The sequence below is a fragment of the Punica granatum genome, chromosome 4 (assembly GCF_007655135.1).
Source record: "Punica granatum isolate Tunisia-2019 chromosome 4, ASM765513v2, whole genome shotgun sequence".
In the NCBI taxonomy this organism is placed as follows: Eukaryota; Viridiplantae; Streptophyta; class Magnoliopsida; order Myrtales; family Lythraceae; genus Punica; species Punica granatum.
Window position 1 is genome coordinate 30,095,745 of NC_045130.1, and position 71,571 is coordinate 30,167,315.

A 71,571-nucleotide genomic window follows, 5' to 3' on the forward strand; every position below is an offset into this window, starting at 1 on the left:
GAATAAGACCTTCACCATTACTTAAAAGTGAAGACTAGATCAGAAAGAGAATTCATTGCTTATTTCTGAAAGAGACAACTCATCCAAAAGCCTCCGTTGAAATGAATGTGAGTGATATTTTATTCATTCTCTTGTATGGGCCATCGCCATTAGATTAGGAGTTCAATGGTTAGATATTTCAACTAAAAAAAGAAAAGGTTAGATTCATGTTCTTAATTCAACTTCTCAAGAAAATAATTCCTACTCGGAATTATATTATTTACATATAAAATTCCCACAGAGAGTACAAAATTCACACACTAAAAAGGCACATCGGCTTGTAAGAGCTGATGATGAGCTTAAAATTCTATCCAAATTATCTAATCTGACATGAGAATAGTCTCTCCCTAGTCTCTGTGATCTCCTAAATATCCGTGGAAATGATGAAACTCGATATGCTGCCATGTTTTTTATTCGTATATACTCCATGCTCAGTGCGGTTCTAGAAAGGGGTTTTGGGAGTGCACTCTCAGCTCTGTGATCAGACAATGTGAATATCATCCTATGCCTTTCATCGCTAAATTTTGAGCCCATTTTGCATTAGGGCCTCCGATCAACAGTCGTTCATAGCGCATTTACGCACTCATTGTCAATGATTAAGTGAGTCGTCTCTACGGCGGGAATCCCCAGAGACTATGTCGATGGTGCGTTTGGCCGATCACCGGCCTCTTCTAATCATAGGATGTGCTAAACTGCTAACGCTCATTGTTGGCCGTCAGAGGAGACGGGAGAGAGCCCACCGTTTCCAAAGGAAGGATTGGGCCTGTATGGGCCATGGCCCACATTGGGGATTCATTCTGTTCTCCATCACAATTAAAATTGGACTAATCCCAACCAAATTATTGGCTTTTTCCCCGGAAGTCAAACTCTCTTGCAGGAACATGAAATTTTGTAATAATCAATTTATTTTCACCTATGTTTAAATTAAAATTCACTGCATTTGGCTTCCATCTATTATTTAGTACAGGTAGATATTCAAATCATTGAACTGGCTTATACTTTCAATTTTCAAAAACATCAAAACAATGGGATATAATGACTAATTAATACAGTTCCTATCCTATGGTGAAGTTTTCAAATTGACAATTACATTGCGATTTTGTAGAATCACAATTGCCACACAGAAGTATCAAATCCGTGACAATCTCCTCCATCCAATCCACAAGCACCTGCGTTGAAGTTGTTTATACATTGCTTCACATGGACTCGACTCTCGACATCACGGTAACTCACTGACCCCTCCCCATGCTGGAAGTCCCTGCAACTCTCGCACACAAGGACATGCCAAATCATCGGGCCACTTCGCATCTGTAAGGTCTTCGATGGTCCTGTCTGACGAACCACAGGTTGCCGGCCAACCACTGAAGGAGTAACTGGCGCTCTTTGATTGTCCTTGAGAAGCATGCTCCACAAGCAGCTAGCAATTCACTGAACAAGGGCCAACGGTTTTGATCCCACAAGTTCGTAGTTCACATGTCTCTATTGCTCACAAGAAAAACGACTCGCTCACTTGAGAAGTAGCCTCCCCATGCTCCGCTGTGCCGACCACAGTCGTCGTGGATCTCAGCTCCATGTGAGCCACTTCGATACAACTTTTCACGGGGGCTCATATTCCACAGTCTATGTGGTGCTAGCCGAGACCTACTTGGTAGGGGCTCAGTCCAGCCCTCACAAAGGTAGACAAGCTATTCAATATATATAACTAGCTTTGATGGGCCGTGCATGCCTGAGATGGTTTTATGATCTCTACATATTATGGTGTTTATATATCACACTACTAAAATTATCTTGATTACTGAGGAAATTTATCGATGAAAAAATCCCTTGCTAACTTTCCGTCGCATATCCGCCGGTAAGCTGCCGAAAAGGCGTGGGAATAAGTTATCGACGACTTACCAACGATTTACATGTGGAAAAAGTCGCAGCTAAGTTACCGAGGAAATTTTCCTCGGTAACTCCTCCATAAATTCATTTTTAAAAAAAAAAGGAATGTGTCGACGGATTTTTTCCTCGCAATGGAAAAAAATCCCTCTATATTTTTAAATTTTATTATTGTAATTTGTTTCGCATTTACCGAGGGAATGGAATACTCGGTGCGCCACCGGAAACCTTTTCCGGTGGCATACCGAGGAAATCTTCTCTTGATACTTTAAAGAAAAAAAAAAGGAAAAAATTAATTTTCAGTTGAATTGACTGTTGGCTCGAGAATGCTTTTTCTGCTTTGCCTTCGTCTCCTTCTTCGTGCATGCCTTCTCTGCTCTACTCTCTCTGTCCTGTGCTCTCTCAAAATCTACTGCCCTGGTCTCCAATTTGTGCCCTCTCTGTCTCTGGTCTGTTTAGATCTCCTCCTGGCCGCTCTCGTCTGCTCTTCGTGCATTGCAGCTCAGAATACAAGAGCGCTCGTCTCGTCTTCTCTTTGGTCTTTGTAGCTCCGATAAGAGCATGATTGCAGCTCCCTCGACAAGAGCGCTCTTGCTCCCTTCTCCTCATCGTGCATTGCATCTCCGTGCTAGCTGTCGTCTCATCTCCGTTCTCATCTCCTCTCCGACGACGACTTCTAGTCAGGATGTCTCTGCTCTCTCTTCAACATCGGAAGCAGGGCGCTCTTGTCTTCTCTCCACAAGTTCTCTAGATCTGTGCTGCCCGCTCCCGTCTCCCAACTACCGAGATCTGCAGCCCCTTAGCGGCGAACACGCGCCCTTCCGAGCTGCCCACTTCTAGCTGCAGCCATGCGCCCCTCCTGAGCTGCCCCCTGGCTAGCTAGAGAGCAGTGGCCAGTGCCATGCTTTCGACCGCAATCGAGATATATATACTAATCCGCGGTATGTATATTATTAAAATATACCTTTTTATATTATATATTTTTTTGTTGATTAAATATGTAATTTATATATGAATATACATGTTGAATATTATTTGGAATAATTATTAATATCAAAATATGAATGTATTTAAAATTTTGATTTTGTTTACAATTAGTTATGAATTTAAATCTGATTTTAAAAATTACTTTCAAATTTTTTTAAAAAAATTCATGTAATAATTTTAGGGTTTTAGGTATTGATAGAAATTAATATATATCAAATTTTAATAAAATCAAATTTAATGGTATATGCAATTCTTTATGTAATGGATATAAGTGCTTTTATTTAATATATGTAATAGGTATTTTTTAAAATTATGAAAGCACATTCAATCAACGTACTCTTTATCAATTTATTATAACACCGAAAAAACTTACTTGTTATATTACATTGTGCGATAAAATAATTAATGTACACATCTATTAAGTGTTTAAAATATTGACAAATATTTCGTTTTATATTCGATATATAGACTAGGAACAATATATTTACTTTTCGACGAAATATAAATAATTTGTTACATATACCATATTAATTAAAGTGTGTATGAACTTTATTCCATCGATTACTAGGTGAAAATATCAAGGGAAAATTCTTGGATAAAATGATGCATTTATATGGTGTCATTAAATAATAAAACTTTTTTCTAATTTAGTTAGATTAAATTTATAACAATTTTGTGTCGATAAAAGATAAAAAAAATTTGAAATGTAATTAAAATTTAATATTTGGAGATATATATATATATATATATATATATAATAAGTGCAATTGATTGTGGATATATGTCACAAAGAAGGCTAAGTGGAATTGGTAAGGGGTTGATCCGAGTCTCGGATTCGAGTCACCGAGTGAACATAATTTCTCCCAATTAAATGGGAGGGCGGGGTGGATTGTATATAGCGGGTGGATGGGAAGGGGAAGTATGTGTTGGACGTGAACGCTTACATCTTTTCTTGAAATACCGAGGAAACTTTTCCTCGATAAATGGGAACTCTATTTTTTTAATATTTGTAAACCCGCTTTTTGAGGGCTTATCGAGGAATCTTTATGTAGATATTATCGAGGAATTTTGATGGGCTTTCGACGAAATTTTTCTCGGTATGAATACCGAGGAAAAATTCCTCGATAAATCCTAGGAAAAAATTATCGATGACAGTTTTATTTGGTGATAAATTTCCTCGATAATCCGTTGGAGTTCCGCCGGTAAGTGTACAATACCGATGAAATTCCGGCGAAATTTACCCTCGTTAAGGGGGCTTTTTTTAGTAGTGTCACATGTTGATTGAGATATTTAGATTGCATAATTTGATACAGCTAACTGTGAAAAATTTATCATCAAGAGCTTAATCTTAAGAGGTTTAGATGGCCAATGAGTTGTCTTAGTCAATAATAAATGTTGATGGAATGCGGCCAATGCAAGAGATGACTCAATGTTTTAAGAAAATATTAACAAAATATCACAGAATATTTACAATAGTCTAATTAATTATGAAAACAATACTAAAATTAAAAAGAATGAAGTTTTCTTAATTTTAGAAAATAATATACATAACCAACGTAGATTGGTTCAAGCAGTTCAACGTTTGTTCCGCTGAAATAAAGTTTTGGATTCGAGTCATTGTGAATATAGAAAATTCACACTATGAGAGTTTTACCCATTAGTGGGCCAACCTAACTAAACTGAATTAGTCAAGCACTAATTGGATAATGGTGGTACTATGTAGCAATGTCATAAGCCATAAGAATTTGCCATTTTGATTTTTAGTATGTAAACAAGAATAGAAAAAATCTATTGTTGACACAAATAATTGATTGTTGGTAAAAATAATATTTTTTATATGACATAATGATACGTGATATCATTGTTGCACACAAGACCTTTGCATATATAGGATATTACAAGCGTATTTTAAAATAATCGAATGCTTTCCCTTTGTACCTGGAACTTTTTTATGTAGTTGAGGTCACCGAAATACAATTGAGAATTGCCACCAAATGTTGCCAAATTAAATTCAAATAGAAATTTCTCTTAATCCAAAAAAAAGGTAAAAAATATCTAAAATTTACTCCATATAGATAACATTTTAGATGAACATACCTCATAATGATGTGTTGAAAAAGAATCAATTAGATTGCTTCAATTATGAATGGTTATGACAGTTGTTCAAAGTGATTGACACTCACTTTTCCATTTTATAGAATCTACTTAAGACTTTTTCATTTCATAATCATGTGATGAGAGATGATCACTAAATTCTCAACTGAATAGAATAGTTTGTAGTAAAGGATTGGTCTTCTGGAAAATACGTGTAGTACACGTGCCATGATATATTATATCATATTTTGTAGATTAGATGGAGCGTGGGGAGATGACCCTTTTTCAAAGTTGGAAAGGCGCATCGGAGCTTTTCCTCGGTGGAGATGCACCTAACTTAAAAGTCCAAGAAGTTTAGCTTTGTTTGAGAACATACTGGAATTTAACTTCATTGCATTTTAATTATAAATAATTATATTTATTTGAAATTATAATAATTGTGTTGTTAAATTATGAAAAATAAAATAACAAATAGTTGAAAGAAAGTAATGATTATATTGTTGAATTGTGAAAAAAGTAATAAATAGTTAAGAGAATTTAGTATAAAAAATAAATTGAATTATAAGATAAAAAATTGAAGGAAAATGAAAAACGTAATAATTATATTATTGAATTGAAGGTAAATTGATTTAAAATGGAAACTTAAAAAATTATTTTGTTGTCAAACAAGTTCATTTTCCCTAAAAATATATATTTCTTAATTTTACAAATCAATTTAAAACGGAATATATTTCGCCTACAAATATATACAGTTTCACCTTTTATAACGAGGGCCCAATTTTTTATTTTATTGTATTACTTAGATATGGAATTTGAGCATTGCATGGAATAGTATAAAATATATATTTTTTAAAAAAATTGAAGATAACATAAATATTACCAGGAAATATTGAGAACCCAAAGTCGTATTACGTTATAATCATTAAAAGTTGAAAAATTCAAAACACATTCAGTAGATAACCATATTTCATTAGAAAACATTTATTTAAAAAATTTTAGAATTTTGAAAATTATTACATAATATTGTGAAAAATATATAAAAGCTCATAAATTTGATATTAGTAAATTAATTTATAAATAATCTTTGTTAAATTACTTGATTTTTCATTCAGTTGCATTGCATGTAGTTATTCCATAAAAGTCGAAATTAACACTTGCATGCAGTTATTTTATTGAACTAGAAATTTATGAATATTATATATATTTTTTGGCATATTAAATTAAAAATAGCAATATGTAAGGCAAAAATATGATATCTATAATCTATAAAACTCTTATAAAAGTGTGAAACTCAACTAATTATTTATCGATTTTTTATTCTTAAAATGCCCTGTTATTTTCAAAATATTACTTTTAGTGCTATTTCATAAAAGGTTCGACATTGTATGCGGTTTTTTTTTTGGATAGGTACATATTATGCGGTGTTGTTTCGTTGAATTAGAGAGCAACAAATTTTGGAAATGGAAATAATAATTAATCGCCATTACCAACCGTCACTCCTTGATGTCTTTTCTTGTATCATAACACAAACATTCTGCTAATTATAAATTTGTGCCTTTATTCATACTTTTGAATTTACCCTTCCATTTCAAAATCCTTCACTATTGATAGAACATTTTCCATCCTTTCTTGACCTTTAATTATAATATGGTATAACTTTTTTTCTTTTTCGGCGTGAACCCTGATATTTAGAAGTCTAATTGGGCATTGACTAGCCGAGTCGTTCCACTATAAGGTAAAACTCTCATAATTAGAACCCGACTAACTCTTTCATTAAGTTACTGTCTATTTAATAATAATTACTTCATAGGGATACCTTTTCTCCACATATCCCTCGTTCCTTTTTTTCTCACAAAATTAGTGTCTTTATGATAATAAAATAAGTAATTTTTTAGTTTACCAGAAAAAACGTAACTTTTCAAGTTAGTGTCTCCACTTTTCATTGACCCAAAAAAAAGAGTAAATTTTCACTAACCCAAAAGAAAGGTAACTTTTCTCCTAATAACATTTTTTTTTTCGGGAAGGGGCACAGTGGAAATGGAAAAAAAAATTTCGTCCTTTTCCCAATGTCGTTTTCATAATCAACAAAAGGGTTGAAGAGTTATTATTTTGAGAGAAGATTTTTCATATGTCACCAAATATAAAAAGGTGATGTAAACCTCAACCCGATCGCTTACGGAACCGCTGCATCCGCCATAGAGGCCCTGCATCCACCCCTGCCGCCCGATGGCTGCTATCTCACGGTGATGTTCGAGATTGTAGGTTGCATGTTGCCCCTTTTCTCATGTTTTCTTATTCTTCTCTGGTGATACAAATTTTCTTTCTTTCTCTCTTTTATTTTTTTGACGATACACTTGTCTCAGGGTTGAAGTTTTTTGTAATTTTAATAATTTGCAATTAAATTAAAAATAATAATTAAAGAATAACGAAGACCTCTTTAACAATTCGAGAAATGTTGCAGGCCTTAGGAAAAGTTACGAAACTTCGTGGCCCATTTCGATTTTTCTTATTTTCTTTGACGTTTCTTTCCCCACGTATTCTTTGAATAAGCAAATATGTATCTTTATTGCCATTACTTTTTTTCAGTGAATTTATTGACATTATTTGAACTAGATGTACGGTCCACGCATGAAAAGATGGTTGATCAATTATCGTATAAGCTTATAGATTATATAAAATATTCAAGAATAACAAAGATTCATCCATGATTGCATTAATGGAGTTGGTATAAGGAATTTTTATTGAACAAGTATATGTATAAGAAAGTTGTTATAATTTTTCTTTTTTTAAAAAAAAATTGTGACCATATATATTTAGTCATGGTTTATTTCTTATTAATCCCACTTAAATTAAAGTTCTTAATTGTGGTTCTCAAATAGGATGACCACTACAAAATAATTAACTGAATATTTTTGTTCTTAAAAAAAATTAAATTTCCATAATTAGTATAGTATGAAAGGTTTTTGTTTTATTAATGCGAATATGCTAAGAATGCATATGAACAAATAATTATTTTTTTAAAATTTATTCTTAAGATTATATTAGAAGAGTTTTTATCTTTCGTAACTGAAAAACTTTTAAAATTTCATGATGATGATGCGACTCAACAATACTGTGCCATTTTTGACACTGTGATTTGTATGAACTTTAAGTCACTCAATCATGAGCCACGTACGTCCCATGTGGCATTGGTCGACGTGCCGTTTTGGCTTTTATAATTATATATAGATGTATGCATTGCAGGAATTTTTTTTTTCAGATTTAGAATTCACTTTTATTTCTGGAGCAAGAAGAACTTCCTCATGCGTCCTTTTGTTCGTTATTAATTCCACACATTATGAAGGTACGTGATCCCTTAAAAAAATCATTTTGAATTTAAATATGAAATACTTGTTTTCGACCTCAGTCGTTTGACTATTTATCGTCTCCTTCTTTTACACATTTTACCCTTTTTCTGTCCCAATCTACGTGTAATGTGAAATTTTAATCTTTCAATGACTGATCAAATAAATTAAGCAAAAAGGTATTTCATTTAATGTTCTATAATAATTTTTTCCTCTTTTATATAGGGTTAGATTACTGAAAATGTTATAAAACAAGAAGACGAATTTGTTTGACTTCATTTTAAGATAAGATTACGATACCTTTGAACCTTTATTTATTAAAAGAGTTTTTATATGGTTTGTCCGTTTTGTCAAATCTATCATATACTTTTTTTTGTCAAATATATCCCATGGTTTACTTTTTGCATCAAATCTATCCCGGCGTTATCTTTTCCGTCGACATCTAACGGCCGTGCTGACGTAGCACGTGGAGAGATAGTGGGCCACACTTGCCACATAGGCGCCACGTCAGCACGGCCGTTAGATGTCGACAGAAAAGATAACCCCGGAATAGATTTGATACAAAAAGTAAACCATGTGATAGATTTGACAAAAAAAAGCATATGATAGATTTGACAAAACGGGCAAATCATGGGCCATTTTAGGTAAATACCCCTTTATTAAATAAGTAAATGAGTAACTTTATTCCTAATTCAAAACTATCTCATGTCAAAATTTATTGAAACTTTTATGTGATCCTACCATGTCATCTGTCATGAAAATGTATCGATAAGATAGCAGAAAAAGAATAAGCATGAGATTACTATGTGAATAATGTGTCTAATTGTATGAGTCTTTCTGATCACTTGATTTTATGGCAGGATTATTTAAAATTTTCTTCAAAAGATGGCATCAACATATCTACTTATGTGACTTTTGATTACAAGTAATCTCAATATTTTCTATAAAAGTTATGGGAAAAAAAAAGTTTCTCAAAAACTTTACACAAATTAGATGCTTATTTCTTTAGAAATATGTACTGAAGTTTCTGATGGGAATCCACTCAAAAATAATACGATAAAAATCTTTACGAGAAACTTTAAAAGGTAGAAGAAAATTCAAGACAAAATTCTATTGAAAACTTTATAAAAAAAAGTTTTAAGAGAATATTTTCAAACGCTATTTTTCGGTGGAAATTTCGTTGAACAATCTATATAAACAAAAATTCAAAAATAAAAGAAAATAGATGTTGATTTAAAAATAATAATTATCATAAAAGTTACACTTAAATAATGGAGAAAGACATTTTTGGTCTTAGAAGTTTGACTTTCAGTCAATTTTGATCCTATAAGTTTAAAAATGTCGAATCAGTTTTATAAGTTTCCTCCTAAGGCAATTTTGGTCCATTTCGTAATAGGACGGTAACGGATGCTGACGTGGACATCAACACCGTTAAATAAGGTCGCGTGGCAATTTCTTATTGGTTGAAAAAATAAATTTTAAAAGAAAAGAAAAAGAAAAAGAAAAAATTTAATTTTTAGAAAAAAAATTTAATTTTTTAAAAAAGAAAGAGATTCAGCCCCTTTTCCAATATCAAATAATAATTACTACTACTACTTCTTCGAAAGTCCAATATCAAATGGGATAATACTATTTCGTAAGTCTGTTATCAATCAAATATGTATATAATATACAATTGTTGGGGCATTCATCATTCTTTGCCATTTCTACAAAATCTACAAGGCCTCTCATTCAACGACTCTTGGGATGCCACATTTAGACTTGGTTTGAGAGTGTTGGTGCTAAAAAACAAAAATGCTGAAATATAATTGCTGAAAAATAATTGTTGATTTTGGTAACAATTTGAAATTGCTAAAATAAAAATTAATAGTTAAAATAGAGAATAAGCAAAAGCAATTTTTATAAGTACATAACAACCTGCTAGAGAAAATCACATTTCCAACCACAAAAATTAGCAAACCATGGTTTTAAAAGAATTCACCAAACACTGTTTTACTTAAAACTCAACAAAATAAGCACTTATTCAACCGCAATCGCACTCCCAAACGAAACATTATAGCTTGTTCGGGAGTATGGTGAGAGGTCCTATAATCATTTCCCTTATAATTTTAATCGGATTTGATGTTTAGTGAGAGTTTTTGAAACCACTATTTGGACCGAAATTGTGATTGCAAATGTGATTTTTTTCAGCAAGTTGATAGGTGCTTATGAAATCTGCTTATGCTTATTTTGTTTCAAAATTAAATATTGCCTTTCTTATTTTTAGTAATTTTAAATTAGTTTCTTCCAAATACTTTTAACTTATTCTGGAAACTTATTTTTTAGCAATATTGTTTCAGCACTACTGCTACTACTACTGCCTTAGGAGCTATCATTTATTATCATCAAATAATAATTACTACTACTACTTCTTTGAAAGTTTAGTATTAAATGGAATAATATTATTTTTTAAGTCCGTTATCAACCAAATGGGATAATTGTTGGGAAAATATTATCATTACTTATAAATGGTTAATTTTTTGGATTATTTTGTAAGCCCATTATCAATCAAATGAAATTTTTTTTACATAATAAAATCGCGGAACGCACAAGTCCATTGACTAATTTTAGTAATTGGTCCGTGTATTACAGGGGTCTTTACTCTTAGTAAAGTCAAAAGGGAGTTACAAGAGATAATTTCCTTATCTTGACATGTGGCACGTTAAAGTCAATCAGAATCACTCGTCCTCCCTTTTATTATTTTTTAACCCTTTTCTTATTTACAATTTTGACTCCTGAATGTTTTTATATCCGTCCATGGTAACTCTTTGTTACAATTGAACGCTTAAGGTTTTGTATAATTCTATAAGTCCTATGTTACTTTTTAATACGTTTTTTTTATATTTTCTAACAAACATAATATTTTTTTTGAAAAATTCTAGCATAGGACACTAAATAATGTCCCGTGGTAGGACATATACTTTTTTCATCCTTATTTAAACTTATATTTTAACCTGCAGTTTTTTTAACCTTGTTATAATATCATCAGGTCATATTCTAAAATAATCAAATATGTTGAATTGATGACATGTTGCATGTAAACGCCGACATGTGTCACAATTACTACTCGACCATTTAACTGTTCTTACCCGAACCACGACAATTACGACTCGACTTTTTTTAACCGAACGATTTTTTAAGAAAATCACTTTAACACAAAGCCGTTCATAATTAAATCGGCTCGAATTTATCTATCTGATTCATAGACTCGATTTAAACATTTAGTTGTTCTTCTAAAATAGCATCGTTAGACATGGCATCAATCATCACTAGAAAATAGAACGACGGACTTAGATTTTCATTTGGAGAATTACAACCAAATGAAACAATACATAATCAAGTGAATCAAGCGAATAAATTTATTCAACTTATGATTAAGTTTCATGAACGTTTTTGTCCAACCATACTCCTACGTGCTAAAGATGACCATTGATGATTGTCTTGTTATGCAGTTGGACGAAGATCGGAGTTGGACGGACACAACATGGCGATACGCAAATTTATAAAATGACAATGAGATTGTGGAAAAGAAACGAAATTGTTGCAATAAGGCTCAACATATTTAAAAGATGATGAACGTCGTCAACGATGGCGGCTTCCGGCGAACGAACGGTTGCCTTTTCTTTTCAATTGTCAGAAAAAAATTAGGGAAAAAATAGCTTTTCTAATTTAACTTCCCAAAAATATGGAATGTTAGTTTTTATGGGATCACTATACATAAAATTATGGAATTAAAAAAAATTAAATTTAAGAAAATAGGTAAAAAAATTGAAAAACATGATTCCTCTATCCGCCATTTAGCTCTAACTGTACAATAACTCGCTGTTATCCTTTTTAGTTAGATTTGCTGAAGCGGATTACTGAATTGGCCAAGACCAATATATAAATATACGAACTTATTAGTTTTTCTTCAAGGTCTTCGTCATTGATACTTTTGTTTTTCCTCCTACATAAATTTATATTCCTAAGACTATTTATAGCACAAATAAGCTCTGAGAGACATGACAATTAGCTTGAGCCAATATAAAGAAACAAAATAAAAGTTAGTTTTATTCTAAATATTTGTTTCTATCATATGGCCGTCATTGTTGCTACATTCATTAATAATTGAGATTATAGGAATAGAATATGAAGGTTATCCTTGGCAAGTCATTCAATCAATCAAAATCAGTATTGCTGAAAATCTTTAACAATTACTCGCTGTTATTCCTTTAGTTATATTTGCTCAAGTCGATTATAGAATTGGTCTAGGCCAATATATAAATATACAAACTTATTAGATTTTCATCATGATCATCTTCACTGATACTTTTATTTTTCCTCCTAAAGAAATTTATATCCCTAAGACTATTTATAGCGCAAATGAGCTTTGGCAGACATTATAATTAGCTTGTGCCGATATAAATAATCACAATAAAAGTCCTCTATATTCCAAATATTTGTTTCTATCAAATGGTCATCATCATTGCTGCATTCATCAACAATCGAGACTATAAACAAGAATAAAATTTGAAGATTAGCCTAGGCAAGTCATTCAATCGACCAAAATCATTATTGGTCGAAGTCTTTAACAATTACTCGCGGTTACCCTTTAATTAGATCAGTTTAAACGAATTATAGAATTGGTTTAGGCCAATATATAAACATATAATATTTATTGGTTTTTTTTATTAGGGTCCTCTCCATTGATACTTTTGCTTTCCCTCCTAAAGAAATTTATATTTCTAAAACTTTTTATAGCACGAATGAACTCTAACATATAAGACAATTAGCTTAAACCAATAGTACAAAACAGTCTTAGAAAGAAAAATTAACTCAATTAACGGACGAAATATCATTATTAACTTACCATAAAAAATTGCAAAATATCCCTTAATAATAGGGAATAACATAAGGAAATTATCGTTGCCAAAAAGACAAACTGATTGGAAGTCGGGAAAAAAAGAATGAGAAAGATCAACATGGCTGGCCTCCAACGAACTCTCCGACAATACTTCGGCAAGCCTTGAGCCTTGGTGCGGTTTGACGAAGTAAATCAAAACATATCGATAAGAATTGGCTATCGTAATCGAAACTAGTTTTCCATTGTAACGGTGGGACGTCCAGTAGGGGACTCTTTCCATATTGAAAGTATCGTAAAATTGATGAGAGAGTTGAAGTTTCAATTCTGGTGAACAAAATTTTCAACTAGGTACAAAGAAATGCGAAAACTGGTTATTTGTGGAAATAATTTAATGATCGAAAAAGCCGAAACCTCAGTATCAATTGCTAGATGATGATCAAATATGGTGATTTGAATTGAAAACGATAGAATGAACCAATGAAAAATTGAAGAAATTGGTTAAAAAATGACAGAATGAACCAATGAAAACCGAACAAACTGGTTGAATAAATAAGACCAAATCTATCGGTTCGGTATTATTCCGATTAATTATGTTTGGGTTTCACCTATTACCCAATTACATTTTGTCTCGCGTGTATGACGCTGTGATTGAGCCATGTGTCGAATGAGTGAGGACCGAATACAAATTATTGTGGGCACAAACCGCTAAATGAATAGTTGAAGGACTGCAATTTAAGGGATAAAATATATAAATTATGAATGACCAAGATTTCATGTTTGAATATCTTATGAATAGGATTAGTGTTCCACCATAGGACATTATTTAGTGTTTCATGCTACAGACACTTTTTTTTTTAGGGCTAAACAAACATAATGTACTTTAGCTATAATAATAAACTTATTTTGACTAATTGATTTTTTTAATTTACAATCTAATAATTATAAATGAAAATAAATCATGCAGCTGTGAATTTACTCAATTAAAAAAAATACAATTATTGTCAAAAATTTTAAAAAAATGCTTCGAAAAATTATTCTAAATTATTTCAATAAATGTTGATGCTACGCGCGGTTTTTTTATTCCCTAATAATCTCTTACAGATAAACTTTTAATCATGGTATCTTCTTAGGCTTTACTCTGTCTTTTATTATTGTGTATATAGGCATTAGATCCTAGGTATCTTTATACCCAATAGATTACGTCCTTAGTGGCAAGTATTTTTATTTTATATACATTATCCGGGGTTTAACGTCACATGCCCCCAGATACATGATAAAACTCTTTCCACTTGTTTTATTTCTTAACTATTTTTCTGTACTCCTACTATTTCTACTCTTTGACCGACAAAAAAAAATCGCTAATATGTCGCTTCTTTTTCGAAGTTTGTTTATGCTGAACTTATTATAGTCTCACTACACTTTCAAATATATACAGTTGCTAATGTTGAAATTAATATATAATGACAAGTAATATTGCATTTTCCCTCGTCGTATATAATTGTTGTTCTAACTTCTAAGAGTCAAAGAGATGATGTAAAAGTCTTCCATCAATTGTAAGTAATTGCATTCGATAAATTTTCATAATTGGACCATATAGAACGAGATGACAAGATGAAGGGGAACTTGCTCTCAAAGGTGAAGACTCAATATGTATTTTTGATATTATACTCCTCGGGAAAATACGTCACGGGATTATCATTCATTAAATTTTTTTCATTAGGTACATATCTAGAGTCATTCTTTTTCGAAAAAAAAGTATCTTGCAAGTCACAGCTTAAGACGTATTAATTATAATCTTTTACTTATTATCTTTGACATGCGCAGACGTTAATTTATCTTTTATTGTATATCAATCTATCAGAAAAAAGACTTAACATAGGTTAGTTGAGGAAGTTAGTCAATTTCCGCGGATGGTGCGACTGGCACGAATGAAGAAGACTGTAATGATCAACCGCTCGTAGTTTCCGTTGTAAATGATAATTGTCAAATTTCATCGATAATGTATGAGGACTACATGCAATGGTCGGCAGGACCGACGCCATCAACTTGACTGTTGCAACTTGCAAACGAAGGGAAAGAATTAAATAATTGTTGTGTGGAAAAAGAGAAACACATTATTATTTATTGAAAAAAAATATATCTTAATTAAATATTGTTTATGTTACGCGTTACTCTTATGAACGAGTAACGATCAGCTCAGCTCTGCTCATCTTTTGCCTGCCAACCCCATCAAACCCAACCCCCCCAAGCAAGCTGTCACAGTCAATAGAGATCCAAAAGCATTAAATTTTCTAAATTTCTGGGAGGAAATTCATGATCCCATTTATTCAATGCCTAAAAAGTTCCAATTTTTCTGATGAAATCCCACTAAAAAGCAAACAAGTTGCCCACTTCCCTCCTCCTCCTCCTCCGCTTCTATACTTCTTCTAGAGAGAGAAAGAGAGAGGGAGACCCAGACCCAGTTTTGCTCTCTGCAGCAGTAGGGTAGAGAGAGAGAGAGGGAGATGAGATGAGATGAAAAAGCATTGCCTTGTTGTCGGCCAGTAGAACTTCAACTGGGTGGAAGAGGAATAGGAGGAAGAGGAAAAGGAGTTCTCCCTGCTCCGCCTGTCATCTTCTAGATGTCCCTTCGCTTCTCACAAAGACCCAACAACCGCAATCACTCCCACGAAAAATCTCAGTCCCAAAGGTCCAATTTCTCGACATCGTCCAATGAGGTCCCTCCAAAGTGTTGCATTCCCGATAAAGGGTTGGGATCTTTTTTGTGCTGCTGATGGATGATCCTGTCATTCTTCTTTTAGCTACGAGGTGGGTCCGCAGTTTCTTCATTCATTATTGTTAGTGGGCTGTCTCTGAAGCTTCTGCTGATTTATCCACTTCTGTGCTGTCTTCCTTTACATGTTGATTCGTTAGTTCTTGAATTTGAGGTTCATGGGGGATTATTCTGAATAGTCTTTGGTGCTAACCATGTGAGTTCCTTCTCCTGCTCTCTCCGGTGTTTTATAAGGGAAATGTTGATTTAATGAAGGATTTTCCTCAGGAGGGTTCTTCTGGAATTTGATGTTTTGTTGGGTGGGGGCTTGTGAATTTGTCTGCCTAACATCTAATTTTGCAAGTGTTTTCTTTTTCTGGAAATTCTAATTTGGCAAGTTGGTTTTTATTTCTTTTCCGGGCAGATGTTCTTGATTTCATTTATCAACGAATGACGACTCTCAAATTACATATATTCTTGATGTTCCTATATCTCAAACTTGCCCAAGGCACAATCCACTGGTCCTTTGCTCATTTAACTGTGTCCGATTGTTCCCTTTGAACGGTTAGACTAAAATTGTGCGCTGTTGGTCTTATTCAGTGAAAGCTGAAGCATGGACATGGTTCTTGTTGTTGCTCTGAGGAGGGAGCTCCTTTAGTTCGATTGCTGTGAACTCCAAACCAGCTGTCAGATATGTGTCTCGATATAACGCCCCGATGTCTTATCCGTATTGCGTTGGCACTTGTGGTTGTGTCCTCGGTTTTGTGCATTTTGGATGGACTAAATCCCGAGGGGCACTTCCTCATAGAGATCAAGGACGACGGCCTCCACGATGAGTTTGACTATCTCGCTAATTGGAATGCTAGTGATGAAACTCCGTGCGGATGGGTTGGCGTAAATTGCTCCTCTGACAATGTTGTTGTCTCCCTGGATTTGAATTCAATGAACCTCTCTGGGACCCTGAGTCCGAGCATAGGTGAACTGGTCGAGCTAACCTATCTCGACATCTCTTACAATGCCTTCACAGGAAGCATTCCTAGAGAGATTGGGAACTGTTCGAAATTGGAGATGCTTCTTCTGAACAATAATGAGTTTGTTGAACCGCTCCCTGCTGAAGTGGGTAAGCTGAATTTTCTCACCACTCTCAACATATGCAATAATAAGATCTCTGGGGCCTTGCCTAATGAGATTGGGAGCCTGTCCTCACTAGAGGATTTTGTTGCATACACGAACAATCTCATGGGCCCTCTGCCTGCTTCAATCGGGAACTTGAAGAGGCTGAAGAGGTTTCGAGCTGGGCAAAATGCTATCTCAGGGAGCATACCTGTGGAGCTGGGTGGGTGTGAGAGCTTGGAGTATTTAGGTCTGGCACAGAATTACATTGGAGGTGAATTGCCAAAGGAAATTGGGATGTTAAGAAGCTTGACTGACTTGATACTCTGGGAGAATGAGCTCTCAGGTAGTATCCCAGGGGAAATCGGGAATTGCACCAACCTCGAGACCCTCGCATTGTATGAGAACAACCTCGTTGGGCCAATACCTCGAGAAATAGGGAACCTCAGGTCCCTGAAGAAGTTGTATCTATACAGGAATCACTTGAATGGAACCATCCCCAGGGAGGTGGGAAATCTGTCTCTCGCATTGGAAATTGACTTTTCTGAGAATGCATTAATCGGACAGATACCAACTGAGTTCAGCTACGTTAAGGGTCTGACCCTGCTGTACCTGTTCCAGAACCAGCTGACTGGTGTTATACCAAGCGAGCTCAGTAGCCTGAAAAACTTGACAAAGCTTGATCTTTCCATCAACTACCTCACGGGGCGAATCCCATTCGGGTTTCAGTACTTGCCCAACTTATTTCAGTTGCAGTTATTTGACAATGCCTTAACTGGCAGCATTCCTCCGGGGCTTGGATTATATAATCCACTTTGGGTGGTCGACTTTTCAGACAATGGCCTTACTGGGAGGATACCGCCTCGTTTGTGCCGACGCTCGAACCTAATCTTGCTAAACCTTGAATCCAACAAGCTTTATGGCAACATACCTGATGGAATACTAAACTGTAAATCACTAGTGCAGCTACGCTTGGTCAGGAACCGCATCACAGGAAGCTTCCCCTCAGAAATATGCATGTTGGAGAACCTAGCCGCTCTTGAGCTAGGACATAACAAGTTCAGCGGTCCAATCCCTCAGGAGATAGGACAATGCAAAAGATTGCAGAGGCTCGATCTTGCGGGAAATTACTTCACATCAGATTTGCCCTTGGAGATAGGGAATCTATCGCAGCTTGTGACGTTCAATATCTCTTCCAACTCACTGTCAGGACTTGTCCCACTTGAGATCGTAAACTGCACCCTGCTCCAGCGCCTTGATCTCAGCAAAAATGACTTCTCTGGTCCTCTGCCTATGGAGTTTGGGACCTTTTCACACTTGGAGCTTCTCAGGTTTTCAGACAATAAATTTTCGGGGAATATAGCCTCGTCTTTGGGGAAGTTATCTCACCTTACGGAACTTCAAATGGGGGGAAACTCATTCACGGGGGAAATTCCCCCTGAGTTGGGCACTCTCTCGAGCTTGCAGATTGCTTTGAATCTCAGCTACAATAACCTCAACGGGACAATACCGCCAGAGCTAGGAAATCTTAATCTACTTGAGTACTTGTTGCTCAACAACAATAATTTGAGCGGCGAGATCCCTGCAACATTCGAGAACTTATCGAGTTTATTTGTATGCAACTTCTCATACAATAACTTGACAGGTCCTTTGCCTGCTGCCTCGCTGTTCCTGCACATGCCAGTGAGCAGCTTCATTGGAAACAGAGACCTATGTGGTGGGCTTCTTGGGGACTGCTATGAAAATCCATCTTCTAGCTCTCTCCCACCGAAGAAAAATGCCCAGGTTCCACAGGGCAAAATCATCACAATCACTGCTGCTATTGTTGGAGGTGTTTCACTCATTCTAATTGCTGTCATTCTGTATTATATGCGACTTAGGCCGGATTCGGTTGTTTCCTTGGGGGATAAGGAGGCATCGTCCCCAGAGAGCGATATCTACTTCCCTCCAAAGGAAGGTTTCACCTTCCAAGACCTGCTTGAGGCCACAAACAATTTTCACGAGTCCTATGTTGTTGGAAAGGGAGCTTGTGGAACCGTCTACAAGGCGGTTATGCATTCAGGACAGGTCATAGCAGCAAAAAGGTTGGCATCGAACAGGGAAGGGAACAGTATAGAGAACAGCTTCCATGCTGAGATTTTGACCCTTGGGAAGATTCAGCATCGGAACATCGTGAAGCTGTTCGGGTTTTGCCATCACCAGGGCTCAAATCTGCTGCTGTATGAGTACATGGAAAATGGTAGCTTGGGGGAATGGCTTCATGGATCGTCCTCATCCAATTTCTTGGATTGGCCCACTCGATTCAATATCGCTCTTGGAGCTGCAGAGGGTCTTTCTTATTTACACCATGATTGCAAGCCGAGGATAATCCATCGAGATATAAAGTCTAACAACATACTTCTCGATGAGAATTTTGAATCACATGTTGGCGATTTTGGCTTGGCAAAAATTTTTGACATGCCTCAGTCGAAGTCGATGTCTGCTGTTGTGGGATCTTATGGCTATATTGCACCTGGTAAGTTGTGACACTGCTAAGCTGCAAGTACATTATTCAGTTCTTAAGTAACCTAATCTTATTTTCCTAAACTTTAATTTCAATTGCACAATCAGAAACTCCCTCTCCTTCTGTTGCAGAATATGCATTCACCATGAAGATTACTGAGAAATGCGACATCTACAGCTACGGGGTTGTACTACTGGAATTGCTGACGGGCAGAACTCCTGTACAGCTGCTCGATCAAGGTGGAGACCTTGTAACGTGGGTAAGACAGTACATACGAAATTATTCGTTGAGTCCTGAAATCCTGGACACCCGGCTAAATACCAAGGACAAAGGCATGGTTGATCACATGATCACCGTCCTTAAGATAGCTTTACTATGCACAAATTCGTCCCCCCATGACCGGCCGTCAATGCGGGCAGTTGTGGTGATGTTGGTCGAGTCTAACAAGCGGGAGGCTAGTTCCATATGCCCCCCGACTTGCGATTCCTCTTCGAAAGTATCCGACTCAGTTTCGGATTATTAACTCAGATTCATTTGTTGGTGCTTAATATGATACCTTACTTTTGATGGTGTAAATTTTCTTAGGCAAAGAGAACCTCTGATGAGATTAATGATGTCTTGCATTTTGTGGGAGTGGTTGTTGATAAGTGGACTGTGACTCTGATTTAGAACACTCCCTTCCTCGTACATAATTTAGTATAGTGACAGGCAATGTTCAGTTGGAAACGCAACAATAATATATGTAATGATCTTTGTAATGTCATTCTGAAGCAGATTGCAATAATTCAAATTATGATGGGTTTATTTGATTCTGGATCCGCATTCTATCGTCTTGGTGGTTTTATTTGACCTGGCATATTTGTCCGCCGCGTCTGAGATGAAACAGATCTCGAATGGTTTGCTCGATCTAGTCGGACAAGGAAGTCGGCAATTGAATCCCCCGATTCCCGCCCACGATTTCTGCAATATCTCAGAGGTGCTGCCTCTGTAGGCGACCCGGTTCAGGTTCTCGGGGACGTTACCTTGATGTGCATTTTCTATCTTTAATTTTGGCATCATTTTTTTTCTTGAAACAAGTAGACGATCTAGTTTGTTTATGAGTTAAAAACTTAAAATGAAGCCGACACTCAATTTTCTATATAATTATTATTTACTGTTTGAGAAATTTATTTAGTATTATATTTATACTAACGTGGGTTGATTCATGCAGTTTGGTGCTTGCTCGCCTTAAATAATATTTCGAATTCGAATATTATAAATGGAGAAAAAAATTACATTGGGAGAGATTTACTCCTTAGTGGGTCAACCCGACTCGACTGGATTAGTCGGGGTCTAATTGGACTTCCGAATACACAGGTTCGCACCAAGAAATTCATTTAGCATTATTAAGGCAAAGATCCGCGTGATAAGCATCTATTTATCTATATAAAATATTAAAAGTTAGGACAATGTGTCGAGAAGTGTCACGGAGGATGGAGAGGCATTTTCCTTACATGACCCTTCGTGTGACCCCAATGGCAACAAGACAAGTGGTGCAATATTATAACGATACATCGTTTTCAAAACTGAAATGTTCTGTAATAAAATATCAAAAGACTTAACTTATAGATGATCTATTTAACTGCACGTTGAATCTTCCATGCATTATTTTCATAAAAGGAGGTGGAGTAATATGGAGAAGTGTCATTGTTTTGCCCTAAAGGAATTTGCCGATTAAGCTATTTAGGAACTTCATAAGTAAAGACTTCATATATCTTAGTGAGTTCATTTAGTTAAAAGTAATTTTACTGAATTATTTTCTTGATCCAATATATATATTTAGTTTGTCGTATTCAAGGATTTATGTCCCGGGTTATTAGTGATCGAGCCTGAGCCCTGAGACTGCGGAGACGGAGAGATTCTCCGGTGATCGGAGGTCGAGCCGCGGAGAGATAGAAACGTGAAGTTTGTCCCCGGTATGGAAAGTGTGAGTTCCGTGCCAAATAGGGAAAGTCCCTCCTGCATAGCCAACCGGTTAGGCTTGTCCCCAGTCTCTGGGCCTTAACTCACTGGGCCGGCCCACTGGTGCTTATGGAATTTAGGCTTCTAGGCCTCTCTTGGGCTCGGTCCACATCAATTAGCAGCATACTTGATGAATGATATGGATAAACACTTGACGCTGCGAACATTCACATTGATTAAGATGTAAAATATTTCCACACATTTCGATTGAGACGTTTCTTAGAAGCTGAAGTTACTTGCTTCTCATACGTACCATTTTGCTTGAGATGCTTTTCAGAAGCCAGAGTCATCTACTTTTCATTTGCTTCACATATTTCTAATTTTGTCAAATTGAGAGCGTAAGTCATTTTCCAAATCGGGATCGTACCGTAATTTTAACTTGAGAGTGGAATAATATTTTACAATTTTATTGCATCGATTTTGAAATATTCAAACTAAAATTAGGTATTATGTAAAAAGATTTGTTTCTAAGTATACCGCAAGCACTTTAAATAAAATCAAAATAAATTAAGATGTTAAAAAAAATATTCTCCTTCGCTCTTAACATTTCTTACATAAGTCTGCATATATACATTTCATGGTATTTTTTTGTTCACGATATCAGTCAGTTATGTTTCATATTTGCATATTTAAGAAATATGTAAAAAAAAAAAAAAGCGCGAGGCTGTGGTCTAGTACTATTACTAATGATTTGCATTCCTCTCAAAAAGGTGACTAAAGGAGATACAATAATTAAGTGATGAGAACCACAAGTGGATGTTGTTCATCCACTAAATTCTTAATAATTAAGTGTAATGAAAGGTCATTAAAAATTAGGAATTATGTAGTGCTGGGATAACAAGATAAGATCGGGAACTTATAATCATTTCAGCCATAACAAAATCAGTATTTAATGATGGATCCTCTAATTCTTTTTTTCTTTCTTTTGGCCACATGGAGCCTCTGATTCTGAGCCTCTCGAATGGGACAGCAATGGCGATTTTGCAATTTGTGCGAAAAGCATGGTCATTTACTTGATGAGAGACTTCTCGGAGGATTCGGAACGAAACTTTTCGGAGGAAAAAGTTTTTCGCTAAGAGGTTGTTTGGATCGTGGAAATGTTCGGAGATTCTTGAGAGTTTCCCAGCTTCTCCATCTGAGTTGCTTTGTTTGGTGGGAAAATTCTCCCGATAAGATACTTGATGGGTTTCACAATTAACCCACTGGACTATGGGATTTCGAATTCCAAAGTTACACATGGGATTCTTTAAATTAGACCCAACATGGTGTATTCGAACCAAATGACGGCATTATGGTGAGATTGTCTTTCTTCTCAATTACTTATTTTACTACCGAACACTATAAAATTATATTATTCACTTCCAATAATTCAATATACTTGTGAAACGCAAAAAATTTACACTACGAATTACATTCCCAATAAAATGATGATAAACGGGTCAGTTTTTCTAAGTATTCTTAATAATTTAATAACGCTCGAACCAAATGCCCATAACAAAATCACTTTAAATCAGTGAGGTAAGAGGATTTGTAAAATTTTTACTTGGGCCTATACGGCCTTGAGTTTATCTGCAACTCAAAAGCTTAAACTGATAGGTTGCTAGACCCAAGTTTCATATAAGCTTGTGGTTTCTTTCTCAATTTTTCCATGTGAGATAACGTATCTCAACACCCACCCTCATGTGGCAACGTGTGGTCCAACACGTGCCACGTGCCCATAAACACCCGCCTTTAACAATTGACAATGAGCCAGACATCCTTTTCCGTGCTTGGGTAATGGGAGACAAATACCAAATTAGCCTCAATCTCCATACTCGGGTCTAACTAGAGGTGCACATTTAGCTATCTCGAAACTGGACCATGCCACTCTTCGGTCTAATTAACATGAGGCGCACTTTTGGCTGCCTTGAAATCGAATATAGCGTGGTGTGAGCCCACATGAGCGCGCGGAAGCATAACTCGCTCTGATACTATGTAAAATTCTCACTTGGGCCTACATGGACTTGAGTCCATCTGCAATCCAAAAGTTTAAGCTGATAGGCTACTGGACCCAAGTTTCATATAAGCTTATAGTTTCTTTCTTAATTTTTTCATATGGAATAACGTATCTCAACAGGATTCCAAGGCGGCTTTTCGTGAGGATCAAACATCGCTCTTAACAAAATAAAAAAATGCTAAATAATTTAAAAGTTGTGCCTAATAATTCTCTTAAAACTAAATGTATTTAGGATGTTATGTAAATTACAGCTCATTTTCATTATGAGTAGGATTTTCGAATTAGCAGAATTTTTAAGTTGATCAGTAGAAGAGTATAGCAATGCTCTGCCAAAGTCACTTTAGCTTAAATATAATCTTTTTTGGTATATACCCTGATGCCCAGAAGTCTATCGCGCTCCGTCTATTCCAGTTCGGGCCGGGTTGGCCCTCTAAAGGCTAAACATGTCCTGGCGTGGATTCTCTCCGTTTATCATACTCAAATTCAAGACCTTTTTTTTTTTATGACTAACGAATTCGAGACCTTGCTACAAGAAAATAAGTGACGAACTGCTTGAGCTCACTTTAGTAGCTTAAACATGATTTGTATTGTCAATAGAGTACACTCTGATGAATATAGTAGATTAATGGGTTTGTATTTTCGGCAAATTACTTAGTGTAATTAAGTGGACGAAAATAAAATTTCGGTTTTTATAAAAATATCCATACGGTCAACGCCCGTTTGACTATCTGCATAGACAATTATTTGGCTGAAGATGTACATAGAAAATAAAAAGTTTCTTCATGAGACGTGTCCCAAATTAAAAGACACTATTCTCATGCCCATTTATTCGATATGAAAGATTGGTTCTTGTGCCAAAATCATAATTGAGATCATTCGACACAGTTCCAGAATATTAAGTGAGAGAATTAGGGTATTCTACGAGTTTGCTAATCGTAGAACACATGAAAGCTTTGTTGTATCATCGATGAGACTTGCCGAAGTCCTTTAGCAATTTTGTGTGAGGGCATATAACTCTTTTCATAATGCGTTCTACGTGCCTCGAAGCAATTGTTCAACATCAAAGATCGTGTTTATCATCTTCTTCGACTCTGAGTTCAGGATTGACATCGTCTTCTTCGACCATGTCCAAAGTTCGTCTTCTCCAAATTCGAATTATGTTCTGCCTTTGTCACCGAAGCATCCACCCTAAGGTATAAGTCTCCGACCCATTCACCGCGGTTAATTGTACAAGCTTTATAAATATCACCATATTCAAATAAAGAGATTTTTTTTTCTTTTGTTATCAAACATATTATTTCCTAATTTAAATAACAAATAGAGATAATATCTTCCACATTCCTTTATTGAAAAGAGTTTGCGTCGGGAAGAAGAAAATACACCTCCTAACATGTACACATGTGATGCTAACAAATCGCTATTTCAATGTAATGGTTTAAACTAAAATCATTAATATGCATAACCAACGTGGATTGGTTTAAGCGATTCAACGCTTATTCTATTTAAATAAAGTCTTGAGTTCGAGTCCTTGTGAATTGAGAAAATCTACATTGGGAAAACTTTACCCCTTAGTGGGCTGATCCGGTTCAACTGAATTAGTCGGAGCCCAATTAGACTTTTCAAATACCAGAATTCACACCGAAATATCATTAATATGCATACATGCATGTGCATGATCTCAAACTTAGTTATAAGTAAACGTCAATTAGATTGGATGATAGTATTTCGATTGGCTTCATTCTACATATATTATGTGTAGCTATCCTCAAACTTGGCCATCAACACGGAACGGTAGATATTTCGATGGGTCCCAATAATTAATAGTACCACGAAGTATGGTTTAGCTAGGTTGACAAGCAAGCGGAGACACCGAGAATGGACCGAGGGGAGTTGAGAAGAGCAGTCGTGTCCCTAAACTTTCGACGTTCAATGGAAATTTATGTATTATCAATTTTATTTGTCCCCTTAAAGTGCTCGTTCTCCTAGTCCAAATCGTGGGTCCGTCCTTGACAGACACTATATGTACAAATTGATGCCCATGGGGAACAAATCCACACAAAATTCAATAGCTGTCAATTAAATGTTTCTAACAAGATGCATTTATGGAGAGATCCATAGAGTTAATTATTGTGCCCGCCCAAAGTTTGACAAAAATGAGAATTAAAAATTCGACCGACCCATAAAATCACAAATCAGACTTTTACAGATGGTTTCTCCAAACAGGAAAGTAGTCTCTTTCCATTTGTCAAATTTGTTCAAATCTAAGTACGGAAAGGAATTAATTATAGGTGATGTTACGAGGATTGGGATGAAAAATTATTATCATGGTTGTTTTTTTTTTAATTGTTGAATATGATTAGTTAAAATTTAAATCGTGTACATGTTCAAATTCTTTTTACATAAAGAATTATTCCTCAATTTTTGACTTTTGAGATTTTTTACCACACATCTTCTTGAGGAGGTTTAATCACGCCCGTAAAAGAGTCAAACCTGATTCCACATTAATTAAACTGGACCCAATCCATGGTTCAATTCAATACATCAATAAATAATGACAAGTTTATACTTTTCGGAAAAAAGAAAAGAAAAAAAAAACAATTTAGCTCCAAATCGTCTTCTTGTTCAACTTTCCGCTCCCAAAAACATAGAACCCCTTGCTAAATTACAAATCAAATAAAAAAAAAATTCAATATTCAATCAATTACGTCTAGGATCGCTTCCGACGCCTTCAATCAATTCAACATTTAATCAATTTAAGCCATTGTTGACCCGCACCTCTCCTCCCTGGGCCACACCTCCCATCTCTGGCTCTCTGATTCCTTCCCATCAAGCCTTCTTCGATCCGCGCCTCTCCTTCTTGCGACAACACCTCCTATTAACTATCCATTTTTCAATTAAATCCTAAAAATTAAAAATCTAGCCCTAAAACCCTAAAAAGCCGTTCGGGCACCGATTCAATTTAGCCTTCTAATTGATTAATCAAACTGATTAAACCCCCCGACAATCCGAAGTCAACTCACCAATTTAGCCTCTTAGCCATTCAATTGCAACTTTAATCCCATTAGCCTAAAATAACAGAGTCCAATACCCAACCCAATTCTATTCATTTTCGGTCAATTACTTAATTAATCCCCTCAATCAACTCTGGTCAACTCAGCCAAATTATTACTGAGTTTTTAATCAGTCTTGAGGAAAGATTCAGTCGGAAGTTCCATTGTAACAATTCAAGATCCGAGACGGAATGTGTGGCCGTGAGGACGAATGATGTGGATCGGCGACATCTTGAATCGATTGAAGTCGTCAGAGGCGATCCCAGGCGGAATCGATTGAATGTTGAATTTTTAATTTGGCCTTTGATTTGATTTGCAATTTGCACAGGTCTTTTTTTTTTTTGTGTTTTTGGGAGGAGAAAGTCGAAAAAGAGGACGATAGAGCTAAATTATTTTATTTTCCCTAGAAAGAGTAAAATTATTATTTAATTTATTGAATCAGTTGATTTAGTTTGTTTTAATGTTGAACCGGATTTGACTCGTTCACGGACATGACTGAACTTCGTCGAGAAATGCATAGTCAAAAGTATAACAAATCAAAGTATGAGTAGTGAATTTTCAGTTAAAAAGATTTCAAATGCGTGTACGGTTGAAATCTTTCCTACTAAAATCTAATAATTAAAATAAAAACAATCGTTGTTGTTGTTTTTACTAGTCAATCGCCGTAGAATCTCCAATTAATTATATGTATCTTGGTGGATATAGATGGAACATTCATGTACATTGTCCTTCCATTCAACTGATTGACTTGTTGGGCAGGTGTACATCAAAAGTTGGCATTAGGCATATATGGAACCGGGATTTGGATTGAGAATAAGACAGGATCCTTATGGAGAATAGGAAGGTAAATCGTCTGAGTAGCAAGAGAGCAAATATCAGTAACATAAAAAAATTAAAGGATAGTATAATTTTTTTTTATAACATCAAAATTTTAAATAAAGCAACTGCTCTCTTTTTTGTCCTCCTAAATTCGTCTCGGACTTAGCTAGCATACGTGATCTTACTAGAAAATTGTTGGAAGAGCCAATCACACAAACAGAAGCGAAAATAATAAATGATTAAGCCGGAAAAAATATATTATATCATATTGCATTATATATATGCTTATGAAGGCTACAAATTAGAGTTTAGTAACTAAATGTAGCTCATCTCGGCACTTCTTCTTAGCGTCTCCCACGTCTACTAATATTGACTAACTAGTCATGAAAATGGATGCACGCGTTATCCAGAATGATTGGACGTAATGCATTTTTTTAGGTGACTTCTATGAGTTAGTCTTCAAAAATACCGATTCCGTCCATCAAGAGCGCACCATTAGTACTCACACATTGTTCATAGACAGGCCAAGCACTAGTCTAGGGACCTTTTTCATGTGCTTCATTTCCCTCCAAAGAGAACAAAATAATAAAACCAAGAAAAATGTATTAATTGAACCCAACCTACTTGACATTCATGCAAGGTCCCCTCAACTGCCCTCTAACTCTCTCTCTCCTCCTCATACCATCCCAAATAAATGCCTTTCCATTATTTATTTATTTTTTTCCAGTTTTCCACTACCACCCTCACTTCCTCGTATAAATATTGCACTAAAACACTTTTCCCTTCTCTTCATCATAAACTTCCTTTCTCACACTGATCCAAAGTAGTCAAAAATTAGCTCTAAAAACCCTAAAACAAGAACAAGTTGAAACCTCTTCTTTTTCTTCATAGAAATGAAGAAAAAGGCCACTCCCTCTTACTTACTCTCCTTCTTCTTCATCATATCCCTCCTCCTCATCTCAACCCTCCCTTCCCTCACGCGGGCCCGACCCGGCTCTTCGTCACCCGGATCCTCCAAGGCCAAGAAGCCCAGCAAGGGTAGCGGGACCGGAGGGGGGACTGACAACAATAACGGTGGGTTCTTCGGTCCGGGAGACGGGATCGGCATCCCGGGGTTCGGGAGCGGTTGGGCTGGCGGATACGGAGGTGGTTACGGTGGCCCAGGCGGCGGTTACTCCAAGGGCGGGATCGTGAGGCCGACGGTGGTGTGCAAGGAGAAGGGCCCGTGCTACAAGAAGAAGCTGACCTGCCCCGCTAAGTGCTTCACTTCATACAGCCGTTCCGGCAAGGGCTACGGCGGAGGCGGGGGCGGGGGTGGTTGCACCATGGACTGCAAGAACAAGTGTATTGCTTATTGTTAAAAGGATATATAGTTATAGGTAGGGCTCTATATTATATATATCCATCTATAGCTATATAACCACTCTTTCCACTACTAAAGTATGATGTTGTACTATGTTTAATGCGGCTTTTCCGAAAGCTGCTTTGGATGGAAAGGGCTATTGTTTGACTGTTTTTCGTGGTTGCTTTTTCTAATTACTTAATCCTCTTCGGAGCTATACATATTCAGTGATATATATATATATATATATATATATCTATATTGAATAAGAGGAGCCCTGCTAGTATTTCCGGCGGATCTGCCTTTGGCTTTGTTTAGTCGGTATATTTGATGTGAACTACGTACACAAATTGGCACTTGGCCATAGTAAGATTTTGATACTTGGTGCATTGTGAGATCGATCAGTCCGAATTCAAGGTGGGTGGTCTTCTTGAGACCATCGTGCAAGAGCGTTAAACATACTCAATCTCGAGTTTCGAATTTTATTAAATGCAGTCACAGCCTGGACATAAATTAAAGCTAGGAAAGTGAAAGGAGAAAATACATTAGATTTTCGGGACCCATTGAAGTGGATTGAGGTCACGCACCAAGGACTCCTGTTCATGTTATCTCTGGATGATGGCCAAGATTTTAATTAATCCCCCGCAACCGTCGCTCTCTCGATATATGCGTTAGTCCCGCCTATTAATATTTCTAAGACCTATGGGTATTATTAATTGGGTAAAGCCAGCGAAAGGGGAGAAATGATTGAGGTGGACACTGGAGGAATTTGACTATATTGCACCATGTGACTCATTCCCCATTATTATTTCATGAAGTATATCCGAAAACCGAAAAATATTTAGAAAAATATATGACAGAGAAACAAAAACATTTGTAAGTATTAAGGTTGCAAACCCAAAGACGAGAACTTACATGGTGAGGATAATTTAAGATGGCGCAGTCTCTCTCTCTCTCTCTCTACCTCCTCTGCCTCTCCAACCCTTCCTTCCCAAGAGGAATCTCACGACATCTCAACGGATGGAGCAGATGAAATCCAGCCGACCAATAAGCGCATTAAGGAAATTTCTGCAGCCGAGCCACGGATCTCTATCCGGAAGCAGGCAGGGCTCTCCCTTGCAGCAGCTGTACCAGACAAAGCCTCCCCCTCCAATGGGGTCGTCTTACAGGGATAAGCTCGCTGGGGCCATTCCAGGAGCCTACCGAGAGGCCTTTGGCATCTGAACAACACTAGTGCGATGATGACGCGGATGACGACATAGAACCAGAAGAAGAAGATCATGGCGGCCCAAGACTTCTTCTTACTTTTTCTTTGGCGTGTACCCCGGTATTCGAAAGTCCAACTAGGCCGCGACTAATCCAGTGGAGCTGGGTCAGCCATAAAACTCTCTCATCGTGGATTTTCTACATTGACAATGACTCAAATTCGAGACCTTATTTAAGCGGAGTAAATACCAAATCGCTTGAACAGATCCACGTAGGTAGACTTCTTCTTACTAGAGCAGAGAAATTGGATCTCCGTGCTCCATGGCGAAATTCCCTTAATTTTGAAACTGTACGGGAAACCTCTTGAATATAACAAAGCTTAGAAACCTTTGGAGACGTACCGGTGGATTGGATTATTATGGATATTGGGAGAGGCTATTACACTGCGACTTTCCAAAATGGAGCTGATCGCTGCCGCGGTCTTCGCGATGATCCGTGGTTTATCAATTAACCGTTTTCTCACTATCCGTCTTTGGGAACCCAACTTCCAACAACCATCACAAGCATCCATTTCGACAGTTACTTGGTATCCAAGAATTGCCCTCAGATACTACAACCATAACCTGATTCGTCCGTTGAGCTGCCAGTCGAGCTGCCAGTCAGATTAGACCTCTTCTTCGGATGGACCATTACACAGCTCTGGCAGAAAGGGCTAACTTTGCCCGCATATGTGTCCCAGTGAATTTGGCGAAACCTTTGCCGAAAGTCCTCTGGATCGGTGACGTGATGATGCCGATTACCTATGAAGGAATACTACCCTGTATTTTGAATGTGGGATTGTCGGTCATCGGAAGGAAAATTGTCCGTCTCTAACGAACACAGATATTCAGACGAAAAACTGATACTCCAGCCAGCTCTGGTAAATTGCCAGAAGGACAAGCAGACTCAGCACAAAAATCAATCGATTTTGGACCCTCGTTTCTGGCCAGCGAAACAGCTTGCTGGCGGCGCACAGAGAGAGAGGAGGATGCCTCAGAAACCAGGACAAGCTAATGACGATGTCAGCAGGGCCTACCACCTAAACCGCTTGCTCAGTTAGCCGTTGCAAAATGATAACGGTGCCTCTTCCTCCGGGGTGGCTATGGTAGCACAGAAGCCGCTGCACTCTGAGCATAACCCAGGAAGATCAGAATCAAAAGCCAAGACATCAGGAATGGCCACCAAAAGTATGGAAGGCCCAATTTCAAATCCACTCATCAGGTGGATTCAGTACCAATGATAATGGATCCATCGATCCATCGGTGGACATTTCTGAAACCCCCACCTTGGTGAAAAATTCTGATGGAACCAACAAAATTCATGGAGAGCGTACTTGCAAGGATGATGAGCATGCTGCCTTTGCGGCGGTACACCCATTATCGGGGAACTCGATTTCTCTTCAAGGATTACCCGTTGGGAATGATGAGAAAGGAATGTCTGCCCAAATCTTCCATCGATCATGCCAGGGGGCACTCACCCTTGTCTAGTATTGAGTCCGGTGAGGGAGATCACAGAAGAAGCCGATCCCCAGCACCGAATTATAGGAATAGTGGTGATTATTGTAGGTCCGATGTCAATGTTCAGCACGGATTTTCCGCACAAGGTGTGGAGAGACACCTTGAGATCTGCCATGAAGAGAGGGGACTTTCTTCACAAAATTCCTCTATTAGTCACTCCACCAGCAAGACTGAAGAGTGCAAGGCAGCTGACTGCAGTGCTCGCACTGGAGATCCATTGATTGTCAACGAAGAGTGTCAAACTAGTGAAGATAATTCACTGGGCGTCGGTGCAAAACATCACCGCTACCGACAGACTATGGCCCATGCCAGAGGGTCCTTCACTGGTGTATAGTTCATTGGCTGCACCACAGGAAACTCTAGGCTTCATTTAGTATCCTTTGATAATATGGACTACATTGATAATCAAGCTGATAATACCATGTCTCCAGCACATTTTCTCATGACCATACTCATGTGGAATTGTCGCTGTTAATGCTCTTGATGCAGTTCGTGATCTATTTGCTGCCGACAGGCCGGATATACTCATTCTCACTAAAACTCGGCTTCCAAAGGACAGAGCAGAAACAATGGCAAGCTTATTGGCTTTTGATAAACATGAGGCCACAAACTCCATGGGGCACAGAGGTGGTATCCTCGTTTTGTGGAACTCCAGCCAGGTCAAAGAACATTGTGGGCTCAATGGAACAAGAAATACATGCACTCATTAAGGTACATCGATCAAACTTTAAATGGCTTTTATCCTCTATTTATGCTAGTCCTAGGCTAAATGAGAGTTTGCTGCTTTGGAGTAAACTTGAACTTGTTGCTGATATGTGTAGTTATCCTTGGATTGCGGTAGGAGACTTTAATGAAGTTCTTTCTAGTTCTGAAAAACTTGAGGGTGGGTCTGTTAATCTTGGCCGCTTTATTTGGTTCGCTGAGATGCTTTACTGATTGTTGGTTGACTGATTTGGAATTCACGGGACCTCGCTTTACTTGGACTAACCTTCGGGAGCCTGGGGGTCTTATTTAGGAAAGGCTTGATAGAGCAGTGGCTAACCCCTCTTGGAGGCAGGCCTTTCCTGATGGTTTGGTCACCCATCTCACAAGAGTTCATTCGGATCATTGTCCTATTCTTGTGAATTTTTATCCTACTAGAAATACGTCTCTTGCCCGTCCATTTCGTTTTGAGACAATGTGGATGTCCCACCCTAACTTCTCAAATCTTGTTGCCAACTCATGGAACGAAGGTGATCACATTCTTATTGATTCCATTAACTGCTTTGAATGCAATGCGTCTATTTGGAACAAAGAAGTTTTTGGGAACATTTTTCACAGAAAACGTCGTCCTTTGGCCCGGTTGGCCAGAATTCAAAAAAATCTGGCCCAAAATCCTTGTGGGTTTTTAACTGAGCTTGAAAAAGATCTTAGGGCTAAATATAGCGCCACCCTAAAAAATGAAAGGGAGCATTGGAGGCTTAAGTCTCGTACCGATTGGCCCCTTGAGGGTGACTGCAATACTAAGTTCTTTCATGTGTCGACCTTGATTCATCGTAGTGTAAACAGAATCACTTCTTTAAAAACTCCCGCGGGAACTTGTGTCTCTGGATCTGACCAACTTGCTCAACTTGCCAATTCCCATTTTATACATCTTGTAGCCTTGTTCCCAGCTTTGCCTTAGATGTGAGGCATCGTTTTCCCTCTGAGGCTATACAGGAGCTCAGCTTACCAATTACTGGTCTTGAGATTATTGGTGCTCTTAAAAGCTTGAAACCATATAAGGCTCCAGGGCCGGATGGTCTTCACGCTGTTTTCTTCCAAAAAGAATTGGGAAATAGTCAAAAATTCCATTATCTCTTTTGTCCGAAGAGTTTTTGAGGAAGGCCGCCTTCCTGAAGGAGCCTGAGTACATCACTCTGTTTCGGCCAATAAGCCTTTGCAACACTAGTTACGAGATCATCACTAAGATCTTGGTAAGACGGCGTAGGCCTTTTTTGGATAGTTTTATCTCCCCTTTCCAGGCCAGCTTCATCAAGGGTCATCGTGTGGCTGATAATGTGACCTTGCTTTGCGAAGCTCATACGGCTCTTAAAAACAAGCGGGGAGGAAACGGAATCATGATTTTGAAACTTGACCTCGAAAAAGCTTTTGATCGGGTTGAGTGGGGCTTTGTTAGAAATCTGTTAACTTATTTTGATCTTCCTGACTCCTTTATTAGGGTTATCATGCATTGCATATCTTCTACCCGTACTACTATTGTTTTTAATGGGGGGGAAGCTCGATCGATTCCTCCCCTCTCGTTGTATTTGAGAAAGAGACCCTCTCTCCCCATAAATTTTTATCCTTGGCATGGAACTTCTTACTCTTCTCATAGAGCAAGAAACCAGCAACGGTAGATGGAGAGGAGTCCGCCTTGCTAGAGGCAAAATCTCTCTCTACCATCTTTTCTTTGCGGATGATATTCTTTTATTTGGCTCCACTGATTGTTGTACTTGCGCCTCCATTAAACATACTTTGGACTACTTTAGCCAAGTTTCCGGTCAAAAAATCAACCTCTCCAAATCCAGGGTTGTTTTTTCTTCTAATACCTCCATAAGTTCAAAGCGGGTGGCTCTTGACACTCTCGGGATCACGGAATCCCCATCTCTTGAAAAATACTTAGGTTTCCCAATGGATTTGTCTGCTGCTCGATCTTCATCTTTCATTTTCTTGTTGACAAATTTAAAGAAAAAACTCAGAGGATGGAAAGCCAATCTTCTATCGATGGCGGGCAGAGTGATTTTTGCTAAATCTGTCCTTTCTTCCATTCCTTCTCCATTATGCAATGTACGCTTGTTCCCCAAAATATTTGCAATTCCCTAGATCGCTTGACTAGGAACTTCATTTGGGGGTCCACTGCAAATCGAAAGAAGCTTCATATGGTCGGATGGCTACAAGTCACCCTCCTCAAGGGTGAAGGAGGTCTAGGTTTTCCTTGTATGGAAGGCCGAAACCTAGCCCTTCTAGGAAGCTTCGCATGGAGACTGAAATCTGGTGATAGACCTCGGGTTCGGTTCCTTAGGGGAAAATATTTGCCTCCCAGAGCTGCTACTAAGTATTCAAAACTCCCTTAATCGCTCTGTTGTGATAACTGAGTCTTAGTTGTTCTCCTTGGGGAGTAAATGGATTGTTGATAATGGTACTTCCATTAATCTTTGGCATGATTGCTGGTTGCATGACCTGCTACTTCGTAATCAAATTGTCGGGCCTCTGTAAGCTACTGATAGCTTGTGCAAAGTGGCTTACATCCTTAATGCTGATGGTTCTTGGGACATGAATAGAATGTCCTTCCCTCTCCCTGACTATATCTCAGATCTTCTCCGAAGTGTCCCCAGAACCACCATTGGGGATGGAGGGGAAGACATAATGTGTTGGAAGTTCTCTTCCAATGGCCTATTTAACACTAAATTGGCCTATGTCCTGAGAGAATGCCCAAAGGCTTGGTCATTTTGGGACAACCTTGGGGTACCCATATCAAAGAAAGGCTCTTTCGCTCTCCCAATTTTGGAATGGCTCAAACTTAATTGTGAATCCTATGAAACTCACCTTCTTAATATCCCATGGAAGGTGTTATTCCTTTTGCAGTCTAGACTCTTTGGAAACAACGTAATGCATCCATTTTTGACAAGAGCGTTCTTTATGGCGAGTCTCACCGGGCTTGCATCGAGCTAGCAGCTGAGTATTTTGCTTACTTAGAGCTGAAACCCTCACGGTAAAGAGTTTTTACAGGTGCAGTGGTCCCTTCCACCTCATGGATGGGCGAAACTAAACTCGGATGGTTCAGTGGGTGGGCCCTGTTAGGAAAGTTGGAGCTGGAGGCGTTATAAGAAACCATTAAGGAAGGCCGGATTCGTGGCTTTGGCCGGTATCCCAGGCTCACTAACAGCGTTGTGGCTGACTGTTGGGCCTTCAGGGATGGTTTATGCATGGCTCGAGATTTAGGCATCCAATCTCTACTCGTAGAGTTGGAGGCCAAGGTAGTAGTTTATCTTTTTTTGGGAAACTATTGTGATAACCTTCTACTAATGCCAATCATTTCAGATTGCATATCCCTAGCACGCTCCTTCACTAACTTTTGGATCCAACATATTTTTCAGGAGGCCAACACTGTTGCAGGTTTCATTGCTCGAACAGCCCGTGATGACTTAACACGCATGAAGCTGTTGTCTACTTTGACACTCCGCCCATTGGGGTTCTTGATTTTCTTCTGTTAAGACCAAATGGGTGTAGCTAATAGCTAATACTCATGTCATTTGGACTACCCGAGATTTCTCGGTGAACCCTCAATAGTTAATATATGCCCCTTTTACCAAAAAAGACAAGAACTTATACGATCTACATGAACAAACTTTTCAGGAATTCACTGACAGTTCAAGCTCCCTACAGATTTTGCTCCCAGGAAAACAAATGCAACATCACACTCACAAATGGATAAGATAAGACCCCGAGCTCGCCCAAACTAAGTATTAAAGTATCTGCACAATGTGTAGTTTCATTCCTCGAAATTTACAACCTATATGCGTACACACATTATAAGTCACCCAAACAGCTCGTCTAGTGCAGTCTTCACAGTGCAGCTCTCATTGCTCCCCTTGCAGCCTCGCGTTTCACCTCAGCAGCTTTTCCGCTTCCCCTGAAGTACATATAGACTTGCTGCAGCCACGAAAAGAGGAGTGATAATGAGTCACACTGAGCATGCTTTTAATGTAAACTTAGGATAGAATTTGGTTGGGATAAGAAATTGCTAATGGGATATGCTTGGACCTGAATAACCCAGATGCTGAGTACAGTTTCGATGCAGAACAGTCCAAAGCCAATAAAGTAGAATATCTGTTGCGTGGAAAAGAAAAAACAATGTGAGATGAAGATTGGATAGATAGGAAGCAATCAATCAGTGAATTTCTTTCCATCAAATATTTGAAGTTTACGGGGTTTACCCCAACCAAAGCGGTTGCATCGATGACATCAATTGCTGATAGTATGCCCCTGTTTCGGCCCCCAAAAAAAAAAAAAGGAAGAGGGGAGGAAAAAAATCAATCAAAGTAAGTCAAAACCATGTTTGTACAAGGTAGACCTTACTTTTTCCAAGTATATGTCTTAAGATCAATGAAATTGAGGTCCCTATGTACACTGATGAAAAACTAATTCAATTGTTGCAAGAGTGAATTGGTGTTTCTAAAAGTGACTTACGTAAAAGATTTTCCCTTGAAGAATATCGGAGGAGCAACGGCAGCAACAATGCAAAAAGCGATGTGAACCTGTCAAGGAGAAAAAGATTTAGAAAGGAAAAGGCAGGTCAAATATTCGCAATAGAAGCAATGTGAATGGTAGAAGAGGCTTACGAGATAAAACAGGAAAAACCAACTAAACTTCATTGCGCTCTCAGTCCTGCCAGTAATGTATTATGTATCACGCATCAGATCGAAAAAAAAAAATCTCTGGGAAAAGCATCATACTGTATAGAGCATAATGTGACCGTCTCCCATTAACAAACTGAATGTTCAGGTACAGTACATGTTAGAGCCAAAAAATGATATATATACCTGAAAGCTCGGTAAAGTGGGCGGTACCACAACACATAAGCACCTGGAACCCCTGAAATAAAGTAGATGACTGCAAGGAACCAGACTTTCACACCTGTGCCACAAGAACCATCCATTCATAAGTTCCCGTAATTATGTAGGCCGATTAGCTCTACAGGGTAAACGATCAACAAATAATTGGGAATCTTGCAATACCAACCTCCTCCCTTGATCCATGCTGTAGTAATGGCTATTAAGTTCCAAAATAGGCATAGAGCCAGTCCTGCATAACGATCATATTTTATGTAAAGCTTAGTAAATTCATTTATTTATTAACAATCTAATCGCAATAAGAACGATCATATATTTTTTCAACCTTGTGCCATTTCAAGGAGGAACCCTAATGCATCTACACGAGATGGATTCTGTGTTTAAGTCTCTTCATGAAAGCCTATATGGGAGGTGCAGAAGCGACACCAGTCAAACCTGACACATCTGGTCACGACTCAGTCTGCTCCTCTACCTATACGACATCTCTTCCAGATGTTTCACATTTGCAAATTTACAATATATGCAATTAGACATAATTTACACTTTGGAGTTGACTCAAGAATCAACCAATATACATGATACAAGATGCGTATCTACACAGGCTTGTCTAATGCTGCAATGGCACCATTGAAAAGAATACATCCTAGTTGTTCTTGAAACTTTCCTGGTTTTCTAAAGTTTCAGCAGAGAGCATTTTTGAGCTAATGATCTACCATTAGTGTGAGGGGAAAAAAACTGAAGAAAAATTACAAGAAGAGTTCTCATAACGATAGAGAAAACTAGACAAAATTGTAGAGTACCTAAAAACGTTGCAAATGCGACATATTGTATCCTCTGAAGATGAACCGGTATTTCATTTGCAATGTCGTGATGGATAATGGGAAAGAAAGGTGGCCAATTTTTCTCCTCGAGGACTATTCCAGCTGCAACACAAAAGGAGAATCCAAATATAGCATATAAACACATAACTCAAAGTTGAAGACATCATCCAAGCCTAAATGGTTAAAGTCATTTGAACCTTCAACTAAATCGGAAAATAGATAACATAAACCGGACTAATTGGAATATTTATTAGGTTTCAAATTACCTCGAGCTGCAGCTTCTTCTCTCCGTCTAACTTCCTGCGGAGCACCAGTAGGCAGATGAGGATCAGTTGATTAGTCAGAGCAAAGCACCTAAAGTGCCCTAATGAACAGACAAGCCATGACTATATAGAAAGCAAGAGTCCCAAAAAACAGTGAACCATGAAACATCCAAAACCCAACTAATAACTACCTGTTCCCTCCTCTTCAAGTCAGCCTCCTTAGCTTGGAGCTCTTTCTCTTTCCGCTTCAAATCCTACTCGATGAAACACCAATGTCAAAGAAACTAAAACGACTGCCAACAAAGAATGAGAATGAAGAGAAGCACGGGATGGAATATGCCAGCAACCTGATAATTTGATCCGGATGTATCAAGGGGAATATCGACTGTAGCATTACGGTCATAAAAGTCTGCAGGTTCAGGAGGGAGCGGTGAAAGCCTCGAGTTTGACGCAGGGGGTGCGCTAGCAGCACTCTGAGAATCACAAATAGAAAGACCAGAGTAACTCGATCAAACTGACCGCCTAAATATGGTGCCTAAACCGTGATAGAGAAGCTCAAACTGAAACATGGAATTTCAGCTACAAAATGGCAAAAGAAAGTGATAATAGAAATGTATAAGATAATAAGCATAGAAGAGAGAGAACGGTAACAAGGATGCAAGCAAACAGATAATGGTACCAGGGGCCCAGTTATGTAAAGATGCAAGAAAGAATATCCAAATATGATCCTGATATCCCGATATGATCCTTATTGAGGAGATTTCAACTTAGAAATACTTGATGAAACATAATTGAAAAAAAGGTTACTCCTTTCCAACAGCTTTGATATAAAAACAATTCCAGAAGAACCTAAACTCAGTTGAAAACTTGAAACGAGGAAATTCCAAGAGAGTTTTCAACTCACCGATGTGTACAACGAACCGCCTCCATATTTTGAGGAAGTTTTGGTCCTCACTGCTGGATCCTGCTATAAGAAATTCATCCAATCAAGAAGAATTAAAAAGAAAATAACAAGTCGAACTGAAGTGCGAAATGAAGTTGCAACCATAGTGACAGACAGATCGCAGGCCACATTCAGTGTTTCTTTCAAGCTACACAAGCGATAATCACATAGTGATGCAAAACAATGACCTGTACTCCTCTACATGAAAACTTCCTAATCTTTGGTCTAATATAATGGCCATGTTATCAATATACTAAATATTTGGAAGCTCATAATTACTGTCTGAGACTCCTCTAACGGCTGTGGCAAAGAACAGAGCATATGGAAAACAGAGCAATCAGAAAGCTAATGAATGGTCTGAAGACTCGAAGGCAGGCCCAATTATCACAAAATCAGAAAGATCGTTGCTTTCATCTTTCCCAATGAACCTCTGAATGATCGAACAACGATCATCCGCCGATACTAACGGAAAGTCAATTGACTGCTCATAGATTACAGAACCGAGTGAATTAAGCAATAAAGAACCAAACCCAGAATAGCAAAACATCTCCGAGGCATTTAGCTCTGATCAAAGAATAGAAGACCAAAACTACTGAACGAAATTCTCGAAATTGAAATTCAGGGGGAGAGAGTCAACTTACAGAGAAGGGGTTAACTTCCTCCTCCTCGAAAGGGTTGTCGTAGCGGCCGGCCATGATAAAGGAAAGCTATCGACCTCGTCAGCACCTGTTTACAGAGAGCAGAGGGGCTTGCGGACTCCCAGTAGAGTGTCTGATGATCGGCGAAGAAAGAGCTCCGACGCGGCTGAACCAGAAAAAGGTTTTCACTTGCAGAGGAAGAAATTCCAGTGGGCAAGCCAAGAAGAAGAAGAGGAGGGCTCTCCTCCCCCTTCAACGGGTCTAGAGAGAGAAAGAGGAAGGGTTGAATTTCTAGAGAGAGAGGGAGAAGAAGAGGCGAGGGAGGAGTTTGTATTCGGTCAGCTTAAGCACACGCAGACGCCTGCGCATGGAGACTTCCGTTATACTTTTATTGGGGAAGGGGAGAGAGAGAGAGAGATTAATGAAATGTTGTGTACACCCGGTGTATGTTCTTTGATGGCTTAAATTTGTATTTAAACCGTTTGGGTGTACGTGCACCCGGTGTAACTAATAGATGTTCGAGATGGAAATAATTTTCCTTGATTATCGTTCTTTATCTTCGCTAAAAGCCTAAAACGATGTATTAATGTTTTCCCTGTTTTCGTTTTTATCAATGATTTGCAAGGAGAAACTAAGGAAACACATTAATAAATTGCCCATATAATTGCTAAAATGTCATATGTGAGTGATCGGCAATATCGAATTCGGCACCAATAGTAATGCTCTTATATATATATCATGATAGGTTATTAGCTGAAAGCTCGATCTTATTATTGAGCCACCACGTTCTGATGATTATGAATTATGCTAATATGTATCATTTGATATTTAGATCTCAAGAATATTTTTCTTTTTCATAATCAAGAGATGGCATCTTAATTTTTCCATCTAACGGGTTGGAGGTTTTATGCAAAATATTGGGTGAATCCGTGTCATTGATATAAATAACTTGGGGATCGAGAAATATTGCTCGTTCGACACACTTATAAGAAATGGTACTTTTGGTCCGATTGACTTGCGATGAAAGCTATTTTTACTTCCAAAAAAAAAAAAAAGTTACTCTTATAATGAAAAAGCAAAATATGATTATTATGATGAGGAGGAGGTACCCAAAAGACCTACTGAAAAGCGCACACAAGATCTAACTAATTCACAAGAACACAACCAAACCGTCATCGTGCACCTGATTTCAATCCAAGATATATATGGGTAGTAACTCACTTCATCTAATTGTTTTACCCTTGGGTCCGAAAAATTTCGATTTAGAACCCGGTACACCTTCGTAAATTCCAACCTGATCATAAAATATAAATCCAGTTAAATTCTTCATTAAAATGGTTTGAGAACATCTAGCTTTTGCTTCTCAGCTTCGGCTTGGCGATTGAGTTGGACTCATGATTTGGATTAGAGGGGCCAAGTGGCCTACCGGCGAAGAATAGGAATTCAAGATCATACGATTATAGGGATTAAAAGTAGATAAATTCATAAAGTTAGACATCAACTATACTAGAAAACTTCTTCCCAAATTCGGGAGCACGACATTTATGTTAGTATCACCGGACGTAAATTTCTCTTGGTTGAATTAGGCTTCTAGATAAATGAGATTATTTGAATTTGTGGACATAGGGAGATATATTTTCCATGACAAAGCAAACAAAGAAAATTATTTTAATTTCTTGAAATTTTCTTTCTCATATTGGATTCATCAACCCATTCATTTCCCATTGACTTCTCCTTTGGAAACTTCATCATGTTTTACTTTTTTTTTATATGCATCTTGATATCCAAAAATTTAATTAATTAACTTAAATGTCGTGCTCCTGAATTTGGGAAGAAGTTTTCTAGTATAGTTGATGTCTAACTTATGAATTTATCTACTTTTAATCCCTATAATCATATGATCTCGAATTCCTATTCTTCGCCGGTGGATTATTTGAATTTGTGGACATAGGGAGATATATTTTCCATGACCAACCAAATAAAGAAAATTATTTTAATTTCTTGAAATTTTCATTCTCATATTGGATTCATCAATCCATTCATTTCCAATTGACTTCTCCTTTGGAAACTTCATCATATTTTATTTCTTTTTTTTAAATGTGCATATCAAAAATCTAATAGGTCAAAATATCCAAAAATTTAATGGGTCTCGACAAATTCAATTCAAACCAGGTCAGCCCTCCAAGGAATAAATCTCTCCTAATCATGTTTTTTTATTTTTCATTCTCATAAAATTCGAACCCAAAATCCTATTTAAGGAGAACAAGACATAACTGCTTTTATTTATTTATTGGATTTGGAAGTATCAAATTAGTCAAATGGGGGTGCCGCCACCGGCCATTTTGATGTCTTAATTTTGTCGATTTATTAACGTTTTGTTCTCTCGTATGTTTTCCCACCTTCAACCATATCGTTAGCTTCTTGACCAAGAATGAGTATTAAGATTGTGAGGATGTTTTCGACCCGAAATCCATAATAAGTCATGCTTTAGATTTTTTTTTTTCCGATAATTATGCTTTAGAGGTATTTCCACTCATTCAAGCCCATTCGGTTTTAAAGAATGCAAAATAAGATTTCTCTATATGCATGAACAAACTTTTCAGTGACTCACAATTCAAGTTTCCCTACAGATTTTACTTGCGAAAAATACAACCCCATGAAACCGACAAAAGATATCATAACAACCCCGAGCCGATCATAAAAACTAAATGCTGCTTCACAACATTTAGTTTCGTCTCCTCAAGCCTTACAACCTGTTTTCGTAGCATAGAAGTCACCTGTAAGCTCTTCTAGCTGGGAATGTTCAGCGTCCAGCTCTTTCAGCTAATGCAGCCTCGAGCTTCCTTTCGGCAGCTTTTCCACTTCCCCTGAAGTACATGTAAACTTGCTGCATCCAGAAAAGGAAAAAGACGTATTGCAGGAGTCGAATTGAGGAAGAAACACTCGATAGAATTTCGCTGGGAAAAAAAAGTACTCGTGGACTATATTAGGACCTGAATAACCCAGATGCTGAGTACTGATTCGGCACAGTATAGTCCAAACCCGATGAAGTAGAAGATCTGCAGCATGCAAAGAAGCAATGTAAGATGAAGATGTACGAGATCGGAAGTGCCATAAATCGATGAATTTCTCTATGATTTTAGTTGAAGTTTACGACTTTACCCCAATCAAAGGTTTTTTGTCAATGATATTCATTGCTGGAAATATGCCCCTGTCTCAGCCAAAAATAGAAACGTGTCGATAGAAAAAAATGTTCGTCAAATTGGTTGATAAGTTTAATGATCAACGTAAATTAACATGTTGCAAGAGAGAATCGGTATCGATCCTTTAAAGTAATTTACGTGAGAGATTTTCCCTTGAAGATGATCGGAGGAGCGACAGCAGCAAAGATGCAATATCCAACGTGAAGCTGCGGACAAGGGACAGACATTCAATAACACGGAATTGGTCTAAAACTTATAGTAATAGCGACGCGAATGGCAAAAAAGGCTCACGATATAAAACAGGAAGAACCGACCGTAGTTCAGGGCACCATCTTTCCTGCAATTGATTTATTAAATGGTCATATCTCTAATGTTAAAAAGACTGCTGGGGCACCGGAAACATTAAGAGCGAACAGATGGTGTACCTAAAAGCTCTGTAAAGCGGGCGATACCACAACAGGTAAGCTCCCGGAACTCCTAAAATGAAGTAGATAATTGCAAGGAACCAGATTTTCACGTCTGCACAACAAGAACGTTTTTATTTTTACGTTGAGGTACTTATCGGGTGATTAGGTGATTAGGTCGATGATGTAGCCTGTGAACAAATGAAGAAAAGCAACTGTAGATCTTTCGATACCGACCTCCTCCCTTGAACCATGCTGCAGTAACAGCTAGTACATTCCAAAATAAGCATAGAATCAATCCTGCATAAAAATCATCTCATACATCAGAAGTTAATTAATAAATGTTCTGAATTTTACTATATGTGCCATCGGACATATCTCTTCTTCGTAGTCAATTATAAAATAAATCGACGTACAAGACATTCATTTATGAATGGTTGCATAATACTGCAAATGCAACCAACTAAGCACGATAAGTCTTAGACATTCATCAACCTTACCCGATGCTAAAATTGAATATAAGCCCATTCTTGACCTAATGTGCTACCGTTCATATGATGTTAAAAAAACTGAGAAAATATACACCAAAATCCTTGTAACAATATACTAAAACCAAGCAAAGTTTTGGAGTACCTAAATACGTTGCAAATGCAGCATACTGTAACCTCTGAAGATGAATTGGTATATCCTTTGCAATGTCGTGATGGATAATGGGACAGAACGGAGGCCAATTTCTCACTTCAAGGACAATTCCGGCTGTAACAGAGAAGAGTCCAAGCAGACGAAGATATATAACTTAAAAAAGTTCGAGACATCGGTCTAAGCATACGTATAGTTAGTCAGATGAAACAAACTCGAAGAGATGAACTGGAAGACAAACAAACTGATGAATATATAGTTGGTTAATTGGGAATATGTGCTTAGACATTATTGTACCTCGAGCTGCAGCTTCTTCTAGAAGTCGAACTTCCTGTGGAGCACCATAAAGACTTATGATTGTCAATCTATCACTCTCAGCAAAGCACATCAAGTGCCCCGATAAACAGAAAAGGTCACTGCTATGGAGCAAACAAGAGTCTAGAGTAAATGTGAAAAAGGTATAACTTTGTTTACTCGTTGAATACCTTTTCCCTCCTGCTCAGCTCAGCCTCCTTAGCTTGGAGCTCTTTCTCTTTCCGCTTCAACTCCTACTTGAGGAAACATGGATGTTAAAGAAGCTAAAATGACACGACAACCAACAGCAAAATAATGATGGAGCGAAGCAATGAAATCCAGTCTGATGCCAACCTGATATTTTGATTCAACTGGATCGAGGGGAATATCAATTGCACCACCATGGTCATAGAAGTCTGCTGGTTCGGGAGGAAGCGGTACAGGCCTCGAGTGTGAAGCAGGTCGTGCATGATGACCGCCCTGAGAATCGTGAAGAGAAAACCAAGGGCAACTCAATCAAATCGACAGACCGACTGATGATGATATCCTATAAATCATAGTATTCGTGATAGGGAATCTCAATATTGTAACCGGAAGCATAGCCTCGAAATGACACCATAAGAATTAACAAGGACAGTGGCACATGAAAATGGAAAAGAGCTTGGAGTCCAGAGATATATTTTAGCATGGATATACATAGATGCTGCTAAAATGTCCCAAATACAAAAAGATGGACAAGTTGATATCCAAATATGGTCCGTATCAAGGAGATTTCAACTGAAAAGTACTTGATAAGCCACTGCAAAAACAAATCCCACAGGGACCTGAACTTTAGTTAAAACAAGGAAGTCCCGAGATATTTTTGGACTCAACATCCTGTTGAAATAAACCACCTCCATATTTCTAGGAATTTGTTCCTCACTGCAGATTTCCGACATGGGAATTCAATCAGAGAAAATTTGAAAAGAAAATAACAAGAGAACCAAATGCAATATGAAAGCAAACATGGTGACACAGAGATCATACACACCTCTAAGTGCTCCTTTCACGCCGCAGAAAGCACTAACATTACAGACCTGCAATGCCTCTATATGCTAAGTTATCATTCTTGGTGCTAAACTATGGGAAGTTCTGTGGTGTAATGACATTTCAGACATTTGGATAACCAATTCTTTTTTTTTTTTTTAATTCATTAATGATTGCAACCCGACAGTCCAAGAAAATGATTTCACAAAAGAGCGTTTGACCACAGACCGTCTATGTTATCAAAACGCTGAATGAATACTCAAAAGCTTACATTTATGGTCTGAGAACTTTCTGTTCTAAGAAGGGCAGAAACAAAGAACAGAGCATGTGGGAGAACAGAACAATCAGTAAACAATTATATGGTCTAAACATTGAACACGGACCCGCTGATCACAAAATTCAAAAGAACGTCTTAATCCTCCAAAAGATCGATTAACATTTACCAGCTGACAGTAATAAGAAGTCGATTGAGAAATGCTCGTAAACTAAAAAATCAACAAAACCAAGCAATGATGGACGGACACGGACATTATCATAACAATCACAAACTCCCAGGACTCCATATAGCGCTGGTCGTGGAGCAGAACGCCAAATTCATTGAACAAATTACTCAGAATTATTGTAAATTACACATTGATAGAATCAAACTTACGGAGAAGGGGTTAACATAGTCTTCCTCGTAAGGATTATCGTAGCGGTGGCCGGCCATGATAACAGGAAACCTCCCGACCTCGCCTTAAATGGAGTGACTGCTGGTCGAACAAACTAGAAGGGAGCTCTCAACGCAGTGAAAGCACAGACTATATATCCATGCAGAGGAAGATTTTCGAAGAAGGAAGAACCGGGCTTCACTCTCCTTGTTCAACAAGTCTTGAGGAGACCGAGAGAGAGACAGAGGAGGTTGAATTTATAGAAGAGAAGCAGAGGGAGAGAACGCAAGCGAGCAAATATTAGGTGAGTATTTCTCATTCATTTAGACGTGTATTCACTCACTTGAATGTGTAATATTCAATTAAAATACCTTAAAGTGAAAACATGTCTACAATGGGTTCACAGATTTCCACTTATAAGCATTTTATTTCCCACTTACAAGTATTTTGATTGATTATAACTTATTCAAAGTAAATGACTAATACTCAATGCATATTTTCTAGACGCACTCATGCAGACGCCTCTCTGCATGGAGACTTCCATAGTACTCTTGCAGTTAGAACGGTGGGAACACAGACAGAGACATGAAGATAAAGGATTAAATCCCGTCAATGCAGTAGCACACGCTCTTGCAGCTTTCAAGTTCATATTCATGCCACTTTATTAGTTATTAAATTTGTTTTTTGGTGTGGATCTTGGTATTCGGAAATCCAATTAGGTATTGACTAATCCAGTCGAGCCGGAAACTTTACCAACGTAGATTTTCTGCATTCACAAGAATTCGAACACGAGATCTGAACAAGTGTCAAACCGGTTGAACCAACCCACATTGATAGTTATTAAGATTTTTATTTCATTATACTATCGAAGGGAAGACGATGGACTTGAGACTTAAAACATAATTTGCACCTGGTGTACGTAAACCTCTCAGCATAGGGCTTGCTCACACAATGTAGGTCTTCGTCCACCCGGTCCGTGTAAGAATTAATTTATTTTCTTGATTGATTAGTTTTTTTTTTCCTTGGCCAATCATGGAGTTAATTTACGATAAAAACAATGCAAGTAAGTTTTTTTTGTGGATTTGTTTGTCCTCTCTCATTTGGTATATCACTTTTTGGGTTTTGCTAACATGATTCTGTATCACCGTGACACGTTTAGTACTTTTAATTCGAGCTTTAATACTTCAGTTCAAGTGTTTAGTAATTTTAGTAATCGTGATTAGTACAAATGTTTTTTACTTCTACTTTCAATTTACGTATTTAATATTACAATTGAAATGTTTACTATTTTGTATAATCCATCACAAATAGTAAAAGTACTAAATACTTTGACTAAAATACTAAATATTTGAACTAAACTATTAAACGTGTCATGATGATACAGAGTTATATTAGAATTTTCCATCACTTTTGTCCCTTTTTTTGGTAAAAGGAAAGAAAAAGGCGAAAACTATGTTTGATAGAAGTGTTAAGTTGAGGGGAATTTTTGAGTTCAGCTACTGAATATTCAACCGTACAAAATGTTTTCGTACTTGGAGAATAACATTTCATACAAAACATCAATCGATTGATTCATACATACAGTCGACTGATGCTTTTATACAAAAAGTTATTTTTTTTGTTCAAAACATTATTCTCGAAATATAAAAACATTTCGTATGGCTGAATATTCAATCGCTGGATTCAAAAATTTGCCTAACTTTATCGGGTCAGCTACAGAGGATAGATTCTTCTCCGTACATAGTGCCTCGGAAAAATTCTATAATACCGTTATTTCATGATACTTGTATGTATGTGATACCATTATTATTATTATTATTATTATTATTTTAGTGTATGCAGGTGAGACTCACATATTGGAGGCCGGCGATCGCACCTCATGTGCATATATTCACTGAAAATTTGAATGTAATTCGTATCACAGAACTTCCATATAGTGTCTTTGCCCAAATGTAAGTGAAAATATAATTAGTCAAAGTTTCTTGGAAAACATATTAAACATGTCAATCCAAGAACTTGTGTTTTGTATCATACTTCGCAATAATTTATGTGGTAATATTCATTGAATTCTGCGTTGTGAAAATTAATACATAATAATACAATAATGATCTGATAAAAGCATAAAGTTATGATGAGGTGTCCGGAGTCGAAGGCCTACATGAAATTGCCAAATTTTCAGTTTCTTTTTATTTTTCATTAATAATCATTTTCCTTTTGTTTTTTTAATTTAATGATCAGTTTCTCCGATATTGTAATTGGAAACCCATGGTTCTCGACTCCGATTAGGGGTGGTGGCCGATGTTGACCTCCCACCACCAGCCCCCACTCTTCCTGAGATCACCAGCGACCCCAATTGGAGTGGCGGCAGCAACCAGGCAGCCCTTTACCGCCAGCCTCCCCTCTCTTCTTCCTTCATTGTTGGGTTTTCCCCTATTTTTTAATAGTTAGAATATCTTTTATAATAAGATATTTGAGGCCCAATCATTGTGAGCAAAGTGACACCAACAAGTGCCACATCAACATTTTTCGTTAAAATTAATGGAAAATGTGGCATCGTGCTATAATTTTTACTGAATCGATAGTTGGTGAATTGATAGAAATTGTGTTAAAATTGATATAAAGTGTAAATTTTGTAATTTTTTTTGGTAATTTATCCCAAAGAAAAGTGGACAATACAATTAAAAGAGGACAAAGCGTTTTCACCAAAAAAAAAAAAAGAAAAGTGAACAAAAGTGTATGACATTCATAGAACTAAGTTGAGGGGAAAAAAATGTGTAACGCGACACATATCCTTTATTAGTTATTAAAATTTCTATTTTATTATATTAAATTCGTTGACCTCCTTGTAATTGAAAGGAAAAAAAAAAGTTGAAATAGAGCATGAGCGCAAAAAATGTAGTTGAAGGTACTTTTTTTTTTTTGGAACATTAGATTAAAAAATCAACTTAGAAACCCTACAGACCTTCATAAAACCCAACCAGATCATACAAAACAAATCTAGTCAATTCATTGTCAAAAAAAAAAACACACAATTTTTCGGAAATGACATTAAGCTTGTTCTTCGACAAAAGGGACGGACTCCTGATTTGGATCGGAAGAATAAGGAATTAAGATCTAGAAATTATGAACCTTAAACTTCTAGATGAATGAGAATTTCTTATATTTGTGGACATAGAGAGCTCCTCGATGAGAAATCAAATGAAAATTTATTAATTAATTTTCTTGGATTATCAACTCATTCATTCCCTTTAACCTCTCCCCTTTGGAAATTTCCAAACTACTTTATTGGAGCAATTGAATTGAATAAGGCATACTGACTTGAACCCACCGGCCATTCCCATGTTTTACTTCCGTCCATTTATTATTGGACGCGACCCTCCCGTCCAACCACTAAGCATCTCATTTTTGTTCAATCCTATGCTTCACCCCTTCCATTTGGCCGACCCAATCACAATCTGCGTACGAAGGTTTTAATGCTTCCGTTCGATTCAAAGTCTCCACATCAATTACACCAATTACAAACTATGAAACAGTTGACAAACTGCACTGTCAGTAATCAAATTTTTTATCTGAAACAAGTAACCTTCCAGATGCACTAGTAAATTAAAGTCAGGCCTGCATTTTCTATTATCACACTGGACTTGTGTCCTTAGCCTATAAGCTGTCCACCAAGAGAGTTTAGAACCCCGTAGATATATACTATACAAATTAACATATTGCAAGTATGACCGGAGAACCGGACTTGCCATTATAAATGGTCAGAAAGATGAGACCGAGAAAGCGAGCAAAACGGCCAGAAAGCTTTCAGATCTAAAGATTAGACCAGTGGGGTTGTTAAGGAATTAATGAATTTAATCATCAGCATTCAATGTATGCCATATACCCTACAATTACAAGTGTGAAGAAGATTTTATTCTAAACCGTATTGACCCGACCAGATTCAACCTATGAACGAACCATTTCATGCCCGATGCTTACGGCGGCGCTTGGCTTTCCTCCGCCTCATGTATTCGTCTCCAGGGACGACCGAGTCCTTCGTAAAAGGGTCAGACCAGTCCTTGTCTTCTTCCACCGCTTTGTTCCACCTCTTCTTGAAGACATCTAGCTCCCGCGTTGACTGCCTCCGGATCTGCCATTAAAAAGTCCATCACAGTTCCGAAATGTTCTGTTCCGAAAGAAAGCCACATTTATGGAGCAAATTTTGAAAATGTCCAAGAATTTTATCGAGTCTCACCTCTGCTCGGACATCAACAGAAGAACTGTGCCTCTGGAATCAGCAGAAACAAGAAGAAAAACAATCAATGAATCAGTGAAACCATATCCACATGATTGATGCTTTTACTAAAGAAAGGAAAACAGCCAGAGACTGTTCTAACCTTCGATTGTTCTTCAGAATATGAAGCCTAAAAAGGGAAAACCGCAAATAGTAAGCAAAAAAGGTTAGACGAGAATCGCGCAACTTATTCAACTGAAAGAATCCCAGTAAACTCCCTCAATAGCGAGTGGTCACCCACAGGACACTAAGGTGGAACACAGTCTTATTAAGGTGTCTTATTTTTCATTGATTACAGTCGAACACAAAATGAGGGGAAAGGAATGGCCGAGACCTTTTTCCCAGGATGGCCGCCTCCACCAAGAGTTTGTATACCCTGATGAACTATGTACTCGCTATCGACAACCCCAACCTTCTTTGTTCGGTCACCCTGTAATAAGCCAAATTAACAAACCGTAAGATTCGCCAGCAAATACAACCACGCATTAATAGATGGTAGCTCTCAGATATGAGCTTAATATAATTTACTTTGGCTCCTGATTGTTTGACGTTATCATTATTTTATAACTGAGAAAGATTATCTAAACACAGAAAGAAACAACAGAGATACGAAGATATAAGATGGTTGCAGAAGAAAAGACCACGGTGATCAATTCAAATGGTGCTGACTGTTACCTGTGCACAGTACCCAAGTTTCATGTCCATTCCCCAACCGTGAACTAAATCATTCTGAAAAAACAAAAGCAACAACAGACCCGGATCAGTTCCACAAAATAGAGTGAGATACAATGTACAAACTTAATGACGAGAATAAATCCAGCATCTTCTCGAAAGAAAGGGATCAGAACTGAGAAAATATCAGAATCCCATAAATTTCACTATTTACCTCTATGTTAAAGAGGAATAACTTTAATGTACCCGTAAAACAAAGACTAAACATTTTAATTCAAGGTTTTCAACATATTTGCACCAAGTACCAAGACTACAGATCTTGGATGAACAAGCTAGTACCAGAATATGGAATGCAAACATAATTATCTGTACACACCATCATACGAGCTCCATTAATTGGTGTGACAGGAGAGTGTCAAGGTACCTGTAATAGATGCCAAGTACAAAACCAAGCAGCTCTCGAGAAAACTGGGGCCATGCCTTCCACAAATCTACACCCACAGAGTAAACAAAGAACAGCTCCCATTACAATGTCTAAAAGCTAGGAAACAAGTCTAGGGATCAATCTTAATTGCAGAAAGTTGATTCGTCGTACTCATAAAAAATATGGATGTCTTGCACTTACCCAGTGCATGGTGGGCCCCAACTAGTGTTCGTACACTTCACACTGCCTCTCGCATCCCAGACCCTTCTGCTCCAGACATTCTCATCGAAGTGAGTGAAAAATCATGAGGCAGATTTAACTTTAAAGAATATAAATTGCCTCATACCTATGGAACTTCTTCGTTCTTGAACGTATTGTTATCCTGTGATGTATATCAGTTGAGTTCGGGTCTAAAGCGGGCTGAGATATCTCCAGTCCTGCAGATTTCACAATCTTCAGGTAACTGCAAAAAGCAAAAGTACTTTAGTGTGTCAAGTTTCTCAAATTAAATTCGCATTTCCAAGAAATGGAAATAATTGAGAGCCAACGAAATTATACTTTGCTGGATGAAAGTGCTTGACTCCCAAATCTTCGTCCCAAAGGAATATGTAGTCATACAAGGAAACAACATTTGGGTGCAGAAATCGTTTCGCAAACCACCTGGCCAGGAAAGTTCCAACAGAGGAAACTCTTAAGTGACCCAAAGTTTTACGAGTTTATGCCCGATCAATTGCAGAGAGAGAACCATCTGTCTAAAATTTTTTATCGAAATATCACTCAATATCTAGGTTTTAAACACCTTTTTCATGCACGAATTAGACACATATACGAAGAAAACAGAGCTAACTTGCTCTTGAAGACATGGAAAATTTTTAGTGTTTCTTCTTTTCTTTTTTTTTTAAAGTCCTTTTTGAAGACCAGGAATGGGGAAGATATGCATGACGTGCTGCAGAATAAAGCATTTTGCGAAGCATTTTCCTTCGAATTTTTCATTTTCCAAGAAGAGTAAATTGAAGAAGAGGAACCAGAAAGAGTCCTGGCTTGCTTTTTCAATTTAATTTCCTCCCCCCCCCCTCTCTTCCCCTTTTTTTTCCTTCTTTGAACTTTTACTCCTTCAAAAGATTTTGTTAAGGATTTAAGACTCCCCACCATTTTGTTTGGTTCTGAGCAACAATATGTAATGCCTGCCCACTCCATTCCAAATCGTTCCACTCGTTCACTTTGCCATCATAATGGAACAGGATGACCGTAAAGTTCTCTGGAAGAAACTGAAATCGAAGAGATTAGAAAGAGTAAGAATATTAAGCTCCCAAAACAGAAAGCCATTCCTTTTGTAAAAAGATGGCAAAAAATGTGACAATTTCTGTTTCTTTCTTTATGATACAAGGCAATATTTACCAGAAAATTTTGTCCATTACAAGCTACCATGAAAATATATTACCTTTTGCACAACTGCATCAACATTGTGCTTTTGCTTAATCCCAACAGGCATGGCCAGTAAGTAATGGCCAGTGGGATATTCAATCTTTGCACTGGAAGCACCAACCTGAAAAATTAAAACACCAACAAAATATAACATAAGGTTTTTAAAAAAGTACAATTCGTATGGATCGATGTGCAAACACTACACGGTATGGAATGCCATATTTTTTTTCCTCATCATTCCATGGCCAAAAATGGGCCAGCAATAAAGATAAGGAACATATGAAAATTTTGCACAACGCAAAACATAGAGAGAGCCTATAGATTTCAGTTTGGTCAGAAAACAAGGAAAAGAAATCCTACATACATGGACTATTGATGGTAAAGTGCAGAAAACACCAAAACTGACCTTTGACTTTGAATTGCTATGGGACCATAGAGGCCTCAACTCCAAGTCAGACGCAGCTTGTACAATACCACGAGGCAAATTCCTCAATTTCCAAGGCAAAAGGTGAATTTCCTGAACAGAGAAGTATGAATTCAATACTTAAACAAGATGACAGTATACAAGTAGTGGAAAACTAGGAATAAGTGCAGAAATAGGACTTTATACCGCGGACACATCAAACGGGTACATCTTCTCGTACATCCTGTCATCCATCTGAGGAGTGCAAGAGCAAAAATAGGTCAAAAGTCAGCATAATAAGAAGAAAGCAAAGGGAACTAAAACACTAATATCCTAATGTCAAAAGAAAATTGCGCTCTAGAGTTAAAGTGGAGAAGCATGACCCCTACAACAACACAGCATATCAAGAATGATTTGATGCGAATTTGGAAGAATAAATCCCTTCATTGAATGAAGCACTTGTTCAATAAATCCATTTCAACAGGGTAAAGCACTTAACAAGAACAGTACTGGCAAGAAATTAACCGGACTGCCTGAGCTAAGTGCATGGAAGTCATGAATTATTGCTGGGAATATAAGTAGAAGGCTCTGTTTGGCTCTAGAAAACTACGAGGACCTGTTCTAGACATGCTGAACTATAAATCGCCTAGTCAAGTATAGTCCAACACAATTTTCTCTAATTTTTTTCACGGAGATAAAACTAGAACATCAAAACTTTTTCCCGGTTAACCAGTAACCAAAACGGTTCTAAGACCCTGAAGTAGATGATGTGAATAACAATTTAGGTGCATAGAGGAGCGGATGATATGAATGACAATTTTATGTGAGTAGATTGCTGAGTAGTAAGCTAACCTGGGTTTCGTGATATTGATGTATCATCGTTCTGTACACAATAAACAACATTCCTATGCATAGTATCCCCATACATGGGAATGGCTTCATCTTGAGTCCACATTTTCCCTGTAAAACAAGTTCCAAAGCAGTAATTAACCACCCAAGCCCTTGTATTCTGAAATTGTGAAGTAAGGACGAAACCTACCCCATCACGAAATGGATTCTTCTTCTTCAAATTCATCTTCCATGATTTTAAGGACTTCATAGACAATCGAGGCTTCTACTTGTTCTCATAACAAACTGCAGAGAAATAGCAAGGAAAGGCTACCATCAGAAACAGCCCCGACATCATCTCAGATAAGGAAAGAAAAGAATATCAGTTACAATGTAGTGCCACAGCTGAGAAATCAGATAGGTGCTCCTTCGACTTTACACATAGTGAAAATGGCCCAATGAAGAATCTAATTTGAAAACCTTGAATGCCAATATAACTGATACTCTTATGAACTAAGCATCATCTAAGAAGTTTGCACGGAATTTTATGTCCAGCACAAGGATGGAAAGATTCAGAAATTAGCAACAAGAACTCAAATATCTTCAAATGCTTAAGCTTCAACCAACAAAACTTCCCAAAGAAGAAATAAATTTAAAACAGAAAATATGTATGATTGCCTGACAAAAGGAAAGTCGAACAGGGTAAGTTTGGACTCGAACAGCAAAAAACAAGACAGTCGCTAGAGTCCCACGTTAATTAATCTAGTACTCCTAGAAAGTCCCAAATGATAAATCCTACTGTTTAAATAACTGGTGATGGATCTCACCGACCGAAACAGCGAACCCAACAACATGAAAGAATTCTGCTAAATTTGATGCCCCGGTCGCGCCCGAAACACCCATTAACAGAGAACGGACAAATCTATCATCAGCGGACAAACGAAGAACAGCCCACAACATCGACATGATTCATTATACTACACATGCAGCCACAGAGCTCAATAGAAGGTAGCCGCAGCTTTATTTCCAGTACCCGGAACCCCGGATCTTGAAAGCTCATCAAAATAAAAGGAAATAATCAATCTTGCATGCGATACCTGGAAAACCCAGAACGGGGGGCAAACGGGTCGGGACTTGACAGAGGACTTTTAAGCAAGCAATCACGGCTATCCCAACGGGCAAGGCAAGAAGAGGGTACGGGCAGGTGAGCTGCAGCTGGGGTTGAGCTCCGGCGAGCCTCAGCTGAAGGAGGACCGAAGACTCGCGGATTGGAGGGATGAACAGAGGGGGCTACAAGGAGAGGGCAGGTGTCAGAGTTTCTTGCGAGACTACAGGGCAGGGAGGGAGAAGGAGTCAATAGAGAGAAGGGGGGGTGTAGAGAGAGAGAGACGCCAGGATTTATGGAGGAGGGAGGGACATGGTGATGGTGGACTGTGATGTATATGTGCATGCCCGCCGTGCCCGCGGGATGCGATTCGCCGACGATGTGACACTGTTGCCTTGCAACCTTTCGTGTCAGTGTCGGAGAGCTCTTCCCCTTCCTCTCTCTCACTTCATCAATATTCGGTTTCTTCTTTCGGCAATTAATAACAATATACTAATTACAACATTAACACAAATCCCATCTTTATTTCATTTTTCTATACTCTCTCTCTCTCCAACGATAGCAATTAAGAAATAAAAGGGCAACCCATAAATTTTATATAATAAAATAAAAATTTCAATAGTTAATAAAATGATATTACTTAAAAAAAATTATTATCAGGTGAAAAGAAAACGCTTTTGTATTACATCATCTTTGATAATTCAAAAAATATAGTTGTTTTAGGCACGAGAATGTGGGGTAACAGCTAATTACACGCACAATGGGAATACTCGTAGGGATTCAAATTTTATTGAAAGTGCCTCGAAACCAAGGCCAGATCAACGTATCATATAGGCTTGACACTAGCACGATTGATTTAATCCATTAGATTAGATGCTAGCAGCAATTATCTTGGGAATTGCCTAAAACGAGCATGGATGGCCTGCATATGACTTGCTTGAGGAGGTGGGTTAATCAAAATGCGTACAAAATGGTTCCAGATGATCATCAAATTCCGTAGAAAGAAAATTTAATGCATTAGATTAAGGCATGAATCATGAGCAAGATTTATGCAAGAGAGAAGGAGAAGTAACGTCAAAACGTGATAAAGGAAGTAAGGGCATAGATCACTTTGCTGCGAATATTAATTAATATGAATAGACACACTGGCGAATATTATGCGCTGAATGTGATTTTATCATTCATTTTTCTTATGATAATGAATTCACTAAAACAGATTTAAGCATGTGTCATGTTGTCCTCTATATCGTCAATTAACCGAAGCGGAATAAGGTACGACTTTTTTAGCACCATGATTGGGTTGATCAAACAATCCACCAACTCTTGCTGACAATTTAAGTTTTTCCTTAATTTCTCACAATTTTCCTTTCACGAAACTGATGATGAACAGTCTCCAAACTCGTTCTTCCTTTAATTCCGAGCAAAAGAAAAGCCCGCACTCCTATCAAATGTGGAATTATTCAATTTAACTAAATTATCAAGTTGCCATCGTGGGTCATTTCAAAATTAATTAATATTCTTTCCTTCGACGCGGACAAAAAGTCCTTATACCTTGTGAAAGAAAACATAGCTTTTGGACAATCAAAGTATGACATCAAATTTATTGCATTTCAATCTTCTCTTCCGCCCATAAAATAGAGGGTTTCGAAAAACTATCTGCAAGTATTTTTTCGATGAATTTTATTTTATTTTCAATTATAATGGAGCCCTATAAATCTAATAGTGCCTTTTGGAACTATTTAATATAGGAAAAATAGTTATCATGCGGTTCAATTAATTAATAATATGGAAATATAAACCTTGTTGTAATAGTAGAGACATAGATATGTCTTTTTCCTTGGACCATTTTTTTTAAGTAGATTCCTTGGACCATTTTCTAGGATGCTGAGGGAGATTTGGTCATTACAATAGATCATAGTCCAATGCTGTCACGCCACGTAGTTTTTTGATAAAAAAAAAACTCCACTAATGTCGAGTTTTATATTTGACGTTCCTCGAGAAAAGAACGGATGACCAACTAATTATCAGTTTTTATAAGAAAAAGGGCTCTATTCAGTTTAAGAAACAAAGAAAAATTAATCAATAATATCTTCCTTTTTCTCCACTAATTCAATTATATTAACTTTAACTTTTTCCTTTTAAATAAAATAATGTTCGGATTTATGTCAAACTAAATAAATGCCCGTACTATCCACGATATTTATAAAGCCGCAATGGAAAATTATCGTGTTCTTTATATGTATAATTAAGTTCTCGTGATCTTTCATTATATAAAATTAATAAATATTGCAATAAATTATAATATATATATATATATATATATATTGCTGCCTCAATCATTCTTAGTTTTTCAGCACATACCTAGACATCACGCTTACTAATTAATATCCAATTCACCAAAAATATACCGAACTTACCTAATAATTTTGCATAAACGTGTCTTTTTTTTCCTGCAATATTTGTAGATTTTGCATGTGTTCTTGCTTTTTTTTTTAATTTAAAAATTTATTGTCCTTCGTAGAGAAGGACTCAGCTCCATGTGACATCTTGTGCTTATATTAGACAGAGACGACTATGCAAAAAGTGATGGCAATCGGGAAGTCCCGCGATCAACGTCAAGTTGCAGGCGGGGGAAGATAAGGAGATAAGAGAGTGAAGAAGCTTGGTCAAGATTAGCAATTGCGTCATTTATCAACTCGAGTGCGATGTTCACAAAGATCATGTGACCATATTCCAGTGACACTTGTAATGCCATTTTATCATGGGGTGCCACTTTGATTTTGATCATTTGACTTCATTTCTCATGAGTCAGGATTTATTAGGTACATATATACATCGTTAATTAATAATATAATTAATGATTATATATGACGGACTTTTTAAGACTCTCGACCTAATTAATTGTGTAATTTATTTGGGTAATATGATGCTTTTATTGACGAGGGGGTTCAGCTCTGGCATTTGGGTCTTAATATGGAATCAATGATTGCTTTGTTCAATATTAAATTTTCAGTGCCTCTTTTTTCCTAAGAAAAAATATTTTTCTTATTTTTTTTCACTGTCTCATATACGAGGTCTATGAATCTACCAAGATATAGGAGAAATGAAAATAACTTCACACAAAAATTAAGACCACGCTGATAAAAACCAAAATCCATTAATAAAAATTATTGTACTGAATTTCCTTTTTCTGTAATTCATGACTATGCTAATCGCGTTTAGTTTGGGTTTAGATTTTGTTCAAAGAACCAATATGTGGCATCACCTAAGGTCCAGGGTTTTAATTCCCTCTACGCATTTGTATCAAAACATTTGCAAAAAGTGTGTTCTTTACTTGAACTTAGGGGACATCAACTTTTATTAATTATAATAGGTCTTTTGTGATATTACGCTGACGGAGTCAGTGCTTGCGGCACTGATTGTTAAATTCGTCTGATATGTTTGCGATTCAATATGAGAAACCGAACATTGCAAAGCGGGAGCGATAAAGCTGTCGTCATTGCTGCCCACTATTAATTCATAAAGAACAGCAGATTATTTACAGGGATGTCATAACATTTTCATATACATGGAAAGGTGGGGTTCGGGGAAAAGGTAGGGGTTTCCTGTTTAATCATCTCTCTTTCTTTGTCTTTGGGTTGGCTTGAGGACAGGCGCGGAAATGTGGGTGTGGTGGAAAATTTCAAGACTTGGAGAATTATAAATAAATACAGAAAAATAAATTTATCCTAAAATATTATAATATTACGAAATCACCAATTTAAAGAAATGAACTTGTCTAACATATCAAAACAAGAGGTCTAATTTAACGAAAAATACAAATAATTAAAAAACGATTAATGGACAATACATTTTTAGAAAACTCTCTTGATGATAGATAATTCCCCGTAATATTACAGCGCGGCTTCAATGGAATTAACCAATCCCGGGATACAATGCCTATAAGGAGTAGTCGTGGCTGTAAACACGACACTCCCTCACGAGAACCCTAACCTGAGAAAATGAAGGGAATTTAGAAAATAGAATGATAAATAGAATCAATCTTCTTTCTCATACACTTAAAATTCTTGTGTAATCTCTGTTTACGTAACAAATAACCCAAAAGCTTTAACAGATAATGTTTATTGTAAATAACGGCACAATCATTCAATTAAAAGCAATTCAAGAGGTAACTGTCAATTTCTAATTGATACAGTATAATTATCACAATGGTCAGTCTTTGACCATATTTCCTTCATTCTTCCAAAGCTGGACGTTACCGTCTATATATATATATATTTATTTTATTTTGTTTATAATAATAATAATAATAATTATTATTATTATTATTAGGAATTACCATTTATTACACGATACGTGTGCCCCACCAATTTTTTTCTACCAATTTACTTAATTAAGGGCCGATGTTGGATTTGTGAAGTTGCAATTTGACCATTAGTGACTCGGAATTTTAATATGATCTGAATTAACATGTAATAATTTCATTGAAGAGAATGAACATGTCGGTGGGTTGTAAAAATGTATGATTAGGCCGAATTGGGTGACCAATACACACCAACCACACCTGAACCCTGATAATAGTAGCTACACTAATATATATATATATATATATGTATGTATGTATGTATGATTCGGTCGTTTTAGTTTTATTTCATTTTATTATTTTATTTTTGGTCTCTGAGTTTTCATTTATTTTCTTTCTTAATTATTGGCTAATGCGTGCATTATTTCTCTGAAAAGGCAAAACAGTGATCGGCCATAGGAGAGGAAAAGAACATAACACCTAACGCCTATGCAATAAAAGAGAGAGAGGGTTTCTTGCAGCACCACCCTCGACCTGAGATCAAAGGACTTGAATACGGCTCGTACCCGTGAAATTCCATATGTCCAGCTATGTTTCTTCCCTTGTCTATATCCTTTTTAGACGATGGGTGTCATTTTTGCAACTGAAAAATATCTATGCAAAAAAAAAAAAAATCTATTCAAGAAGAAACAAAACTATAGCCTATTACCCTTCAAAGGGGGAAAAAAAAAAAAGCCTCTTTCTCCTGATTTGACTTGCAAGTATGCCGTTGAAGCTACAACTATCCAAAAAATCAAATTGTAATTCATATCAGTAGCCCCGGGTTTAGCAATACATCGAAATTCATGTAATGCGACAAGTTTCTTCTTTGCCCTTTGAGGCGTCGAAATTCATCGAAGCATATATTGTTTATTAATATCTTAAACCAAATTAATAGAAGTACAAGATATAGATTGATCACAGCAGCATGTGCAGAAAACCGAAAGATAGGGGTTTATCTTTGAAGTCATTACCAACTCAATTGACCTATGTTTTCCACTTGAGTAAAGACACGTAGGAACCTCATGTTCTTTCCCGCCAACCAAGTAGGTATATGCATGGTCCTAGGGCATATATTAATTATATACTAAATGCTATTTAATATATATCATTATTTAACTGTGTCTTTTGTAGTTAATTATAAATATCAATATACTGTAGGACTGCCTGAATTATTTATTAAGGATCATAGAGAGTTTGAGCCCCACACTATGCACCTATTCTCGTTAATTAATTATATTTCTTGCTTTATTATCTGGAGAAGGTTAATTGGGGGATGCAGTTCGCAACAAATTACACCCGTCAACTCTCCTTAACTACATATATATAATAGTAATTTTACTATATGCAAACATCCATGAATCTTTATTAGATATATATATATATATAGCTTATTTTGAAGAGATAAATAAGTTCATAAAGTTTTTTCTGTTAATTTATGTGTTGATTATGATAAATTAGTCTTAGTTGATTTTATATCGCCGCGTGATGCGAGAAAACACTAATTAAATTACAAAAAGCGAAGAAATGAGCGTGCACTTGTCACAATTGTTAATTATAGGAATCTAATAAGATTTATACCAATGATTGTGAGAGTTTTACTCATTATAATTAACTAACTTGGTTCGAACTTGAATTATACGGGATTCATTGAGCCTCTGAACAGTGAATGCTGTAAAATTCCATTGGGCTTATAAGTTATTGGCTCCATCTTCAACCCAAAAGCTCGAGCCAATAGGTTATTGAACACAATCTGATATAAACCCATTTAATTACTCTTAACTGGGATTCTAAATCGCAACACCCGCTCTCACATGGCAACATATGATCTAGTATGTGTCACGTGCACTTAAACACTTACCCTCAATAATTGACCACGAGTTGGACATTCTCTTCCATGCTCGGGCAAGGGGGGACAAACCAAACTAATCACCACGAGTTCCATACTCAGGCCTCACTAACATGAAGCGCATTTTTGGCTGTATCGAAACTGGACTTGGCCACACTTGGGCCAAACAGAAAGAGACATAAGATTGGCGTGGTGTGGAGCCCGCACGAGCATCGGTAGCATAACCTACTCTGATACCATATTGAATTTTCATTGGGCTTATACTGCTTGAGCCCATTGCCACTTAAAAACTCAAGCTGATAAGGGTTGATACCCAAGTCTCATAAAAATCAATGGATTTTGATTTATCTTTTTCATTTGGGATTAAACACTCGTTCTCACGTATAACATGTGATATATTTCTGCTTACATGTTGTCACGTACCCTTAAACACCCGCCCTCAACAGTTGACCTCGAGCCAGGCTCATCTTTCGTGCTCAGGCGAGAGGGGACACTAACATGAGGCGCACTCTTAACTACACTTGGACATATTAGGCCTGGCGTGGTATGTGTGTGTACACGCGCGTAAGTGCGCATACACATGACCTGAACTCTGATATCATGTAAAATTCTACTGGGTCTATAAGTTATTGTATCCATCTCCAATCCAAAAGCTTGAGTCGATATGTTGTAAAACCCAATCTCATATAACCCATTTAATTATTCTTAACTGAGATTCTAAATCGCAACAAATGATAGGTGTACAAAAACAAAGAAAAGTTATACCCATTTAGCTATGAGAGAGGCACTTTTCCCTAAGAAAAGCGTTGGATCGAGCTCTTGCAGGAGTAATCCTCGGGCTTCCATTCCTTACCGCCGTTCTTTTATAAGAGATATGTATTGACCTAATACAATGAAATAAAAATTTTAATAACTAATAAAAAGATACAAGTATTTCCATAATGAATATTAAATATGAAATCTCTTAATTATCATACAAGAACATGCGTTATTACAGTACATCCTCTTTAATAACTGCAAACTATATTTATTCAGAAAAATCAGCAAACAATGCAAAATAGTTAAATAATAAAGAGATGGCTTGTGTGCCAAATACTCTTACCAACGTGAGAACTGCGTTTTGTTTTGCTGAGTTTTTTTTTTTGGTTATGGTGGATGGCAGGTAATGGTAACATTCCACCTATGCAATGTTCGAGCTCTCATATTCAACGGCGAACATATCCAACAAACTGAACAACTAACGCAAGTACTGACATCGTCAACGTAGAACCACCAAATGTTTAGTATAATTCACAAAAGTCAGAGTCCTCCAAGTCCAAACTAAGAGCACACTTCTAATAAATGTTTTTGACACAAATGCATATAGAGGATTTAAATTCAAGACCTTGGGTTACCAAACTACATAATAGTAAGTTTGGAACTACTGGACCATCACTTTTGATGGTGAGACCGGGGTTTTTTTACTCTTGTCTCAGAAGTGCCTTATGCGAGAATCCGAGCCTCCCAAACTAAATTAGAATGAAACTTTTGCAAAAAAAGAAAAAGAAAAGGCACTTGTATTTAATTAGTTCCTTTGTTCCCTCTTTTTTCTAATATTTTTCTAAGAACATGACATAATTTTTACAATTTTATCAGCGGAGACAGATACAAAGATCGATCTTGCCGAGGATGATAATACAATTCAAAATATGAGAAGAACCTTGCTGAAAAAATAAAATAAAATAATATATGAAAATCTTATGAGAGATCAAAAGTTTAAAGCCCGTTCTCCTAGCTCCCTTCGAGCCATCCATTGATTTCCGTCTTACAATTTTTTCGTTGCACACGAGTTTAATTACCATAAAAAATTCTCATAGATTAAAAAAGTCTATATTTTCTTTCCTACTTATATATCCCCTATCATGGGCGAAGATCGATATATAGTAAATTTAAAACTATCTTTAATATCTCCACCAAAAAAAATAACTATCTTTAATATCCCATGAACTGGGATATGAATTTGTTCGCATTTTGAGGTAAAACTCAAGGATGATATTCCATATTAATTAAGAGTGGATCTCCTCTAATAATGAAAGTCCAACCATCCGATAATTTTATTGTTAAATTGAGAAAACCGAAGTTAACACGCGTCTAATATGTGGCATTTTTTTTTCTTGTGTTTTCCTTGTTTTATTTTGGAGTGAATCTGGGAGCAGTAAATAGCATCGAAATAAAATTAATAAAGTATCGAATATATGCAACGCTGGAGCGCGAGATGTGCACATGAAGTCATCAATTCATGACATTTTCAAATTTATCAAACGTTAATAATTTATTCAAATGTTTTACGTTGCAGTGCAGACTTCAGATTTTTGAAGTGTATCGACCTTCGAGTCCTTATCGTGCGTGGTAACTTTGTCAATAAACATATACAAGGAGGGGAATATGCGATATATTAATTTATTTGCAGGTACATATATAAGATTTTGTATTTAATTTCACTGAGCACGTCTTACGAGTCTTTCCACATAAAAGAAGGCTAGATTCTCCGATTATTTTTAATAGTGGAAAACAAATTATTTAGCAATTTAAGAACAACTTAGAACTCCTTAAAAATAAAAGGAAAGTCATTACCAGTGACGACCAAGTGATTTCAAACTCACTCTCATGTGATTTGGGGGCTTTTAGGTCTCGAGCTTGAATCTTTCGGAGACATATACTAGGGTGGGCTCTTTGACTTGAGCCTGAGGTCATCTCTGACTTTTGTGAACTATACTAGGCCCCTGGTGGTGCTATACTGACGGGGCCAGTGCTTACGCTGGTTATTTAGTTCGTCAGATATATTTGCGATTGAACACGAAAGCCCAAACATTGCGTAGTGGAAGTAGCAATATTGTCATCACTACTATCCACCATTTTACCTAAGGAAAAATGAAATCCACCATCTTACCTTTTATAAATAAAAAAAAGGAAAAATGAAATCTGATGAGAATTCCCCACGAAAACTGGTTCTCCCTTTGAGTCCTTATTGAGGAAAAAAAAGGTTTTCGGCCGAGAATCTCATCTCATTATGCGGATGAAAAAGACCAACCTGATTATAAATAAATTGATGAATAAATGCTTATCTATCAAGTGAATAATGTTGAATTACCGTTGCTACTTATAGCAATCTCATTAATTTTTCATTAGCATGATGTTATTAGGTAGGGGTGATCGGTTCTGGATACCTTTTTTTTCACGATACTCGAATCCTACCCTATAAAGGACATGTTCCAAGATTTTGAAACCAGACCCTACCTTGTTGAATCCTGGAACCGAAATTTACCCGAAACCGGTATTATACCACAGGTTCCGAGTATCATGTTGGAACCTGTAATTTTTTTTGTTTCACTAAATAAAACCGAAAATGTTTCATTCATAATCAGTAATTACACAAATAAAGCGCGCTTCGTTTTCGTAAAAAAACACTTTGTCACAAACAAGTAGAAGCTGCCATGAGAGTAGAGTATTAAACTCTTTTCTGTAATGATATATGAACCTTCAGGACTTACGCACTCTTTGATATGCAGCGAGTTTGATGGAATCGGTAGTATACGAATCATTCAAGGACGAAGATAGGTTCCTGGGTAATCCGGCCTATATCTAACCAAGACCCGATTCCTTTGTTGGGTTCTCCACCGGCCATTGCACCATGACGCCAAAAAACGAAAACCAATAGAAAAGGGAAACTTCACTTTGGCGGAGAATCGGATATGGAGGGGAGTCTCTAGAGAGTCGGAGACGAAAACAGAGAGAAAGAGATAGAGCAGATGGAGATTGGAGAGTCGGAGACAGTTGGGTTGAGAGAAATCGAGAAAGCGAATGGAGATTACTCAAATTAGAGAAGAGACAGAGAGAAGAGGAAGGAGAATGGAGATTTAGGTTTACGTTTTTCCCCGTGTCACCGGAGCCATGAAATCTTGAGAGGGGCTTCTTGCTGCTAGAAGATCTCTCCTGTAAAGTATAGAGAGATCCTTGCTTTTACCCTATTTTGCTTTATGCATTCAGTAACTTTTACTTCTTTTTTTTTAATTAGTAAATATCATCCGGTTTCAGTTCCGGATACCCTGTAGGTAGGAACCGGAGTCAGAATCGATTTTCATCGGTTTTTTATTTTAATATCCTGACCCTATCATATTTTCAATACGAGCTACCCGGATCCTACCCTAACGGGTAGTTTCCGACCGATTCCGAGTATACCCAATATCCGTGCACGCATAGGTAGCTTGAAAAATTAGGGTCTATTTGTGATTTCTCTTTTTCTTTTTTCCTTTTTTTTGGGTGAAAGTTCTATGTGTGATTTTTCTTATGGGTTGCGTTTTTTCCTTTTCAAAGAAACTATATATAGATGAATCACTATAAATTAGTTCAAATGTTACAGTCAAGAAAAATATATATATATATATATATTATGAATTTAATGTTCGAAGGTCTTGACAAAATATAATTAGGCCGAAAGATTAGCACATATATAGGTTACACGTGTGGAAGAGACTGAATTAGCTGGAAAACCATGTCTTCAAATTGGATGACTGCGATTTCCAATTCTCCAGTTGATGGAGAAGATTAATAAAAGAGGAAACTCGTAGTTTGTATTGATCAATGAGAGATTGTATATGCACGTACAATTATTTAGGATCATCTAATTTATCATAACTTACGCTGCTTTACTCGTATCTTTGCAGATTATTTTAGAGAGCATGATGTTAAAATATTCAATGGAGACAAGATCCCAGTCGAGGACTATTATTCTCCATCCATTGATCTACCAGCATGAAGCTTGGCGAATTTGTTTCCGCAAAAAATCATCATATAATACGATATCCATTATTAGACCGAGATCTTTTCCTGATCTTGCCATGGCAAAGAATGTCCTTCCACCCAATTTAGCTTTCATCTAACTGATGATAGAGTTGGTTAAATATTACTTGAAAAAGGAATGACTCGGCAGGCAAGCTGCTCGTCAAGGCCGCCAAGCTACGGGATAAATTTGCAAGCTTGATCAAAAGAGATTCCACTTAATGACCACTTATTCAACTTGCTAATTATTCTTACCTTGAACTTGCTTCTTAATTTCACTAAGCCTTTATCTTTGAGTGTCTTGTCCAAATTTATCTTGCTTGAAGTGGAAGGACATGATGGTATTTCAATTCTACCCACAAGAGAGAAGATATGGTCATAGAAAATGAAAGAAACATTCAATTTACGAGGTTAGGGTAGGAGAGAAGCACTATCTTTCATCTTCCATCTCGATTAAGATTATACATTGGACATAAGAAAAATGTTTGTTAAGGTTAAAAATTAATTAAGTATATATGACAAGTGTTTACTAAGTAAGGGTAATCTCAAGCAAATTGAGCTCAGACATGTTGATTTCTACATGACCTTGAGGTGTAGCTCACGGCTTGGTTCATTCCGTTTCAGGTAGTACCCAACCAACTGCAAGTTAGCCGGATTAAAACTAATAAGGCCTTATTGAAGGAATTTCTTTGCCATGCTAAGATTAGGAGAGATTTCAAAAAATGAGCATTCAATACTTACCCAAGAAAAAAATGAGTATTCAATCAGTTGATGAAACATTAGGAGTAAAGTACATCACAAAATAAGATAGAATAGATCAATTTTCTTAGGCTTGATAGTACGAGAGTTTTACGGTGAGTTTCCGTGATATGTATGTATATCATAAATTCTAATGCATAAATCCTCAAAGAAATTGATCGTTTAATTTTCATTAACTTTTTGGACCACTCTTACTTTTCTATGTAATTGGGGCTAAGCTTCAACCCAAAAAAATAAAAAGGAGTAAAATGGGTCTAATCGACCTTCACTCCAAAATTTATACAGTAAATTATAAATCAACATGCACCACGTAGTTACCTTAGTAAGTGAGTTTATTTGTGTCAGGTGTGATTGTATTGCTTCAAACCGGATGAAGAAAATTTACGCAAAACAGGCACTTTGTCTACCGAAATTTGGGTTCAGTATCGGTTTGGCCATAAAAATTCATTTTGTTTCAGTTTATGCATTCAAAATTTTAAACATGGATCACTTTAACTATTAAAATTTGAAATGTCTTATGGGCTAGAAGAGTTTTCTTTGGCTACTTCTATTAATAATAATAAGTAAACTTTATCCGCAAGCTATCTTCGTTGATTTCACAGATTATTGTGAAAAGAGCACAGTTTCTGCTGTTTTCCTTCTCTTCTCTTTCGATCCGACCTTCCTTTACTCCCCACCAAAGCTCTATATATCTACATCTTTGATGAATCTAAAACATCCATTGGTTCTATATCACTTGTCTTTTGTTCTTTGTCAAGTAAGTCTTACCGATTCAAAATATTCTCGATTCAATTGAGTATTTCATCATCAAAACCCTAGCTTAGAGATAAAAAAATCATATATAGATGAAGCTTTTACAAATAGTAAATTATGCACTATTAATATTACAGTTTTTGTTCTTTTGTTCTAATTAATAGTTTTTTTGTTTTTACAAATAGTAAATTATGCACTATTAATATTACAGTTTTTGTTCTTTTGTTCTAATTAATAGTTTTTTTGTTGATAGAGAAAGAAAATTGGATGTTAATCAATAAATAAAATACTTCAATTTGTATTATGAATATGATTAATTGTTCAAAGAAGACAAAAGTTAGAGCATAACACAGTGGTAAGGTGCGCATGTGCCATCCTGGAAGTGCAGGATTGAATCTTGTCCAGTGCAAGTGGAGGTGTGGGCGCACAACCCTCTCGCGTGTTGAGGGCCTGCTTAGTTATGCTGACCTTGGCCTCCTGGGAACGTTCGCAATTATTTATATTTTTAAATTGAAAAAATATAAAAATTCGAATTTCGAGGGATTTTTGTCTATATTTTAGAGGCAAAAATTTCCGTCTTTATAGCTCTCTTAAGACGGACATGTAAACAAAAATCTCAATGCCATAGAGATGGAAAATTCAATCCATATTCCGTCTCTATTAAAATATGGATTCAATACTGACGGTTTTGATCCATCTACCGCAGATGGGAAGTTCTGTTCTAATCCGTCTCAATGAGACAAAAAATCCGTCTCAATACATAGACAAGGAATTATCCATCTCAATTAATTTGCAACGCTAAAATTACCTACGACGCAAAATATGTCTCTATTCCGTCCCCATTGGTGAAATAAAGAGGGATTTTGCAGTTCTATTCGCAGATTTCTTGTAGTGAATAAAGGTTAGTGACCCAAAAAAGTATAAACTTCAATCCTTTTTTTTCAATTTTGGCACGAACTATATTTTTGGCAAAAAAATGCACGAATTGTATTTTCTTGTCATGTTAGAAATCTTTGTCATTTTCCGTCTGTTTTGTGGTGACTACGTTGCAAACAGTGTATGCCACATCGGCAAAACAATAAAAATTTGTATTTTTTTAAAAAAGAGAAAGGCTTTGGTTGGGGAAAGGGTGGACCACTGGCCAACCACCACCCCCGATTGGGGTCGTCGGCGATGCCAGTAAGGGTGTGGGGGGTGGCTTGGTTCAAGCATGGATTCTATTTTATTCAAAATAATGTTATTCATGCTTTTACTAATCTTATTTATAAAATTTATAAATTAATGATTTTTTAAATAAATGGTATAGTTTCTTATGTATATAAGATAAATTTAAAATTTCTAATCATCGTTATTTTCAAAATTATCAAAGAATTAGTTTTATAAATATAAACTAATTAATAATTTTAAAAACACTTTATAGTAAAAATATATAAATTTCTATTGTAAAATATAAATTGTGCACAACGCGCGGGTGAAATAGCTAGTTATTATATAATAAGTAAAAACAATTTGGCTATTCTAAACTTTAAAAAAAATCAGGTGTGGGGAGCAGAAAAAAGCGGAATGCTTTCCGGAAATAAAATCAGGTCTTTTTTTTTTTTTAATTCAAGTTGGTTCGGGTACTCACTGAATTTGTCTAGCTGACCCAAAACCATAAGATGTTCAAATTGCCCTAATTTTAAAAAATATTTTTATTATATTTTGAGTTTTGTCGGATCGAGTCGGTTCTCTTTTTCAAATTTTTACATGTACAGCTATTGTTATTATTATTATCATCATCATTATTGATTTTATCGTAAACATGGTAATTTTAAGCAAGCTTGAAAATCTTTATTAGTCGAAAATATTGAAACATTGAAATTAACGTCACTTGGCTTTTTATTTTTATTTTTTTTGTCATTAGAGATGGATTGAGAGAGGGACTTGAGAGTAGCAATTGTTCCCTGTGAGTTATATGTTGCTATAAGTCTTCTACATATTTTCCTCAATTAATATCACCAATTTATTCGATTATTCAAAAGAACTGAAATTTACTCGATATTTGCGCTCGAACCAGGAAAAAGAAAAAGAAGAAACGAAAAGAACAGAAAATATTATGGCCCCAACAAAAATTTTGACCGTGTTGTTTTGTGATACTGGGCTAGTCCATTTTGAAAGGAGATGCTTGAGCCATGTGTTTTTTACCAAGGCATTTTCCCTTTATAATAGTTTTGCCGCCATGCGCGTACTGTCAAAAGGCACTTTCTCTTACCAACATAAATTGATTCAACTAATTCAGTATTTATTTTATTTAAGTAAAATCTCGAATTAAAGTACTTATAAATGCAGAAAATTCATACTAGCAGAGCTTTACTTCTTAAGGAGCCGAATCGGATTAACTGAATTAGTCGAAATTTAATTGAGCTTCTGGATATTATAGTTCGTACCGAAAAAAAAAAGAAGCACTCTCTCTTTACCATGAATAATTAAGTTGTTTTCATTTGAAACCACAATTAGTGGACAACCCAATTTAGATCTATTAGAAACCACGCATACTCCACCTTATCACGTACATGTAGTACACCAGGAGCACCAAACCGAGTTTAAAAAAGCAGCCATATGGCTTATGGCATATATATAAATATGTATACACGTATCTATATAGGTACCAAAAGCCCCATAATAATGACATATGTAGTGATCAACGTAAGATTTCACTAACTACCAAGGAGGTAGTCCAGTTGATAACGGACTTCGTCTTCCAAATGGGAGATCAATGGGTCGAAACTCGACTTAAACACAAAAGTACTTGTGTTAGTGAACCTTTGTCCTCTATCCTATGAGAGTTGGTGATCTAGGTGGGTTATGTCTCATCGAGCCCTTTATCCATTCGGGCGAAATCAAAGCCAAACAGGAATGATAGTTAAAGATTTTCAAACTAATACGCACTATTTCAATTCACTACAAGAAATTCATCGAATTGGGACGGCAAAATCTGTCTCTATACCGCCCATAGCGACGTAATCGAGAAGGATTTTGCACCGTTCCTAAATTTCTCGTTGCTATTGAATTGAGACGGACAAATCCTTCTCAATTGAGCCGAATTTGAGAAAGAGTTTGTCAATCTCATGTTTATGAAACGGTGAGTTCTTGTATGGTCATTTGGTTGTTTTATGTTATATATATATATATATAATACTTGTATAGTTTCTACAATTCTTAAATGGGTTGTTTACAATTGATTTTAGTCCAATAATGGGTTAACTTGTATTACTTTTATCAATTGAGAGTAGAGGTTGAAGGGATCATTAAAGGGCTAAAAGTATAGATGTAAACTTTGTTTCAGTTTTCATGTGGGTATTAATTAATGAATTGAACCCCATATGAGATATATACATTACTTCATTTTTTTTTCTCCATTGAATGTATTGTTGTTTACGAGAGAATGAAAAAAGTTGCTAAATTAAGAAGAATCAATGTGGATTATGGTGCCTCTGATTTCGAAGTTTTATACGATTAGAGAGGAGATTTATAATCGTGTAGGCAATAGAGATAAGTCGTCGTCGTAGTCATCATTATTATTTTGGACTAAAAGGTTTATATATTATAGTGATTTAAGATTAAAATGCTTATAATATAATTAAGGTTGTGCTCAACATTACGAAATTGCAAAATAACAATGTTGACGATGGTTTTATTAGCCTGGGCTGGTATGTGGGCTTGGGCCTGTTGGAAGATGGAAGAAGAGGAATTCCTGGGAGATGATGAAGACGAACAAAAAAAAGAAAAAAAGGAAAAATCAGGGACTGGTTAGGGGGCATTCTTATATATATATATATATATATATATATATATATATATATATCGGTAGATACACCCAGCCCCTTTCGACCAAGGGCCA

The 71,571-nt window shown here is 36.9% G+C and overlaps 5 protein-coding genes across 9 annotated transcripts; 2 read left to right on the forward strand and 3 right to left on the reverse strand.

Annotated features, from left to right (window-relative positions):
• Positions 1–15,424: 15,424 nt before the first annotated feature.
• LOC116204631 (probable leucine-rich repeat receptor-like protein kinase At2g33170) lies at positions 15,425–20,407 on the forward strand. 2 transcript variants are annotated; one of them, XM_031536801.1, is made up of 3 exons: positions 15,425–16,035; positions 16,580–19,607; positions 19,727–20,407. In XM_031536801.1, the coding sequence occupies exons 2-3, from the start codon at positions 16,673–16,675 to the stop codon at positions 20,116–20,118; spliced, it is 3,327 nt and encodes a 1,108-aa protein (XP_031392661.1). In that variant the 5' UTR covers positions 15,425–16,035; positions 16,580–16,672; the 3' UTR covers positions 20,119–20,407. The 2 variants fall into 2 exon arrangements, with proteins under 2 accessions (XP_031392661.1, XP_031392662.1); XM_031536802.1 differs by lacking the exon at positions 15,425–16,035 and adding an exon at positions 16,054–16,196.
• A 7,830-nt stretch (positions 20,408–28,237) lies between these two features.
• Positions 28,238–29,159, forward strand: LOC116203691 (glycine-rich protein 2-like). The gene has a single exon (XM_031535558.1). It carries the CDS (start codon positions 28,355–28,357, stop codon positions 28,820–28,822), a length of 468 nt encoding a protein of 155 aa, XP_031391418.1. The 5' UTR covers positions 28,238–28,354; the 3' UTR covers positions 28,823–29,159.
• Positions 29,160–35,875: 6,716 nt separating this feature from the next.
• Positions 35,876–40,194, reverse strand: LOC116203689 (secretory carrier-associated membrane protein 3-like). 3 transcript variants are annotated; one of them, XM_031535556.1, is made up of 13 exons: positions 39,828–40,194; positions 39,148–39,207; positions 38,591–38,716; positions 38,435–38,497; positions 38,247–38,280; positions 37,960–38,082; positions 37,329–37,391; positions 37,130–37,223; positions 36,929–36,974; positions 36,777–36,844; positions 36,524–36,572; positions 36,351–36,416; positions 35,876–36,239 (listed from the first exon to the last, which is right to left on the reverse strand). In XM_031535556.1, the coding sequence occupies exons 1-13, from the start codon at positions 39,879–39,881 to the stop codon at positions 36,153–36,155; spliced, it is 933 nt and encodes a 310-aa protein (XP_031391416.1). In that variant the 5' UTR covers positions 39,882–40,194; the 3' UTR covers positions 35,876–36,152. The 3 variants fall into 3 exon arrangements, with proteins under 3 accessions (XP_031391416.1, XP_031391415.1, XP_031391417.1); XM_031535555.1 differs by having other exon boundaries at positions 39,148–39,210; positions 39,828–40,193; XM_031535557.1 differs by lacking the exon at positions 36,929–36,974 and having other exon boundaries at positions 39,148–39,210.
• Positions 40,195–42,375: 2,181 nt separating this feature from the next.
• Positions 42,376–46,259, reverse strand: LOC116204950 (secretory carrier-associated membrane protein 3-like). Its single transcript, XM_031537337.1, has 12 exons — positions 46,043–46,259; positions 44,719–44,844; positions 44,556–44,618; positions 44,368–44,401; positions 44,065–44,187; positions 43,669–43,731; positions 43,453–43,546; positions 43,319–43,364; positions 43,166–43,233; positions 42,987–43,035; positions 42,818–42,883; positions 42,376–42,711 (listed from the first exon to the last, which is right to left on the reverse strand). The coding sequence occupies exons 1-12, from the start codon at positions 46,097–46,099 to the stop codon at positions 42,628–42,630; spliced, it is 873 nt and encodes a 290-aa protein (XP_031393197.1). The 5' UTR covers positions 46,100–46,259; the 3' UTR covers positions 42,376–42,627.
• Positions 46,260–49,717: 3,458 nt separating this feature from the next.
• Positions 49,718–55,635, reverse strand: LOC116204949. 2 transcript variants are annotated; one of them, XM_031537335.1, is made up of 16 exons: positions 55,163–55,634; positions 54,277–54,371; positions 54,090–54,197; positions 53,445–53,492; positions 53,241–53,351; positions 52,851–52,955; positions 52,559–52,677; positions 51,968–52,069; positions 51,756–51,872; positions 51,611–51,676; positions 51,410–51,476; positions 50,989–51,042; positions 50,648–50,743; positions 50,417–50,443; positions 50,275–50,307; positions 49,718–50,169 (listed from the first exon to the last, which is right to left on the reverse strand). In XM_031537335.1, the coding sequence occupies exons 2-16, from the start codon at positions 54,334–54,336 to the stop codon at positions 50,002–50,004; spliced, it is 1,281 nt and encodes a 426-aa protein (XP_031393195.1). In that variant the 5' UTR covers positions 54,337–54,371; positions 55,163–55,634; the 3' UTR covers positions 49,718–50,001. The 2 variants fall into 2 exon arrangements, with proteins under 2 accessions (XP_031393195.1, XP_031393196.1); XM_031537336.1 differs by lacking the exon at positions 51,968–52,069 and having other exon boundaries at positions 55,163–55,635.
• Between the last annotated feature and the right edge of the window lie 15,936 nt (positions 55,636–71,571).

Coding starts and splice junctions, on each gene's coding strand:
- LOC116204631 (XM_031536801.1), top strand. CDS start 16,673: ATGTGTCTCGATATAACGCCCCGATGTCTTATCCGTATTGCGTTGGCA. Junction 19,608..19,726: donor TTATGGCTATATTGCACCTG/GTAAGTTGTGAC, acceptor CTTCTGTTGCAG/AATATGCATTCACCATGAAG.
- LOC116204949 (XM_031537335.1), bottom strand. CDS start 54,336: ATGAAGTCCTTAAAATCATGGAAGATGAATTTGAAGAAGAAGAATCCA. Junction 51,873..51,967: donor AAGCACTTTCATCCAGCAAA/GTATAATTTCGT, acceptor TGCTTTTTGCAG/TTACCTGAAGATTGTGAAAT. Junction 50,444..50,647: donor GCGGCCATCCTGGGAAAAAG/GTCTCGGCCATT, acceptor TTCCCTTTTTAG/GCTTCATATTCTGAAGAACA.
- LOC116203689 (XM_031535555.1), bottom strand. CDS start 39,881: ATGGCCGGCCGCTACGACAACCCTTTCGAGGAGGAGGAAGTTAACCCC. Junction 37,224..37,328: donor AGCATGGATCAAGGGAGGAG/GTTGGTATTGCA, acceptor CTTGTGGCACAG/GTGTGAAAGTCTGGTTCCTT. Junction 36,417..36,523: donor ATGCAACCGCTTTGGTTGGG/GTAAACCCCGTA, acceptor TCCACGCAACAG/ATATTCTACTTTATTGGCTT.
- LOC116203691 (XM_031535558.1), top strand. CDS start 28,355: ATGAAGAAAAAGGCCACTCCCTCTTACTTACTCTCCTTCTTCTTCATC.
- LOC116204950 (XM_031537337.1), bottom strand. CDS start 46,099: ATGGCCGGCCACCGCTACGATAATCCTTACGAGGAAGACTATGTTAAC. Junction 43,547..43,668: donor AGCATGGTTCAAGGGAGGAG/GTCGGTATCGAA, acceptor CTTGTTGTGCAG/ACGTGAAAATCTGGTTCCTT. Junction 43,036..43,165: donor TTCAAGGGAAAATCTCTCAC/GTAAATTACTTT, acceptor TGGCTGAGACAG/GGGCATATTTCCAGCAATGA.